The following is a 70921-nucleotide window of genomic DNA, read 5'->3' as shown; positions in this document are numbered from 1 at the left end:
TTCTTCAACCAGACAGTATTCTTGTTGCAGCTTCCTGTCAGAATGGAATGCAAGTGGAGAAAATCCCCGGGTTTTGAATTGATATCTATGAGATCATCTTTGATAAGAAATAGAGCTGCTAAATTCAATTTGGAAATGCAAATTTGAAGGAAAGCAGCAGTTATGAGATAATTATTTTCTCAGGGAAAGAGAAGAAATCTTTCCTGGCATGTTTAAATGATGAAATAAAGAGAGGTTATAGTCTGTGGGTTGTGGGGAGCGTGGGAGATGATGGTGTGGCAGAAAAGCACTCTGCTAGCTTTGAGATGTTATGAATTTCAATTCCTGTGTTTGTGGCTGATAGGCAGTTCATAGGTTTCTTTGAGATCAAGATTGAGAATCAGAGAGTGAGCAGTTGCCCTGTGAGAGCTGCTTTTGTGTGCCATCAGTGGATGCACACAGTGAGTGCCAGGACTCCTCAGGAGCGCTGGGACAGGAGCTCCTTACAGGAAGGTGGAAGGAGAGCTTTTGGCAAGTTGTACTTTATTGTTAACCCACAAGCTTCCTTCCTATGACAAGCTCAGCAGGGTTGGGAGGCATTTTAAAGACTCGGAGGGGTGGCTTTGGGAAGAACTTCCTCTTTGGTGTGATGGTACGACACTATCGCCATCTTGAAATCTTGAGATTTTGTTTCCTTTTTTTTCTCTGTGTATGTTTTAGGACATCATTTGAGAACAATGTGTACAATGAGTTGAAGGTCTCTTTTTGTATGAAAACTGTGTCTTACATGGTGGCTCTTTAAAACACGTGGTGCATTTCTCTCTTGTGCTGCCAGAATGCTGGGTGATGTCCTCAGAGTGCCTCTGGTTGGTGTTTGAGGGACGGTGTGCACTCTGCTGCTTGTGGATTAAAGTGTTGAGCTTTCCTTTCCAGAGCATAAATGTCACTTCTGCATTTGAGTGCAGCATTATCTGGATGGCATAATTATTTTAAAACGTCTATAAAAGTGACCAGTAAAGGAAGTGTGATCATATTTGTTCTCTACATCTAAAGGAATTGCTGATGGTAGAAGGGGAGTGTCATTCTTGGAGGATGACTGGGTGAGCCTTTACTCAGCATTGTAAATGTGGGCACTGAATACGACTAATTTGGTTTGCCTGCATTCTTAGCCTTGATGTGCCAATGTGAAAATGTCCTGTCTTATTGCTAGAGGTGGCGCAGGCCTTGTAGGAGGGTTTTTCCTTCTGTTTCACAATTTCTTGTCATTACAACTCTCGCCAGAGCAGGTTCCCCAGAGCGGTTGTGCAGCACAGTGCCCGTGTGGGTTCTGAACCCCCTCAGAGAAGGGCAGTACACCTCTCTGCACAGCCTGTCCTAGTGCTCCCATTCATCAAAGTATCAATCGTGAGAAGACACCCCGTGCTAACCAGCTGAACTTCAATAGCAGTTTACCACAGCAGCCAGTGTATAGTCAGTTGAAATTCATGTGCTCATTATTTTGCATGATCATCACTGTACTGACTTTGCCTATTGCAGACATCATGAGTGTTACCATGTCCATTAAAATCAGTGATGTGATCGTTCTAGGCATGATGCTGGTTGTCTGAGACTGAGGTCAGAGGGGTGTGTGCATCAACACATCTGTATCTTCTGTTCTGAAGAGAGAAATGCAGTCCACTTCATGCTGTGTTTTAAATACAGTTTCTCTTCTGCATACAGTTCCTTTAGCTAAGTAATACTGTGCTTTCAATTCATGACTGCTGATTTATCATGTTAATTCTACTACCTTCTCTCACACTGCCATAAGTAAGCTATGGAGAAAACTAATTTAGCTAATATAAGGATATGCAAAGCTGAGTAGGAAGCTGAATTCATGGAGCTGTCCTTGTCGCGTGTACAGAATTCCTTTGCAAGTTTTTGTAGGAGGGTGTCAGTGGGAGCTGCTACAAGCATGAGGCAGGCTTGGAATTCAGAAGAATCAAGGCAAACAAGAGAAGCGATGTGGCAAACAGGAAGCAACCAAAAAAGAGGAGTGTGGTTTTCATTTAGAGATAAATCAGCTGCACGCCATGCAATGAGGAGGCACTGAGGTGATTGCAATAGGAGGACGTATCTCTAATTTTTCCTGGAAGGTGCTTCTTCCAGGAAGCAATAAAAGCAGCAGCACTCAGCCCTCAGCGCATCCCAAACTTGTGGCAGCAGAGGCTCCAGTTTATTAGACTTCGGTGTGTGGGCACGTGGAGGCAGCTGAAGCCATTTTGAATTTGTTGTCTTTTAGTGGTACGTTGGTATGGGTTGCTTGTGAGCCAGGAGGTTGCTTGGAGCATTCTGCTCATGAATGCAGCCTCAGTATCTCAGTTGTTTCTATTACCAGAAAGCGCATCAAAGATAACTGTGCCGTGCTTTCTCCAAGCCCTGGGCATTTTTTCATGTAAAATATACTGTAGGAAAAGCTGAGCACACTTCAAAATAGCTGTCTCAGAACTCACAGCTGCTGCCATACGTTGTTCACTGTAGGCAGCAAAGCCTGTGCCTGAAAGAGGGCACCCGGACTGGGCTGGGCTGTGACTGCTCGCTTGGCTGCCTCAGTATCTTACCTAACCTGAATTGGGCATCGACGTGCTGCATGAAATCCTTTGTTAACTGGGCCGAAGCAAGTATTTTCTAGCCTTTATATGAAATTGTTAATAATATATTTGTATGAATCTCCAATAATAGCTGGAAAAAGTATCCTACCAAGTGTCAGAAACGAAACTGTCATGTTAAATATCCACTTTATGCATGTCTGCTCTTATACCTGACTACTCAAACATTTGTGTAACCTGGCTTAATTACAGGAAATCAGTTTTAATCCCCCAATTAACATTAAAAATAACATCATTAATAATCCCAGTCAAATCTTCCTCTCTCTTTTTTTTAATATAAGATCGTTGCTGTCCCTGCACGCTGTCAGCACCACACCTCTGAGTGTGCGGTGTGTGCCAGCCTGTTACAGCTATCGGCTCCTGTTTGCAGTGCCAGTACCTGCTTGTGTCACCGTCGGTGCAAGGGGCAGTGCCTCCAGGAGCTTCTGCAGGAGTTGTGGAGGAGAAGGGTCTGAGCTGCTTGGCAGGAAGGCTCCTGTTAGCCCCAGAGAAGAACTGAGAGGCTTCTCTCTGTTTTTCCACCACAAGGACAAGCGCTGTTTCAGTGAACAGCTTGCTGGACAGCAGGACAAATGCTCAAGCTGCCATCTGGACACGGCATATGCTCAGCAGGGTTTTCGGGACAGCTGGAGGCCATCAAAGCTGGTGGGTGTCAGTGCTCAGCAAGGACCTCAAGGAGGAAATTCTGGCTAGAATTTGATTTTGGAGGAGAATCTTACTGATTGCCAGTGAGCGTTACAGCCTCTGAGGGGAAAATCTGCCTGTTGGTGGGGAGGAGGTGCAGCGCTCTGAGCTGACATCTGATCTGTGGAGGCAGCATGCAGAGCGTGCGGACACAGCCTGGAGCCGTTGGCTGGAGCAGCCAGCATGGCCAGCTGGTCAGAAGCAGGAATTCTCCTGGTGTTGTGTGTAGCACTGGTATGGCCTCACCTTGAGTCTTGTGGGCTGCACAATGTGAAGGGGACATGAAGGTCCTTGGAGGCGTCCTGAGGAGGACACAGAGCGGGCAGCAGGGCTGGGAGACCAGTGCTGTGAGGAGAGCCTGAGGGCACCGGAGTTGCCTGGTAGCAGCAGCCTCACTGTGCCCTGCAGCCCCTGAGGAGGGGGAGCAGAGGGAGCTGCTGGGGTCTGATGCTGGGAAGTGGTGGTGGGATGGGAGCTGCACAGAGCTGAGCCAGGGGAGCTCAGTGTGGGCTTCAGGGAACATCCCCATACTGTGAGGGTGGTCAGAGACGGGAAGAGGTTTCCTGATGATGCCCTGAGCCTGTTGGTTTTCAAGAGGCATTTGGACAACACACTCCATCATACGCTTTCACTTTTGGTTCACCCTGAGCTGCTCAGGCCATTGGACTCCATGATCTTTGTAGCTCCCTTCCGACTGAACTGAACTGTTCCGTGGTCGAGTGGTGTCTGCTGCTGGAGGTTTGTTTTTTTCTGTCTTGGCAGTATGGATATCACAGGCCTTCCAGATTCCTCTGATAGTTGTGTCCTTTTTCCTAAAGACAGAAGCCTCTCATCCCTGCTTCCTCTGTGGAATTCAGTTGCACAAAGAGAGGCACTTCTCCACGCTCTCAGAGCCCCTGATCGCCCGTGGGTACCAGGCATGCTCACAAGGCTGGCAGGTGGGACTGGAGTTCTTCTAGGATATAATCAGGAAGACGTGCATCGCTTAGTGTGTGCTTCTCATTTGTTAAAGAGGAATTTTCACACAGAAAACAGTTCAAATCAGGTTACAGAAGCACTAAATACTAGAAAATATAGGGTTCCGTTTCACTTAGCCCCTATTTAGGCGTGTATCAGACCGTGATGAATCTTCAGCACTTCTTTGTACTTTTACTGTAAAGGTTCTGCTCTGTGTAATGGGTGTAGGTCAGGCAGGCTGCTATACTAGTTAGCCTTCTTTTTTTTTTTTTTTTTAAGTCTTCCCACAGCAGCTCAGAGCTGTAGGAAGGTATTCAGCTTACAAAATGATGGCAGCAAATTCCCTTCTTAGTAAAAGATTCCTTTTAATAAGAAGGGAATCTTTTAATGTTGTCATTATTCATGAGGGAGGACTGATGTGCGTGGAAAGGTAGATGGCAGTATTTTATGTAAGTGTTGCTGTAAGCATCACTGATGAGTACTATAAATGTACTGGATGTGTGTTAGGGTAAAGGTTTGCCTTGTGTTACGCAGGCTTTGTGAGTTGCTTTGCCTTTTATTTAAGCAGGTCATCATATGACATCACTTTGGAACCACTGCCTATTATACAACTTTTACCTGATGCCTTTGATTAAAATAGTGCGATTTGTTGAATTTTCTTCATTTGCACTTTTCTGGGATGTCTGTACAGCCTGCTTGTAGTCCACCTATCTGAGCTGTACAGATACAGTGCATGCTTGCTAAAAAACAAAATATAGCTGCTTTTAACCCCTTCACACATTTATCCTCAATTTATTCTGAAATGTATTCCTGTTTCCTCTATGTTCATTGCGCTACTTCTTTAATACTAATTTTCTAAGGAAATGCTGAGGACAAGGAAGAGAATCTACAGAGTATCAATATAACGAGCAACTCAACAGCAGGTGTAGTTGTAACACAGTATACCTATAATGTTGCTTTTTGGCTGTTAAATACATTTTTAATTTTCTTTCTCTGATTTCTCAGGTAAAGAACATCTCCACATCTAAAGAGTGTTGTTCTAATAAATGGCATTTTGAATCCATCATTATTTTTCAGGCTTCTGACACTGTTGTTGAAAACAAGCATCAGAGCTTTTCAGAGTGAAAACCAGAAGTGCTTTGAAGCTACTCGGTTATCTTCTGTTGCAGAAGACCTGTTCTCTGAAAGATTTTTGTATAGATGTTGGAAGTTCTGGGGCACAAGATTGTGTTAGGATTTCCACTTATTCTGTCAGACTTTTTTATAGTAATTCACTCCATTAAAAAACAAAAAACAAACAAACAAACAAAACCAAACAGTTCAGTATTCTCATACCTACTTAACATTGGTTTCATCCCATGACTGCTCAAAGACCAGTTCCCATAAGCCAGATTTCTCTGAAATCGAAATTTAATGTTGAACTGAATTTGAGCAAGTATATAGATGCATAGTTTCATAACAGCCATCTGTGGTATTAAAAAATAATAATAAAAAATCAAGCAGTTTAAATAAGCAACAGTTGGAGGTTATGTCCCTGTTGTGTCCAACAACAAAAACATAGAAGGCTTTAAGTAAAGGACCAGAAAATTAAACAAAAAACTAATTCCACCAGAGAAACTTGTTAGCTGTCGTAGCTGCTCATGGAACAGATGTTCCACTTCCTTTGTGAATTAAGAAATAAAGCGAAGAGAGAAAGCCCACCAGCACACATGGAGGACTTCTGTCTTCAGATTCTTCTTCACTACTGGACAGCATCTCTGTAAGTAGTGCTTTCTTTTGTGTTATGTGCAGTCACTGTACAGATAGAAGTGGCACTGCAGTATGCTGAGCTAGTGCAACAAATTGGCTAGAGCAAAGAATGTTAAAGCTTTGCAATATTGACAGTGCTAGTTATTGATTACAGCTGAATGCAATTTCTACTTTCAAAACAGTATACTTTTAATATGCTTTCTGCTCGCAGTGTTCTCTGAAAAGAAAATGTCTGTTGCTTTTGTCAGTGTTAGTTTGATTAGCAGTGTATGAATGGAGGTATTTAGGTATTTGGAACCTACTGATTTCTTTATAAAAAAAATTACATATTTCACTTCTTTCCACAGAAAATCGGATGTGCTGAGGTTCATAGGAAAGAGCCAGTAGGAATCAGCATGGTGTCATTCCCATAAAAAGGAGAAAAAAAATATACAAAGGCAGAACATGAGAATCAAGGTGAGACACAAAATCTTTTTGCCTTTTGACTTTGTGATCCAAGAACAGATAATGGGAAGCAAGCCAAAACACAGCAGTATTCCAAATAAACTTGCTCTATTCCACTGAATGGGGCAGTAAATGGAGTAATAGGCAGTCAGTAAGAGAATAAAGGAAAATAAGTGAATTATTTCGAAAGACTTTTCTAATTGCAGTCAGATGTGGTTTGCAGCATCAGCACTGAAACAATAGCCAGTACTCCAGACCTTGTCCTCCTGTTTTGGAAGAAGAGGGAGTACAAGATGCTGAAGATAGTTTCACCAGTGTGACCTTCTCTACCCAGATCTACCAAGAGTACCACTTGGAGTGGGGAAACTCTATTGCATCCCAGTTACTTCTTACTTCTCAGACCTGCTCAGTCCTTACAGCCCCATCAAGAACATTCTATGTCAGAAGGACAAAGATAATGAGATAGGGCTCCTATCTGTAGTAGGAAACACCTCTGTGGCAAAAAGCTCCTCTTGTAGCTCCCAGAACATTTCCCTGTTGCCAGCAGTTGGAGTCAAGAATCATTTCCAGCTGGTTGGCAATAAAAGCCCTAAGTAATACAAATCAGTTTGTCCACATTCCCTGTGCCAGGTCTGTTTTGAGCACACTGGGTCAGCCTTCGAATTGTTATGGAATGCTCCTGGTTGTTCCCCAGCTGGGTCAGCTCTCTGTACACCTTACTATTTGCAGTATGGTAGACTTTAGCATTTTTTGGACTTACACTTTGTGTCTTCATCAGCTATATCTGTGTGAACAATAATTTGGTTCTTTTGCTTTATGATTTTACAAACTTTTAGCTTTTAGTATTTGCTTTTCCCTTTAAAAAAAAAAAAAAGAGAAAAAGGAAAGCTCTAGGTTATTTATTACATTTTTTGTAGACTAATGGAATGAAAGTCATCTACGTTTTCTGTTTTTATAAGTATTTCCCTTTTCTTTACCATATGTTCTACCAGATAAGGCAATGCTATGCTAATAAAATTTCTATTAAAAACATTCTGCTTTAAAAAAAAAAAAAAGAAAGAAACCCTGAAAATGTTGTGTTCCATGCTGTTTAAGGTTTCAGAGCAAAAAAGGTAACATTTGCCACTGACTGACTGCTGATGAGTAACAGAGGTCATTTGTGGTCAGAGTTGGGTAAAATCCTTCTCGTGAGTTACGAAGGGAGCATATTAATACATCTTTATGATACAGAAGTTAAATAAGAGCTTCCAGTTTGGGGATGATTGCACTGGAACAGGTTGCCCAAGGAGGCTGTGGATGCCCCATCCCTGCAGGCATTCAAGGCCAGGCTGGATGTGGCTCTGGGCAGCCTGGGCTGCTGGTTGGCGACCTGCACACAGCAGGGGTTGGAGCTGGATGAGTGTTGTAGGCCTTTGCAACCCAGGCTGTTCTATGATTCTATGATTATTCAGTATTAGTTCACTGAGTAACAAGCTACACTTAAATTTGTACTTGTGGGAATGCGTAGAACAGATTTTGAGAAGAATGTTCTTATTTCTTTCCCTGCCTGCCTGCTGAGCCAGCTGAAAGTAGTCACTGCTTCTCCTCTTTCCGACTGCTCGCTCTTGCTCCCACATCCCTTAGTCAGTTAAGGTTTTACCACTCCAGAAAAAAATCACATTTTTTTTCTCAAATTTTTTTACAGGAGATTGGTTTCATAGTGCTCTCAGTTCTATCTCAGATGAAGCACAGCCTGTAGCATCAATGAGGTCTGTAACACAGCTAACAAACCTAGTTTGCACACTGCCTTATGGAGACAGTAAAGCAAACCTATCTTTCATGATTCCCGATTCTCTGTCCTGCAGTCACTTGATCTTACAAGGGTGTGAGTCTCTTATTGGCATGTCTGCAACAGAGTTGACACTTTAGTTGACAGAGACTCCTGCTTTGAGTTGTCCAGTGATATGAACTGTTTATGCAGATGGCAAAAGTTTAAACTAGGCTGTTGTGACCATGCTGACCGTAACTGTGCAGGCTGTTCAGCACTCCCCTGAACCAGGAGTCCTGAGGGCTAATATTAATGTATTTGTTCACAAAACATTATGAAAGGTGTGCTATGGCACATGAAGACTTCCATGAGGGATCTGTGACTCCCATCTGGTAATGGCTTTAAAAGTTATGAGTTGTTTGCCCTGCCCAGGAGCATTCACCTTGAATTGCTGGCTACAGGTCAGTTCCTGCAGGGTGAGCTCTACTGAGCACTTGCACCTGTGGCTCATCAGCCTTGATGAAACTGAGCAGCTGCAATTGAGTTTGAGAAAGTCTGTTCAGAAAAGTCAGGTGAGAACTTCAAAATAAATAATTTAAAAGGGGCTGGAAAACTAAGAAGAGCGTCTCACATCTTGTATCAGTTAACATTGCAGTTGTTCGATGTGTTTATGTTGCAGACAAGAAAAGTTGGTCAAATTGTCTTTATGGAGATACTCCCTGCAATCTGAGTATGCTAACAGTTCATTACGTGGCTGATTTCTGTTAAGACTGCATATCATTCTCTTCTTTCTCTAGTGAAGCTGTTTGAAGATTCTAAAATTAGATCTTTAAGATGTATCTTTATTCATTGGTAGGTTTACAACTCTAACAGCTTAGGAACCAAATGAAGACTCTTTTTCTTTTTAACATGTTTTGGGTTTTTTTTTCCTTTTTAGATGGAATGTGGGAAACAGCTTTTCATTGTCCAATGCAAATAAATGAAGGAGCAATATCATCACTTCTACAGGTCGTCATGTGCAAGAAGGTTGAAAGCATTTCTTGAGCAGAGCATATTGTGGAAGTGAATGGAGGAGCACAACACGAATGGCATATTCTGTTTGACAGATCAGACCTGCCAGGTCTGAAGATGCAAGTACCAAGGCATAGCTTAGAGTAGCCCTAAAGCTTCTTTAAGTTGTGCTTGGAAAACAGTTGTTGGACTTGAAGGGGTCATTTTAGTGTATTTTAAAAGCATGTTTATAGTTCACACCATTTTTTTTCTGTAATCACTCTAGGTATGGTATTGTCACAAGCAATGATCTGACTTCTTCAGTATCATTTTTACTTCCAATAAAATTTCAAAAACGTAACCTACATGTCTTTTCAATTGTCTGAGTAAGCTGCTGTAAGTAGCTCAGTGTTGTCATGATGATGCTGCTTAAAGCGTAATGTGGTAGAGATCACAGATTCACAGTTGCTCTGCTATTATTAACTAGAGGTACAGTTATTAAATTACACACCTGCTGTCTTACAGCTCTGCCCTGGTTTTACACTCTGTTGTGCCAGATGCTCTGCAGAGCTTTCATAATCAGTGATAAATACTGATAGCAATATCACAGTATATCCGCAGTAGTTCTGTGACCCATTTGTATAAGCTGATGGACGTGCTAGTGAGAGTTTTTTTGCTTATCTCCATAATTTGGACACCTTAATCTGCAAAGTGTTTCTTAGCCAAATATTTCTATATGAATTTTGATGGTCAAAATGAATAAAACTGTGAAAGAAGGTATGTGCTAGCAGTTCCACAGAAACCTTCTCCACGATGCCTGTTATCTGATTCAGCAGTCATTTCTCCAGCTGCAGATGGAACTAAAAGAAGCATGGAATACATGTCTAGAAGGAGAATAATTGATGAATCTGTTTATCTGTGACTGTAGTGTTCTTTATGTTGGTGCAGTAAAACCATGGGTTTCTGCAGGGGAGGTTAGTAAACAGTTTGAGAGTGCTTGACTGAAGACCTGGTTTTGATATGACTATATTGCAATATATCTTAACTCAGCCAGTTCAACTGGGAATACATCTGCTAAAAGGGGCTTTATTCTAATTTTTATTTTAATTAAGGAAATTCAACACAAAAGTATGTTTATAGTTGTGCATATTCTTTGTCTCGTGTACACGTGGAGAGTAACAGAACTGTTAAATTGAACATAAGATGAACAGTTTGTCTGGATGATGGTAATGAGAAACAAATGTTTTTATGTTGTTACAGGTGGGCTGCCAATTAAAACTTTCTCTGGTGATAACATTGTTTTGGTAAGGAGCATACACCATGAATGAACTGTTACTCTGTTGTAGCATAGCAAATCGACCTGTTTTACTCAGTAGACCAACTTGTGAAACTCTCCTTGGTTGTGTGGACTTATCTTCTGTCTGGTGATTTCTGGTAGACTTTGGGATGCCTCCTAAGAACCAGGAGGGAGGCGGTGCTGGCAGGTCTCTGACCAAGCATATTTAGTTTGTACAGATGGTGCAAGTGAGTAAGAAGTGTTGGACATCTCTGGAGAGCTTCCCCTGCAAACACAAACCAGAGGTAGCCCATTCTTTCTGTACTGTGCTCTCTGCTATGGGAGGCTGGTATATATTGGATACAGAGTTAACTGGTCCCTTGCTCTTGGCTGTGGGTGGCCAGGATTGAACAGGGAATGAAGGAGCTTTATCTGAGTGCCTGATGTTTCTGTAGACCAGGAGAGTATCGGGCTAGACCTGAATCCTCCTGAATTTTGCTCCTAAAGAGATGGACGTGAATAAGAGAGTAGTATTCAGACAAAACCTGTGCAGAACATGGCCAGAGACTGTAATGTGTTTGGGAACTGCCAGAAACAGTTCCAGAGGTTTTTTCACCTCCTTTGAAGGTGCCTGCAGATCAGCTAAGTTTCCAAGCAGTGTGAGTATGCAGAGGGCTGCTGGAAAAGTGCACCTATTAGGCAATGGATTTATATGTTGATATTTTCAGAGATCATAGCCAACAATCTGAAAAGGAAAATGAGCAATATGTTGCATTTCATGCTGTGAAACTCCCAGCCTTTTACAGTAAAGAGAACTTCTGCAGGTTTGCAGATGATGCTCAGTTTGAGAGTGGTTGATGCACCAAATGGCGGCGTTGTCATCAGAGGAACATCAACATGCTGGACAAGTGGGCTGACAGCAACCTCATTAAACTGAGGAAAGACAAATGCAAAGTTCTGCACAGAGGGGGAAATAACACTGTGCACATCTGAGAGGGCAACAGAATGGAAAGTAGCTTTGCAGGAAGGATCTGGGAGTCCTGGTGGGCATGTGAGCCAGGGGTGAGACAGGCCAACAGCATCAGGCTGCATTAGGAAAAGCCAACAAGTCAGGGAAGGCGATCCTTCCTCTCTTACTCAGCAGCAGTGAGGGCGTGTATAGAGTGTTGTGGCCAGTTTTGGGCTTTTTGGTACAAGAAACCTAAACTGGTACAGACATGGACAACCTGCTTTACTTAGCCCTGCTTGGACAGAGGGGTTGGACTAGGCAATCTCCAGTAATTACTTCCAGCCTCAACCTGGAATGAGCTTGTGTAGTTCTGCTTTCCAGCTGTGGAATGGGCTGTTACTTGTTTGGGGCAGAAAGAAGCGATGGAAGATTATTTAAACCTACTTTAAATGAAGATAGTGTCAGATATTATGCTCCTGGTAGAGCTTAGTACAGCCTATGGAGAGGCAAGTGATTCAGGTAGACCTGTATGCAAACTTGCAGAGTTACAAATTGTAGACATGCTGTCAGTACAAAAACTCTTCAAATACTTCAGCAAGGAAGGGAATGCCACCAAACTGGTGAGGGGAGAAAGTCTCCAACCACTTAGTGTGGGCACAGCCCTTTTCTCCTTAAAGTCAGTATGGAGTGGCTTTTAGTTGGACTCCTGTGTGTGAATTGTTGTGGCAGTGAAAATTTGTGCTTTCGTGAACATTAAAGTGCTACAGGAGACAAAGTCCAGTTGCTAACATGGCGTTGAGTCTTTGAATTGCTTTTGAAAATTGAGTGCATCTTCTATGCTTGGGTATATTTCAAAACCTATGGAAAGCGATTGGTCCAAGCTTCACCATGTAACCACTTAATGCATTTTACACTAAGAAATTGAATATTCTGCTGACTAGTTCAGTACAGATCATATTTTCCAGCAATAGAGGAAGAAAAGCAAGTCTCCATTTGGATTTCCAGATTACAGAAATTCTGGTGTTTAAAATACATGCATGGCTAGATTTTAACCCATCTATTTCTTCAGATAGTTCTATTTGAACAAATGTATTTGAATACTTACTTGAAATGTGTATTTTTATGTGTCATGCATATTCTCTCCAACTCAGATGTTTTGATGGTACAACCATGTTGGTGTGATAAATATGACCAGTTAAGTACCGTTTATTACTGGCTTTTGGCAAGAATGTCTTGAGATGCTGGCAAAGTACTCTGCTGTAAAGACTTGCAGGCTTCTGATTCTACATGACCATCTTTCTTAAACTTGAATCCCTGTTGAAACTCCTGTCCCAAGGACACCTCAGCCATGTACACAAAACTGAAGTTGCTCTAACTCGGGTGATTTGAAGATGCAGAAGTGCAGTTGGACATGCTGCTAAGTGGATGCTGCTGTGTTCTCCTGTGCCTGGTTGCCAGTTTTTTGCTCTTGTTTTGTGTCCTGTCAAAAGACCCCACCAAACTGATAAGACCCATTTAGGGAGGACTGAGTGCTCATTTTATTGGCTTGGGGCAATAATTAAATCTGGCCTTGTTGTCTGTGTCTTCACCCTTCGCAGAAGCATTGCCTGTGTCACCTCCCATGTCAAGATGCCCTCAAGATGTAGAGCATCCAAGGACCACTCTAGATCAAGGAGGTTGGGGCCCCAGATCCATGGGGCTGAAGAGGAGTGTATGTCTGTGATAGTGGCACATAGTGTCCCATAGGGCTGTGTTATATCAGCTCATCCCACTGACTTGGCAGTGCCAGGAGTTTAGCAAAGTAAAAGCATGTTGAGGAGCCTGTGCTGGGGGAGATGATGCTGTTCCTGATATCACAAGTGTGTTGTGGTGTGTTAGCCCTAGTTGTCTGTGTCCCAGCTCCTGCCTTTGTAGGCCTGGCTGCTGCTCACCCCTTGGATTTGGTGCTCCAGGTCAGACCAGAGGATGTCACTGGGGGACCTGGAATGAGGTAGAGTCTCCTTTCCCACCATACACCATTGTTGACTGGGAGATTGGCAATGCTCTCACCTTTGTTAGCAGCACTGGGGTGTGGAGCCTGTGGTATCCAAGGAGCCTGCTGGCCATTTTCTTTTCTGCAAAAGACACTACAGACTTTCACTCCAGGCATTCACCTATTCTAACTGGTCTAATGGATCTCCACCTGGCCATCAGCTAGGCACCTCCTGCCCGTTCTGTGACGACTGTAAAGGCTACCCAAGCTTTCAGGACTGAAGCCCTGTCCCTCAGCTGACACTGGCACGTGATGCGCTGTGCGTTAGGATCACGAAGCAGTTACTTCTTGCACTATTGATCAGTTATCGTGTCAGGTTCTGGCTGCATATTAACCCAGTTGTGCCTTCCTTCCACAGGGAATGATCTCTTTCTGGTTGCAGTCCATGAGCTGGGACATGCCCTGGGTCTGGAACACTCCAATGATCCCAGCGCAATTATGGCTCCTTTCTACCAGTACATGGAAACACACAACTTCAAACTGCCCCAGGATGACCTCCAAGGAATTCAGAAAATCTATGGTGAGCAACAATATTCACTCATCTGTTTACACTGTGCCCAAGTGCAGCGAGTATTTTACAACCACAGACAGGTAGCACCTAAAATAATTACAGTCAGGATGGATTTCCTGCGGTAACTGACTGGGAACTGTTAAAAAGCCCTCGATCCACAGCCAAATATCAGTTGTTGCAGTTGCAGTACGTTGTGCAGGTGAGGATAACCAGACCTGTGTGATCTCACTGCTGCTCCATCCCTCACTGTCCCCAATATCAAGGACTGCTGGACAGTGCAATTCAGCCAGTTGGAACAGCCAGTGCAAATGGAAGGGAAGAATGTGAGGAACCTGGCACATTAAGGAAAGTAATAAGTACTTATGCTCTCATGTTCTTTTTCTCCATATACGGGGGTGGGTAAAAGAAGCTTGGATCTGCTTAGGGAGCACTTTACTTTGTTTAATTTTTGGCTTAAATGAAAACATTGTTGTGCCACAAATATACAGGTCAGAGAAAGAGAGGAGATGGAGGGATTACAGGAGAAGATCAAGGGCTAGGAATGATATGGCACCGTCTGATGGAATAGTGGATATCAGGGCTTGAGGACAGGAATCTTTGGAGCGGTTGACTGAAGGAGACTGGGAGCAGTGGGAGAGACGGGTTTGGGAAGCCACAGTCGAAGTGGCAGACTGAGCTAGGAGATGCTAATGGAGGCTGGGAGGTCTGATCTGATACTGTGCATGGTAGTTTGTGGAAAATGTCTTGTCAAACATGCCCGATTTCCTTTTTTGGGAAAAAGAGCAAGTTTGACAGATAGGCTATATGATACTTGTAGCTAGCTACTAGCTAGCTATGTAGCTAGACCATATTCACAGCTGTATCCACCTGGAGTTAGCTCCCAGTACCATTAGAGCAAATATTATAGGAATTAAATGTTTATAAGATGCTTGTCAGTGGAAAATCATCACAGAACGGTGGTGTTTCTAAGGGATTGCTGCTGGAATCAGTGACAGATCCAATACTAGTCAGCTTTTGCAGCAATAATCTGCCAGTAAATTTTAAATTACTGCTGATGGAATTTGTGCCAAAACCCATAAAACTAAAGAAGCACGGGGAGACTTCAGAGGTCTGAGCTGTATGCCGATTGTTGTAGTCTGTTATTTTGGTGACTGGAATGAGATTCATAGGCGTACTGACATATCCAAAGAACAGGCATCTCCATCTGGGCTATTTTCACTAACTCTTGCCCAGGTAATGGGAAAAAATTCAAAAAGAGGCATTTATATGACTGTGGTTCACCCAAACTGGAAGGCAGATATCAAGGTGAGATCCAGCATTTAAATAAGATGGCCTGAAGTACACCCAGGAGGACTGGCTCTTTTCATTAGCACAACTGAAGATTTCTTTTCATTGTTCATTAATGGATAAAGTTGTTTGGCAACTGTCATGCAGTATTATTTAATTATGCTTTATTTCATCCAGTATGTATGTACTCAAGAAACCTGGATTGCAGAGACTCTGGATGGTTTTGAAATTAAGTGCTGGGGTAGGAAGCATTAAAGCTTCATTAAATACCCACGCTTTCATTTAAGAAAGCTCATAAAATGTCACTACGCTGTTTCTATTTTGAAATGCTGATTTATTTCCTGTGAATTAGAAAGAAAAAAGAATACATGCTGACAGTGAAAATACAGTTGAGAAAATATGACTGGCTTCTCTATTTCCAGATACCTTTTTGCAAAGGGAACAGATGAGGAACTGACAAATGTATTTCTTCCATGATTGTGGTTCAAGCCAATGTCAGCACTGCCCAGGCAGGGACCCAAATTCCAGGGCTGAGCTGAAATGTCTTCTGGGCCCATGGACAGGGTGGGCCTGGAGGTCCCAGAGAGGCTGGTAAGGGCCATTAAGGCTCATTCATGTCCTCATGGGCTGACAGTTCCTAAGAGAGCTGCATAGCAGCTTGTGCACAGCTGGAACAGAGCAGAGAGCTCAGCACTGTGCTGCTCACAGCTTTCCAGCAGCGCCACTAGACTTCAAGTTGTTTCTTACTCAACCTGCTGACATTAAACTTTAGCCACTAGCTACATTAAGATTCTCCTTATGCAATATAATATGCTTAAAATTTAAACTCAGCTTGAAGAAAGTGGTGTGAATGAACTACCACCTGTACAGGTTGGAATCAGGAATGAGTTTGTCGACTGTCACAGAATCGTGTGAGGCTGATCTCTGAGACCTGTGAACTGGAGTGGGCTAGGAATGGTGTTGGTAGTTGTAGAGAGACTTACTTGTGGAGGGAGAATAAGTAACAGCTTCTGCATAGGGAGCTTTGCTTCCCAAGGTGGAGATTTCATCTCTCAGCACAGGGTTCTGGAATCTCTCTGCTAAGGTCACAGAGAAAAGATGGAAAATGCAGGTTATATTTCTCCCTGGAACAGGAGATATGAGAACAAATCCTTCCATCAGAGTGCCTTAGGGCTGAGAAGGACCTGTTGAAATATCTTTCTTGTAGCTATAGCAGTAACATTTCATGAACGTGCCTTATTTCCACAACACCAGTCTGCCTTGTCTTGCTTTGAGGGTGCTGTCTACCAAAGCAGCTAGCAAAAAAAACAGAATGTCCTGATTTGCTGCCCTGACATTTTCTATGATGCTCAATATGAATGATGTTGGAACATACTATGTAAAATAAGTCATAAAGCACTGCCTTGCATGTAGCATCCTTTTTTTAAAATCAAATTCAAACCTACAGATTTTCATTCCACTGAACTTGCAGATCAAAGAACAGAGGCACTACTGAAATTTAAGTCTGATTTGTCTTCTTTGACAATGTTGCACTTTAAATGTGTTTTTATGTTGCATCTTCATTTATCCCTTGGGAAACAATATGTCTAAGTCTGTCATCTAATAATTTGTTGCATGACTAAGTTATTTTCTGCTGGATGTATTTCAAAACTCACCTACAGAGACAGCAGGTGGTGTGAAATCTTGCTTGTGCCTTGTTGTGTTAGCGTAAGGTCGATGTTTAAAATGTTGCTCTGACTTACAAGCTAATGATGAAAGGGGCAGCAGCTCACCAAGTGTGGCAAAGAGTGAACTATAAGAAAAGTCAGCAGGATTTTTGTCTTCCGAAAGGTGCTTCTTGCAGCACATTCCTTGACAAAAAAAGGGAAATATCATAACTGTTCTCTTGTGTCTTTCTCAGAATGATAGCTCCCATTGTACTTAGGGGCTCATGTTATGAGTGGGATGGCCAGGAAGGAGTTAAACTGGAAATGACACTATAATGTAGGTCCCTTGGATATTCTGCTAGGTTTTCTGCCTCTTTTATTTGTCCTAGTGTTGAAGTCAGGGCTGCATGCAGCTACTGTGCAGTTAGAGAGAAGCAGCATACTCAACCATGGCATTGTTGCACAACTTGAACTGATCCTCTTTCAGCATTGCTGCTTCTGTTCTTCATGTCTTGCTGTGGGCACCCTTTTGTAATGGACTATAAGGTAGCTCTCATAGTTAGAAGTGACTCTTCTGACACTGTGTCTGGAGAGCAGGGTGGTCAACGTGATGTGCAGAGAAAACTCACATCCACGTGGCTACCTAGAGCTGGTGAGCCAGGCCATTACTTTCAAGGGCTTTCTGAAGCTTAAGCTCACTAACGGAAGATTTTCTGTCTGCTCAAAGATAGACCAAATTGTTAATCCTGGAGAATACCTCAAGGATTTCAGTCCTCCACATCCTTTAGCCCAGGAGCTCCGAGTCAGTGCATGTGCAGCATCCCATCAGGGCTGAGGTCCAAGGTGGTAACGAAAATCCCATCAGCCCCTGTCCAAGGAACAAATTAATCACTGCTGGGCAGTACCACCTCTGACATCCAGGATCAGGGTGTCAGCAGATCCTGAGCAAATAGCATCTTCTTCTGGCCCCTTTACTCCTATGCTGCAAGCACAGGTTTCACAGCTTCACTCACATTTCCCAATGGCTTCCCATAGAGCAGTCCCAGATCTGTATGACGTACGTGTATGTGTGAGATAGCTTTTTATGAAATGGCAGAAAGACTTGATGCCAAAAGGCTGTAAGCTCCATGTGGTGACCCTGCTTTGTAAACCATCGGAAGTGTTTGTATTAGAAGTGTTTCATGATAATGCCCTCTGAAAGTGGGAGTGGTATAGAGTAATAACCAAGACCTTGATCTATAGAAAATGATTTTAGTGATTGTGAGACAGAGAAGTATGTTCTGCTTGATGGATTTGCAAGCCTCTAGCATACCTCCTGTGCCAAAAGAGGAGTAGTTTAATGACAGTCCTCTACAGCATTGTGATGGATGTTCGTCTCCTGAAGAACAAGTACCAGAAGAAAGAACTTGGAAGGGTAATCTTCACAAGCAAAATTGAAGCACCTATTCTGGGAGATCCCAGATCTTGAGGACAGAGTGATTCTCCCTGTGGCTACTCATCCCATCTAGAGCTTCTGCTTTAAAGGGGCAAAGAAGGTGAGTTTCTGTGCTAGGTGAGCAGGTGGATGGGCAGTAGCAGGGAAGGTGGCAAGGTCCAGGTGAGTTGGAAGCAGGCTGCATGCTAGCAGTGAGCCCAAGATCATGCCTTTTGAACACTTCCAGAAATCCAAAAGGACTGTGAGCCCTGGACTGCCAGCAGCACAGCATGAGAGGCATCAAAGGCCATGCAGATGCCACCAATGAGTTTGCAGTTTGAGATAGCCAGTTATCTCTAAAGTATTAGTGCTCAAGGCAGCAGAACAGGTTTCTAAAATGCTTATTTCAGTCTTCCTTTGGAAAGCTGTTATCATCTTTTCACCTCTTTGGCAAACTGACAGTACTATTGTCTTTCAAAGCAAAGATGATGAATGTTTTTTTTCACTGTGTCACAAAAGAACTCAGACTTACAGCTGATGAGCTGACAGCATTAACTCTCTCTGTGTTATCTGTGCTGGAAGACTGGCTCATAATGGTAGAAATAGTAGGCTGCTTTTGCTGGGGGGAATTAGGTTTTTGTTTTCTTTTGTCTTATTTGGATGGACTGATTAATCCTGTCTCCTTGTGCTCACTGAGTGCAGAGAACAGAGACAAGCAGGATCCTCGTTTCCAGCAGTCCTCCTCCAGTACTTATGTAGCAGCAGCAGCAAAGTAACTGAAATGAGCATCTCTGGGGGGACTTTTGGGCCTCCTACACCACCCATGGGCCCTTCTCCAGCCACACACACATTCTGCCAACATCCCTGGAACAGCACGGAGTGTTCAGGGAAGCTCTCAGATCTGGAACTTTTAGATCTATGCCACACAGTGCTGTGCTCATAGGAGGACAGGAGGAAGCACATGGCAGGGATAGGCCCTGGTACCACATCTGTGGCATGCTGCAGAGAGACCATGCTCCTTTGCTGTGTTGCATCCCTATATGTGCACATTTCTCCTTTCCAGTGACTCTGTTGACACCGGAAGGAAATACCAGATTCTTCCTCTGGTGCACCTACTGAGTCTTACCTGCTTCACACCAGGTCTCCATTCCTGTTCCAAAATGCTGGCAGGGAGTTACCTGCCTGTCCCCTGTGCAGTGCCTGAGGTCCACCTGGCACACAGAGGTCTCTGCCATGAGGCAAAGACTTGCTCGTGACCACATCAACTTTGGATCTGCCTTGGTTGTGAGAGGAGGGAGCTGGCCCATGGCCATCAGCTGCCTTCTGGAGGAACTGACAGTGCTCCTTAGCTGAAGCAAGAGCTCTGCTTTATGAATACGTCTGGGCTTTAAATGTTTCTCTCACCCTGAAGGTCTTTTCAAGTTTTTTTTTTTTTTTTTTTTTAAATAACGCTCAGCTTTGCAGTGGAGCAAATGTCAGGCTGCTTCAAGTTTTTTTTTCCAGAGCTGAACTGGGCACCATAGTTGGAGCATCCTGCAGAGCCCTAAATTCTCCTCCTCCTTCTGCCTAAGATCGGTTTGCCAATTTTTGACACTGTTTTCTTACCCCCAAAGCAGAGAACCCAATTGCAGGGTGAATCACCTTGTTACAGAGCACAGGAGAGCACTTCTTTTGCTTACAGCAATGACTTCAGCCCTGGACTTCTGTCTTCCAGATGAGTGCTCTGTTACCTGGGTGGCAGTTGGTCATTCAAAGGAACACCTCTGAAAGCCTTCCTGCCTTTGTGATGCTCACAGGGACCCCATTGCCCCGCTGCTGGCTACACTGTGGGTGCTGGAACAATGGAGTAAGTGCTGAGCTGAACTGGGGGACTGTCCTTGTCCCTGAGGTGTTTTGGTGGCAGCTAGCTGGTTTAGTAGGACCAGGGACCTCTCTCCACTGCTTTGGGGTCAGACCATCCCATCAAATTTCTCTTATTTCCTGGCTCCTGTGGATCACACGTTTTGTGCCTGAGCAGCTCCTCCCATGAACACAGACAGCTGCCACAGCCCTGCAGAAACACTCAGCTCAGTGTTTTATTCTGCAAGCACCCTATATTTTATTCCAAAGCCTGCCTGTAGTAATCTTATTCTTGGGGTGAATATCAGGAAAGCCCTTTGTTTGCAGGTGGAGCTGACCTGAAACAAAGGCCGTGCTTGGTGCTGGCAGGCTCACACATAGTGGGCCCTGGTGGCACCAATCCTCCAGGATCCCTCCAGGAGGTGCAGTGCAGTTGAGGGAACACTCTGTCAATAGCCAGGAGGACAGTACACTTATATTTTGTCCTCAACTATCGACACAGTGGCTCCTAAATGCCTCCTCTCTCTGTGTTATCTTCACAGGTCACCTTGGTATTCAGATGGTCTGCGACAGAGGAAGCATGAAGGGAGGAGGCTAAGTGCCAGTGGCGGAAGTCACACTCCGAAGGTGATCTGCTGTGACCCCAAAGCTTTCTGACATTTTTTTGCCTTGATTGTGCTAGAGAGGAAGAAAGTCTTCTTCTCCACACAGTGTAAAGCTCCAGCCAGGTGCCTCCCTCCAGATCACAGAGTGCAGCTGCAGGGGGCTCCTACCTGCTTCCTGCATGTTAGTGGCCCTGGGCTCAGTCCCCAGGGAGGGCCCTGCCCCTTGTGCAGTCACACACAACAGCTAGGTGATGGGATCAGACCCGTTGCAGACCTGTGCTAAAGCCTCTCACTTAATTTTCTCTCAATGAGGTTGCTCGGAGATCTGTTGATAGAGGCTGTGATGTATGTGTGATACTGCCTGGTTAGTGATGGCGAGGTGGGCATCATCAGGTTCTGTAATGAATAGCAAGGTGCCAGTGTCTCCTAAGTAACTCATTCACAGTCATCTCTGCTGCTGATAAAGCTGTTAAGTTCTGCCTTCAGCCATCTGTTTTGAATCAGTTAGGTTACTGTCATGACAATAACGTAATAGCAATGCTAGGCAAACTCTGTAGGGTCTATTCATCCTTGTTTTATACCAGATTGGGCTCTAAAGTGGCTCAGGTTTACAAGAGAGCATCTTTATTAAGCAGTGAGCAGGCTTTGCTGCTGTTTTTCTTCCCCCTAACTGCAGAGCAAATTGTTCCTGCTGGCACTTGGAGCCATGGGTTTCAATGTTGTATATGGACTTCTATGCTCTTTGTGTGTGCCCAACTGTAGAATTGTCTTGCACGAAGGATTATCTTCCACACTTTTATCCTTAAAACCACACTCAGTGACAAAGTGAAGGCAGCAATTAAAAATAAAAATGCAATGTGTGTAACTACAAACAGGAGGCAAGGCTGCAGTCAGTATTTATCAGGAGCCAAGAATGCGTAAGGTCAAGAAGAGAAGTGAAAAACAGCAAGGAAGAAGCCATTGTTGGCAAGGAAAGACAGTAAGAGCAGCATTGTAAGTGAAATGGTGGAGTCTGCATCCCAGCGATTTGCAGTACCACCTGCAAAATGTGTGGGAAGCCTGGCTGTCTCCTTCAGAGCAATGCCCACAGCTAGTTTGGCCATTGCAAGGAATCAAAGCATTTGGTGACCCAGCTCAGCTTGTTGGTCCAGTGACATCGTTGCTGACTTTCAACTTCCAGACCTCAGTCTGCAACAACTGTGTCTCCCTCACAAGCCTTCTGCATTCTGTTTCAGTGGCATCCTAGAATTAATTAAAGCCTTTAAGGCTTGTAGGTGCTATTTTAACTTTCCTCATCTCTACTAAGTCTGTGACTCTGGGTGCATAAGCCTTAGAGAAACTGCGACTGCTGTCCTGCACTGTGGGTAGGGCTGGCTGTAATGAGTGGTCCTCCCTTGTGAATTTGAGCCCGCAGTGTAACAGACAAAGCTCCCTGTGGAGATTCTCAACCCCACGTGATGGCCTTCAAGCCATGCTCTCCCTCAGCCATATTTTTGTGCTCCAGATTGCTGCCTTTGAAGCATCTGTGTGGGGCATCTCATTCATCCAATCTCTTGTTGGGGAGAAGAGCACCAAAGCCTGAAGGTGGCACCCCTGGGCTTGGTGCCTTGAAGTTGCTTGGAAGCCTTGAAGTGAGAACAGTCTGTGCTCACATCTCTGGATTTGGTTGTGGATCAAGGCCAGGCACCTGCTCAGAAAACCAAACTACAAGAATGGCCTTTAGATTTCACTGGGAAAGATTAACCATTTCCAGTTCCGTGAACCCAGAGTGTAAATGAAGGGCAGTACTTTTAATTCCTGCAGTGTCTTTTGACTGGAACAGTTTTAGTAAGGATTGCAATGAGTCTTTCACTTCTGGCTTTTCATCTTATTAATATTAAATATATCCAAAAACTAGCTTAGTTGCAACAGGAATGATATACTGATACATGCTACATAGCAGATGATACGAGATGGCTGCTTATTCCTTCCTGGTGCTATGACTGTGTGAAACAAGATGGTACTGGCCGCAATCACAAACACAGCAGGCGGGTGTCCAGCAGTGGGTATCCCCTGCTCACAAGGAGCACGCAGCTCCTTTCCCCTGAGCAGCCCCTTGTCCCCACACACTGTGCATGTTTCTGTCCCTGCTCTGGAAATAAAGCTGTTCTGTTCCCCCTGTCACTCACGCTGTCAGTTTTTTGATGGTAGAAGCATTTGGGTTGGAAGGGATCTCTGGAGTCTCTAGTGGAAACTGTCACCCACAGTAGCACTGTTGCCAGCATTGCTTGCCATCTGTCATGGCTTTTTTTGCTGAGCCTGGAAAGTCTCCAAGGCTGGAGTGTCCACAGCATCTTTGGGCAATTTACCCCAGTACTTCTCTACTGCCCTGTCTTGTTCCTCTCTGCCTCTCCCTTGGCCATCGCTGAACCAAGAGAACCCACTCCCAGATTGCTTCATTCTGCAGTTTCCCAGACTCTGGTTGTGTTAACCTGTTTTCTTACCCATCCTTCCATAATAGTTGAGCTGTTCTAACAAGGTGAACATACTCATCTGAAATGAGCCTGCTTTGTTTTTTGTTATTTTCTCCCTCTTAACCAGATTTACTCACCTTTAAGAAACCACGCCTTTAATTAATGAATCTTATTACCTCCAGTGATGCAATTTCAGTCCTTGTCTGTTTGCTGTGTATAAGAAGCAGAATGGCCTGGACTTGGTTGTCGCTCCCTTTCTATGTGAGTCCTTCCAGCAGGCACTTTGAGTTACACCACACACGCACATAACACAGTGACTTCTTGGTTCCCTCCCAGACAACTCCCTCTGACAGCAGGTGTTCCTCTCTGCATTGCAAATTGCTGCTCATCTCACCCTTTTTAAAGGCAGCAGTGCTCCGGGCAGCTCTCCCTGCTCCCATGTTGGGAATTTGCTTCTAGCTGCTTCGCACAGCACAAGGATCTATCCCAGGTGTAGACTTTGTGCTGAAACTGCTGGTGGGCTTCCACAGGCTGCCCAATAGCTGTCTCATGAAAACGTTCCACCGTGTCAAATTCACACCAAATAAGTTTTTTTCTGATCTATACGTGGCAACAAGAAATGCACCTTTGTTTAGGTCAGTGCATGGCACTGTTAGCCTCTTGCAAATTGGAGAACAAAGAACTGTGCCTCTGTTGTTCTGTTGCAGCAACATGCTGCAATCTCATTTAGAAAGGTGAGCTTTGCAGTGGTGTGCTGGCATAGGAATCTCATCATATAGAACATGCAGTAGAAATTTTATAACACTTCTGGCAGCTGCACAGGCTTCCAATTTGGCAGCCATACAGGCGTCCAATTTTCTGCCCCTTTTAATTTGCCAAAGCAGGAGCTGAAGACCACGCTCCCATCACACAGCTGAACAAACCAGAGCCCTGGCTTTCAGTGAATAAGATCAGCATGGGGCCTCATTCCACGTTCCAGTCCTTCCTCTGCAGCTTGTCCTGCTGTACCAACTCAATCCTGCCTCCACCAGGTCTCAGCCTGAATCAGAAGTGCCAGCTGGAGGGTGGCTTGTTGGAGGAGATGCTGTTGCACGTGCTATGTATGGCAGTGTGTTGCCTATGGCTGTTTACATCTGGGGCAGAGAGCAAGATTAGTAGTAGCATGTCTGTAGATGCAGGGGTATTTGGGGATGGCATTAGGTAAATAGAGTTCTGAGAACTTGTCTCTTACTCTGTATGTATTTGGTAGAAGGCAGCACTATGGATTAGTTTTAGCCTTTCCCTGTGGTGCCTATTTGCAGCTGCTGTGTACTAGATGTGCTCCAGAAATGCATTTTCAAGTTTAGTTTCACAGAAAAGGAAGGTATTTCTTGCGTTTTGATGAGAACCTCAGCACAGAAATTGCAATTGGTTGAGAGATTCTCTTCAAAGGCACACTCCTACCTCAACCAAAGCACGAGTGTAGATGCTCCCATACTGATCAGCTAACCAGGGGCTCTAACCCTGCTGGCTTCTATGATGGGCAGCTCCTGGAAATCCTCGCTGTGTAATATTTGGGGAAATTCACAACAGCAGTGGGGAAATTAGCAATAGCAGTGTCACAGTGTGGGAAATTGAATAAAAAAACTTTATGGCCTGCTAAGGTACTGGGCACCTACCAGCTAAGGGCAGAGGTAGATGAGAAATACGTGGTAACTGTCATTTTTCCTTCAATTAATGTAGACAAATTAGCTGGCACCTTTCCAAGGGTAACTGTCAACAGAGAATCCTCACCTCAAATATTTATATGGGAACTGTTGAGTTCCAGGCTGAACCACTGATTGATCACCTGGGGAAAGGACCTGGTCAGCCCTGGGAGCACAGGTGAAGGCAATTCAGCTTTGGAACCAGAAGGGTTTGAGCCTGGCTGCACCTCTCAGATCTCATTTGAGGGCTGACTGCCATGGGGGAAGGATCTCTTCTGGGAGATCCCTCCTTTGTGGGGGTTTTACCTGTTTTAGCCTAGAAGTTCTGAGACAGGTGAGCAGTTCTTTTTCCTTCCCTTATAGCACCTTTCTGTTGTGTTAGTCCCTTTGTTATTGCACCTCTTTATCACTGTTCCGTTGTGTTGATTTTTCTGATTGTTACAGACTCATTCATCAAAGTTGTGGGATGAAAATCAAGATAGTTGCTAATAAAAATAGATGTCATAAGATAAGGACATGTCACTTTGTGGAAGTATAGAGATCCTTATGAAACTCTTTATAAAGCAGCTGTAAGTCTCAAGATGTCAAAACCAAAAGACATTGCAGCAACAGAAGTAATTAGTCTGTTTAGTTTGTTAAGGGGAATTTGAGGTTCTTCCGTATCAAGATCTATTAATATTTAAATGATGAGCCACTAGAAATAGGAAATGGAAAAAATGCTGAATCTGAACCTGCACAAACTCAGACACTGGGTAAGGCACAGCCTTCAGAGCACCAGGGCTTAATTACTGGAGCAGATTGCTGTGCGTTACAGAGGAGTTCCTGCTGAAGGCTTCAGGCCCAAACTGGATGTCTCTTTCTGGAAAATGCGCTGCATCTGTAACAGAAACTCTAGATTTGTCAGAGGGTTTGCATCTGAAGGTTTCTGGCCTGGTTATGCAGAAGTTAGTCTGAGCTATCAGAGTGGTGCACTCTGAACTTATCGACCATGAACCTTGTAGACACAGTTCTCGGTAGAACCTCATAAAAATTAAATGTGATGACTTTTTTGATGATGTTTTTGTCACTGTCTGCGATGACTTTCAGTGGCTCAGTCACCCTTCTGAGGCATGTTAAGTATTTGTTCTTTATAGGAACCTTTTGAAAAGGGAACATTTAGGGGCTAAGTTGACACGGGGGGTTGGGCACTCAGCCATCATTTTAAGTGCTGTAGTTCAGAATGTTTGTTTGCAGATCTTCTCTTCTGATCCCATGGGTGTGCAGCCCCTGTGGCTATCATAATCCTTACTAGTAGATTCCTTCTCTGAACGAGACAGTCACGAACAACAGGGTAATTCCTTTTGTGAGGATCAGCGTTGTCCAGTGTGCTAATACTGCAGTTTCCCTTACATTGCAGCAGTTTTTTTGCACTCTGACCATGTTGTTGTTTTGGTTGTTGTTTTTCCAGTAGGCTAATAAACGTTTGTATTCAGTGGCAATTGTCTTTCATTTCAGCTGGGAGTGTGATTAGTGTGCATCCTTCTTGTTTTATCTGCAGCCTCCTTGGAAGGACCTATGAAAACATACTGGCTCTTCTGCAGTTCTTATCCCTCGCCTGTTTTGGGACATCCTTCATGTGTGGATGCATCTTGTTGTGCTTCTTGTTTTTAGGGAGCGAGCTCTTAGTTGTAGGTAGTTCATAAAGAACATAGAAATTCCTCGCAACGCTATTCATCCAATCTGTTTAAAACCTGAGGGAAGCATTGGAAATCCAAAATTGTGACTTTGCTGAACACTTTTCTTTTCATTTCTAGGTCCTCCTATTGAGCCTCTGGAGCCAACCAGGCCTTTACCGACTCTTCCTGTTCGCAGAATTCATTCCACTTCGGAAAGAAAACATGAGAGACAGCCTAGACCTCCCAGTCCTCCTCTAGGTGACAGGCCGTCTCCTCCTGGCACAAAACCAAACATCTGCGATGGCAATTTTAACACCGTGGCTCTCTTTAGAGGAGAAATGTTTGTTTTCAAGGTACTAAAAATTATGCTTATTCATGAAGTTTTCTTTAGCTTTGTTCCTGGAAAAGACAAGTAGATGTATAAGGCAGTTAGGGTCACGTTTGTCATGTTCCTGAATGAAGCTCTGAGGCTGAGAAATGAGTAACATTAGAGGGAAGTGTAAGCAGATTGGTTTTGTAGTATTTAGAAACTGTGTCTGTTGGGATTTTCAAGCTAAACAGAATTCCAAGGCAGCCTGTTCATCAAAAAGTTAACTGGAAGCATTGGCAGAGAATTTAGACATCACCAAGCTGAGAAGGGAGCCACCTGTAAAGCAAGATGTTAGTAATAGAGCAGGCACTGAGCCTCATGGCCTCCGAGATGGCACACACCAAACCCTGGGTTTCATTGTACTTGAAGCTCTTGGGGAGTTTGTATCAACCTTAGTCACAAGTTGCAGCCAGGGAAGGATAGGTTTTGGTCAGTAACCTATGTTAGAACACTTCTAATCTCAAAAACATGGTCCCACTCACAGCTTTCACTCTGCCCCCTGGCTGTGAATGTGGAGAGGGATAGATGTGCAAGGTCATCAAGTGGACAAACACATCAGCCACAGAAAACACTTGAACCAGGTTATCCTCTTGCTCTTTCTTGAGCGTTCGCTACAGCTTTAACTGATGATCTCATATCAAAAGGGGTATGTAATAACTCGTGATTGTGGGAAGCTCACAGCATCACTCATGCAAGTGCTGAATGGCTGTCCCCAGGTCAAGGAGTTGAACACCAGCTGTACAAGTGTGACGTCTCAGCAAGAGACACACAGAGGTCACTCACAAATGAGCTTGTAATACTTAGAGCTGTAGACTTCCCTCTCCCTGCTCCTCGTTCCTCTCATTCTTTCCACCCTTTGTCAGAGTCCCAGTAATCAACTTGGAATCATAGATTGATAGAATCGCTGAAGCTGGAAAAGACATCCAAGATCATCCTAAAACCAACGTTTCTCCACTAACCCATGTCCCTCAGTACAACTTCTAAACAGTTCTTCAACTCCTCCAGGGGCAGTGACTCAGCCATCTCCCTGGGCAGCCCATTCCAGCACCTGGCCACTATTTTGGAGAAGGCTCTCTGTAGGGCCTTCCTACCTCCAGGCAGGTCAACACGTCCTGCCAACTTGGTGTCATCTGCAGTCTTACTGAGGTTGCACTCAGTGATCTCATGCAGATCATTCATTAAAGTTATTGAACAGGGCAGACCCCAGTACTGACCCCTGAGGATCTCCACTTGTGAACTTCTTGCCCCTTTGGCTGCTGTCTGCCCCACTAAATGCTTCCTGCACTGGAAAAGGTGTTGGGCAGCACAACCAACAAACCAGGACTTCTTTCTTCAATGATTACAGGTTTAGGCAAGAATTAGTAATGTTAGCTGCTGGATGTGCAGCCTGATGTGACTGCAGGCTAAAAACAGTCAGTCTGAAGAGCTTTCTGGTTTTCTCAGGATCGCTGGTTCTGGCGTCTGCGCAACAACCGGGTGCAGGAGGGATATCCCATGCAAATTGAGCAGTTCTGGAAAGGGCTCCCTGCAAAGATTGATGCAGCCTATGAGAGATCTGATGGAAAATTTGTTTTCTTCAAAGGTACAGTATATTGCAGTACGAGCCTACCACACCTGCCTTGCCTCACACTTGCACAGCATTAAAGTGGTGAGGACAGGTTCACTGGATCCTTCCAAGGTGGGCATTTCAAGCAACCAGTGTTTCCCAAGCCATTAACCAAGTCACCAGCTTTGAATTCCTCATCAAAAGACAGAAAAGATGTGTTGCTACACAGGAGAAGCAGCCTCTCTCCTTGCTTGTATGTCAGGTGTGGAGTGCTGTGGAGCAGCGCAGGGCACTGGTGCTGCACAGCCTCTTGAGGTTTTACTGCTAGCTCTTGTGCTGTTGTGTTCAGATGCTCTCCTGCTATAAAAGGAATTACGTGAGTCAGCTGCAGCTTGGGTTGCAAAGGTCAGCCATGAGACCTCTTGCAGCCTTAAAAAAAATTTGTGTATGCTTGCAGAAGTGCCTGGGTGACAATTTGCCATGCCAGCTAAGTCATGCAGGGCTCCTTTTCTCCTCCTTGCAACACTAGCAAAGATGGTTGCTGTGGCAACATCCCTCATAATCTTATAGTCTGGTAAGAAGGTAGGTGGTATAAGAATACACTGAAAAGAGAGGCTGTTAGCACAGACCTGGCCTTTTCTTACACATTCTTTATTTTTGCTAATGGGTTTTGGTTGTACTAACAGCTGAGCCATATATAAATGTCCTCCTTTGCTTTCTGCCTCCCGGTGTGATAGCCAGTCCTTAAAATATTCCTTAGTGTGGGTTGGCCTTGCCAGGAAACTCTGCAGAACTAATGTGGTTCAGTGGATGTTGGCTTCCATCTGATGACAAGAGAGATGCTCCCTGAAGAGCAGGAGCTGAGGCTCCTGGCTGTCTCCTTGGATATGTTATGGCACAGTGTTAGAGCCTTTCCAGATCCAGGGCAACCAGAAACCACATTTTGTGACAGGGATGAAGGTTTGGTGCCCTGGTCAGAGAAGCTTGGGGAGATTTGGGGAAGAATGTAGCCAACATCCTTGCTGGATACCTTGAATTCCAGCCAGTGCCCACTGACCGTCTGTAACAGAATGTTGCAGGTGAGGCATCAATATGGGTGTTGACTTACAGAGCGTGTGGTGGCGTTTAGGTGAGCAGTTATGGTCCCTGTCCTTGCTTTGGTCTAAGGGAGACACACTGCTGTTTGCTGCCGCCAGTGCAACGTGAGCTTCTGCTGTTTCATGTGCTCACATCTTTTCTGAAGTGCTGGGAAAATGTGTTAGGGGTGTTTTCCCTAAAAAAACAAAATGCCTATCCTTATGTGGAGCCCACAGCAGCTCCTTTCACTGTGATAGTTTCTGAAGGTGATCTGTCAGCAGGTTGTAAGTCAGAAAAGCATTGCCATGCTCCTGTACAAAAACATGTTCTGAATTATTGCACGCAGCTTCAGTCCTTCAGCTCAATAAGACATTTTAAAACTAGAGAAGGCTCTGAGAAAGGCAATGGAAATGGACTGGCCTTCCTACAGAGAACAATTAAATATCCTGCAGCTCCTCAGCCTGAAGGAGGGCTGACAAAGGCAGGATGTGAGAGAAATCTTTTAAATGAAGACTGGCCTAGAGAAGATGAATGGGAAAGAGTTGTCTAACTTTCCAAACCAAGTTTGGAGCTAAGGAGCACCAAATGAAATTGAGAGGTTTCAGGTCTAAAATTGCAAGGAGAAACTTTCACGTTAATACAGCACAGTTAATCTCCACCATGCTGTGCTTCGTGGTGGCTGTTTTACCTTTGTATTGCTTTAACTACAAATTCTGCACGTTCATTCGTTGCCCATATCCCTGTTCAACTCTAGGAGATAAATACTGGGTTTTCAAGGAAGTGACAGCAGAGCCAGGATACCCACACAGTCTCGTGGAGCTGGGGAACTGCCTGCCCCGGGAAGGCATCGACACGGCTCTGCGCTGGGAGCCTGTAGGCAAGACCTACTTCTTCAAAGGAGACAGGTACTGGAGGTACAACGAGGACAAGAGAGCGACGGACCCAGGATACCCAAAGCCCATCACTGTGTGGAGAGGAATCCCTCAGGCTCCACAAGGAGCTTTTATCAGCAAAGAGGGCTGTATGTATCTGCAGTCATTTTACAAATTACATGGATAACGGCTTGTCTAGCTTGGGAGTTGGGTTGCTGGATTTGGGGTGTTTTGGGTGTTTTTGGTGAGGTAGGATTCAAGTGTCAGGCAGCCTGAGGTCACACATACACCTGTGAGTACAGACAGTCAGATTGTTCCCTTATCCCAACCCAGGCAGCCTCTTAGCTGCTAAACCACAGGCAGTTCTTTGGGATGGGAAAGGGACTTTTTTTCCTGATTTTACTTCCTCAGCAGTCCCCACCTAAGTTTTTTTGGGCCGTGATTATGAGCTACATTTTTCTCTGGTCTGTTATCTGTAGCTAGCTCACTTGCTGTCTCCAGCCTGCATGATGTACTTTGAAGTTAGCCAGGCCCTGAGCATGGGTTTGGACTTCCATAGGTTTCCTGCAGTACATTTCTCTCTGTGGTGTGAAGTTTTCTTTTTCACTAATCCCAGAAGAGTGATTAGGGGAGGAATCTTGGAGTTCCTTGGGGAGATGAGGGGTACTTGAGACAACAAGTAGTGTAAACCATCTGCTTGTTACTAGCAGCAGGATGAGACTGTTTCTCAGCAACACCCAGCTCTTCCAGATTCTGCTGTTTAGAGGACTGGTTTTATTTGGCATTTGGTCTTTCAGAATGAGAACACAGACCCAAGTATCCATCCAAGCCCTATCACAGCCAGACACCCTCATTCTGAAGACTGTTAATAGCTTGGTAATGACCAGTGCATATTTACAGATGTTTTAGTTTAAAACAAACAAAACAACAAAAAACAACACCAAGCAAACAAACAAAGAAACAAACAAAAAGGAAAACAAATCAGTGCAGAACACTTTAAGATGGGGAAAGTGAGCAGCTTGTCTTGGCCCATGGGAGTGGTGCTCTGTGGACAGCATGGCACCTGCAAGCCACGGTTGGGGTTTCAGCTTTTAATCAAGCTCCAACTATGCCTGCACATTTTCCTTGTTTTGGGATGTGTGTGCTGTTGGCATGAGAGCTGCCACCTTGCAGCCTTTCATGCTCTCTGCACGCCCTCATGCATGCAGAGTTTGATCAGTTGGAAATGGTTTGGTGAGAACTATTCTGTTTTGTTTCCTAGTTTATACCTACTTCTACAAGGGGAAGGAGTACTGGAAGTTTGATAACCAGAGGCTGAACGTGGAGCCAGGCTACCCCAGGTCAATCCTCAAAGACTGGATGGGCTGCAACCAGAAGGATGTCGAGCGAAGCAAAGACAGACGCCTCCCCCACGACGATGTGGATATTATGGTGACAATAAATGATGTGCCTAGCACTGTAAATGCAATTGCAGTTGTGATTCCTTGCATTTTGTCTCTGTGTATCCTTGTCTTGGTGTACACGATCTTCCAGTTTAAAAACAAAGAGGTGCAGCAGAATGTTGTGTACTACAAAAGACCTGTCCAGGAGTGGGTATGACACAGCCAGCTGCACATCGACCCGATGAGGATATGGACAAAAAAAAAAAAAATGAAAAAAAAATGCATTCAGAGCCTACCAAACAAAACTACTTCAGTGACTTACAAAGTTTTGGACATCCTGGGACTGAAAGCAGCAGGAAAACTGGAAAAAAATACAGGCGGTGTGGAGCCTCGTTCCTTCAAAATGCCTCAGTCGTGTAAGTCTTGGTGTGCCATTCTCCACAGGCCCACTCTGCAAACATCAGAGACTTCAAGACAGGTTTTCTTCAACCTTCTCAGCTGTTCTGGGAAACTTCTGTCAGTTCCCTGCACCAGTGCTCCCTGTTAAACCCAGCATTCTCCAGTGTAGCTAAACCACCTCTGAACAGAACCATTTTTTTAATAGCTCTCATAAATGAATTAAGATCATGAAACCTATGAACAGGAACAATTCAGTATCGTAAGCAGAAGACATTCTGATGCTGAGCCATTCTAAGAGATCTTCTTAGTTTATTACAAAAACCAGGGAATAACCTGGAAACAATTTTCCAATACCTGCTGGTCAGATGTTTTGTACATTCATAACTAATCAACGCTGCCACTCAGCACCGTGCACGAGGAACCATTCAGCCCTCCAGGAGGTCAACGAGTGCTGAGCAGAAGCTCACCAAGCACCAAACCAGACACCATAACGTTACTTGGCAACATCGAGTCCTACTTGGGACAGTCTGAAGACAAGCTAATTGCATATAACAGCACCAATTATGGGAATACACGTTTTTGTTTTGGGAGCCATTGGTGAAAGAATGATGTCATGGGATCTTAAGCTCCCACGAGCCAGAAAGCAGTGGTTACCAATGTAATGGAAAATGTATAAATGTAGACTGCACTCTGCCCCCGTTAAGATGCTGGGAAAAGATGAATTGTTGTTATGTGGCATGTGTAACTAGATTGTGGAATTTGTACGTTGGGTTTCAGGAGAATGGAAATGTGTTTGGAGTGAGATCGTCAGTATGTTTTGCTGCAATAGTCGAGGTACAGTAAGAATTAGGCCTGTTTATAAGACAAAATCCAATCCCTGTAGATGTTACAAACATTGTATGCCTTTGAAATTTTGTTTTTGCTCACTTCTTCACGTGCAAATATTTGGCAAGGACCAAAGGAAGCATGTCACACAGTAGAACGAGTTCATCGCTAGTCGCAGTTGACAGAGCCACAAACCTCAGGCAGAGGCTACACAAATTCCTGGGCCTCCAGTCAGTAACTTTTCACAGCCCTCTTCTTACAGCGGTAGCTTCTGCTTATCCCTGTGATGACTGTGAATGGTTTGGGGTGTTGGGTCCTAACCCTAACGTGTGTACAGCTCATTTTGTTGTTGATTCTGACAGTCCCACCATGTCAAATAAGAGAAGTCTCTTGCAGTGCAATCTGATGGTTAAATCCAGCCCTCTATGAAAGTGCCATTCACATAAGCATATGAACTGCTTTGCACGCCCACTGTAGGGAACAGGTGATTAGTGCAAGCCCTCTGCCTATATAACTGAATGTTATTCAGTGCAATGGAAGTGCAATGCACAGAATGTCCAGCTAGTTTAGAAAAGTACAACCCCATAATATCAGCTATGAAAAAAAAAAATATCCAAGGATTTTTATTTTCTTGACAAACGTGCTGTAAGTATTTGTAATTACAACGATGAGGAATGAAAAAGCAGAAAGATTGTTTGCATTCTGAATTTCTAACTAGTGCTCAAACATTGCTATGGCGAAGCCAGATAGACCAATAGGTATTTCATAGTGAAGCCCACTAGGACTGCACAACACGTGGTCTCCAACTGTATTTTGTCTTTCATGATTAATTTCCATAGCCACATTTTTTTATTGTTTAAGCATAAAATGTATTACAAAGATATTATGAAATAAGTGAGAAGCTAGTAGATGCAAAACTGAATCTTAGTGAAAAAATGTGGTAATGTCTTATGATGGGTGAAGGAGTGCAAAGGACCAAATGAAATCAGAGCTACTAATTAGACACCCCCCCATACACGCTACTCCGTAAGTTGCTATGTGTACTATTTATGTGGTAGAATGCACACTATGAATGCCACAGCCACATGGCACATGGAACTCATCTGTACGCTGCCATCTCTGGGGCTGTGACAGCCCGAACCTTTGAGCAACTTCCAACAGCCATCATTAAAAAAAATAATAATTTACAACCGGGAGAAATGTCTGTTTTTGTTCATTTGGGTTTTTTTTCTCCTCGTAGCCAAAGGTTGGCTTTGCTTTCCTTCAGGACTTCACGCTGAGTGCCAAGCTGTGCAGTGAGCACGATATGAGGGGCTGTAGGAAGCTCAGCTGTTTGCTCACCCAGCTCTCTGCCTTGCAGCAGTGAGGTAAGCCTTGTGCCCCACAGTGCCAGAACTCAAGACCTGCAGCTTTAAGGAACTTGGTACCTTTTGTAACTATCTCTTAATTTGACTCCTAGTGCGCGCTCACTTTGCAGGTGCAGGCTGCATCCTGGTCTGTGATTTCTGAGGGCCTGGATCCAGGAGCAGATATCCATGTAGGACACAGCTCCTTAGGCTCCCACATCCAAGCTCTTCGCTGGGATCTTGTGTGACACTACACAAGCACAGCATCTGAGTTCAACCCAGCCCGTCTCCCACCAGCACAGGTAAAGCATCTCCACAGACAGGTGGCCACACTGCAGCTCTTGTCCAGCAGCACAGCACCAGGACATATTGCCACCACAGGGGAGGAGGAACATCAGCGCTTACCCAACTCTACCCCACAAGCACGGGGCTCTTCCAAGCGTGTTCTTGGCACAGCACACCCTGCTCTGCAGCACGAGCCATCTGGGCAGCAAGAGGGGAGTCCTGGCACACCCACCCTAAGCACAGCAGTTGCAGCTCCAACAAAGAGCAGCCCATTACGTGCTCTATTTTGCACTCAGCGTTCTGTACTGATTCATTCATTCTTGACAAGCGTGAATAATCTGATCACCAGTACAGCAGGTCCATTTTTCCAGGTAAGTTTAAGTATGCTGGGATGTACCAACCACTAGTCAGAACAGAAGTGGTCCTTCATAATCAGGCATTAAACCTCAGAGGGATCTCCTGTCTCACCCTGCCATCAACACATCAGTCAGTTCTCAGCCTTACAAGTGAGAGTGAGGCAGTCTGAGCAAACTGCACTGCACTGATCCACTGCCCTGCCCCAACAGGGCACAGCTGAGCTCCCTCTGACATCCCAGTGAAAGATCCAATCATTTACTCTGACATTTTCCCCCATCTGGCACAAACATTATTATATTTGTGATTATCCCACAGGATATCCAGAGTCCTTAAAAGCCTTTGGCACAAAGCCCTGCCAAAAGCCTCTTCAGAAATTCAGAGAGATTACAACCAAACCTTAAATTACTCCACAGGCCTTATGAGACACGACTTGCGATTAAAGCATCCAGTTTATTGCTGCCTCGTGATGTTTCTACTGATTTCCTTCTGTATTACAGTTCCTGTTAATTCTCTCCCCACAAAGGCCCACGTTCCCAGTTCAGAATTCCCACAAACCTTTTGTTTAGAACTGATACTGTATTTGCCACCTCCCAGTTCCCAAATTTCAGTGCAAGTTTCATCAGAACTCACACGCCATAGCTAGCAATGCCCTCCCCTCTCTGTCTCTAATTGGCATTTTACCACCCTCACCACCATCCCAGAATCTTTCTCACTAACAGATTTGCATTTCATAGAAACTGGATTATTTTTCTTGCTTAGGCAATTCTAACGCTGATCGAGATCACTGATACAATCTAGGATTTCTGCCTAATGACTGGAATCAGGAAGAAAAAAACCCCACAAAGCTGCTAAAATAAACAAGAAAAGCTCAGCATTACTTATTTACAGTTGGTGACTCCATGCCAACAGGCACAGCAGCAGTCAGGCTCTTTACCTATTCCTAATAACAGAGCCCTGCAAGATGACAGAAGGAAATCAGCTTGTGATGCTCAACACTGACACAAGGAGGAGACATGGAATCAGCCAAGAAAGGTTGTCCACTACATTAAGGGAGCTGTAAGTGCTCCCTTAAAATATATATATATATATATACACATATAAATGGAAACTGTGAACTCCACAGCTCCTCTGCATCGCCATTACTGCCAGGCAAGGGCAGAACTCTTCAACAGCACACCCTCAAACGTGGAAAGTACAGCTGAATGCAACAACCCTGTAGAACTGCTAATTAACCTTTGCCTCCAGGGTAACTCAGGATCACATGGTTCAACTCTTTCTGCTTTGCTGACTTCTGCAAGTTTCTCAGGGAAGTGCCAACTGCACAGAGCACAGCTGAGCCTACCAGCAATTGCATGTTTCTCAGGGATCTTTTGCAGATGTCTCGGAAGGACCACACAGGTCTGACACCTGCAAATAACAGATCGAACTCCTGCAGGCAGTCCCAACTGGCTGCTAAGTGCCTGGTTTGACTTCTTTGAGAAACTCCATTTCCAGTCAGAGCTGATCGTTTCAGAATCAGCAGCCCCGTGAAAATAGCTGCAAGTCAGGGCAGGACAGCAGGTGGTGCCTTCTGAAACTCCTTGTGGCAAGTTAACTACTGTGTTTTTGGTACAGGAAATACAGGGGCTCTTATGCCTACCTACAGCAGAAACACCAAGAGCACAAAAAGAAAGAGTGGGCAGTGCAATATATGTGCTGAAACTGCCTGCTGCAGAGCAGAATATTAATCCTCTATTTAAGGCAATATTTTCTAGTTATCAGTAACCAAAATCCAAACAGGTAAATATTGTGGGCTAATTTAAAGGCCGCGGTCTGCATCACAGAGAAAGCACAGCTGAAGAAGAAATGAAGAGCATCAGCAAAGGGATGGAGAACATTCCATATTTGGAACTCGTGTCAGTTATTTGCCATTTTTTTGCAATAATATTTAGCTTACAAAACATTACAAAAAAGGTGGTGTTTTGGTAGCCTCTTCCTGGTGCCAGTCCTGCAGAAACAAAGGTCTAGAGGTCTGCAATCCAAACTGCAGCTTGACTCTTCACTCCTTAGGAGCTTCTTGAATGGCATGAACCAACACTGCTCACGCCAAACTGAAGAGACAAAACAGAAATGAGATTTAGCAGAAAAGTGCCAGAGTGCAGAACGCATTTCAAAACCCCATTATAACCAGTTCTCAGCCTCCAGTTATAAAGGACCATCAGTAATTTCCCCTCCTAAAACATAAATCTGGGAGAAGACTGAAGGAGGCCTGGTGACTGCTGGCAGCCAGCTCTAAGAACATGCTTGTCAGGCTGGCAAAGGCAACACGTACAGTCTTGTCCCAGTAGTTGCTAAAAGCACGTGTTTAACTGTGCACCGAGCCATTAAATAGGAACAGTGAAGGGACAGCTAAGAACTCTTGAAGGGCTCTTCATTCAAGGAATTCCTTATTCTTTCCCTGTACATAAAGCACTCCCATACATTTCTATAAGAGCTGAGAACTATAAGTTGCAGTGCCTTGAGTAGCTCCAGAATACACCTCTAGGATTACGGCAATCACCAAGTGAATTACTATCAGTTGAAGCCCAAATAAACCAATTTTCACCCATACAGGCTCCTAAAGCCTGTAGAACTTTTTGCATTCATCAATGAACGGGAAAAGTCCAATAGCACCACCAGTCCTGACTATAAACAGGAACTGTCACACCTCCCATGGGCGACTTCAGTGGCTTATCAGCTACAATAAAAGAAATCTTTCTGCAACAAGATAATTCTCATCCATAACCCAATAAAAGCAAAGAGGACTCTGTCTGGGTTTTATCAGCATTCCACAGCAGGACATCCTGCAGCAGGCTGGTGGCTGTAGGCACTGTGCACAGCGACACTGCACTTCTGGTCCTGTGCTCTCAGCAGCCTCACTTGAGTTCTAACTCCAAGAGGAGGACACACTGAGATGCGTCTCCATCCCCAACCACCATCCCCAACCATTCCCACGTGATCTCCAGTTCTGGATAACGGGGTGAAGGTTTCTTTCAGCTTCCAGCAGCGCAGTGAGCAGCACAGTCAGAACCTTCCCTTCTCTCTCATTTTGCTTTATTTGTTAATTGTAACTCTTTCTTATTATTATTATCTTACAGTCTTCTACCATCTGTAGTAAATCTTTTATCTCTCCTTATCTGAGTGGGGTTGCTTTTCTTTTCCAAAAGAGGGACAGAAGGGTGAAAGGGGCCCCCCTTCCCCCACTCTTTTCCCTATCATGCTTGAAGCAGGGACAGACATGAAGAAGAGAGCAATCAACTTTGAGAGGCAGCTAGTTTTATAGCTTCCTTGTACTGAAATCCTCTCTGTTTTGATTACAATTATGCACAGAGCTGGATCCTCCTTACCTGTCTATCAAGGAATCTCTCATGTTGGTAGCAATAGTACTTGGCTGAGCTTCATTCAGCTTGAAGATGCTCTCAATGACCGAGAGCTCAGTGCTGGTTGTGTCCAGCCCACAAAAGGCACACCAGTCATTTACAACCATTCCTGCTCCAATGACCTCACTGCCACGGTTTACCGTTCCAGCCTGGAAAATAAACAAAGTGGCAAAAGTCAGCATGGCATTCTGATATCAATACATTTTATTACGCTTCCTTACTCAGCCTTTATCCTCTGGAAAGAAAAGTCCATGAGATCCAGAGAACAAAAACCAAAACAATCCTAACACCCCATCACGAACAGGAAGCAAAAAGGCAGAGCAATCCCAGGATTTAAAAATCCCACAGTGCAGACACGGGATTTTATTGCTCAACTCTTTTTCAACACTGCCTTCGGCCAAACCACCGACCATTTCACACTGTGAACGAGTCATCTCAAATTGCAAAACCCTGGCAGAACGTTTCAGAAGCAACCTGAAGGTTCTGTGCATCTTATTCAAACACAGAAAAGAAAGGGAACGCACCTCAGAACTGACCTCCTTCGGGTCTTCTCCTCACCTCCCATTTGGGGCAGCCTCACAGGGAAACCAGTCTAGGAGCCCGTGAGAATGCAGAAACACTAAAACCACAAACTGGGATGGAAGGGAGCCGTGAGAAAAAACACACCTCACAAGCCTTACCACAAGTGGGACCTGCAGCAATGAAGACAGTTCGTCCTGATCCTCAATGGAAGTTTTGGGGTGCACAATTCCTCCTTGGTTACTAAATATACAGTAACTTCCTACCAGCACCTGATCTGCTACTGTTTGTCTGAAAACTTCAACCTTCAGTACATCTGCCAAGATCTCTTCCGTTTCCTGCAAAGAGAAGAAAGTCCTCAGCAAAATGGCATTGTACAAATTGCAGTCACAGTATTCTTTCAAAGAGTGACCAGCTGGGATCCTCCACTGAAAGCCTGCCCTCACTTTCACAACCCACTGCAATTCAAACATTACAGAATGCTCGTCCTCTTCTGGATTAACCTGGACCCAGTTACCTGCACTGTCAGCTGCAAGCCAGCACAACTCTAACAAACACCCCCCACTGAGCACTGCTTTCCCCTCCTCCTTCTGCCCTGCCTTTAACTTTTTATACAAGAGCTTCTATTTTTCCCTATGGACACACACACCACTACAGGGCTGGCAGAGACCACGGATATTACAAAACTTTCAAGTAGGTCAGTGACATCTTGTTACTATTACTACTTTCCAAGCTTTCTATGTTCTTTGCATACACACACACTGTTGCTTCAATTTTACACGTGCAAAGCTAAATGCACCTCACAGTACTCTCCCATATCCCACTCCTTTCTTTCTACAAGCACAGCTAACTACAGTACGCTCAATGCAGTATGCACACTACACACTTAGGACAGGCTCCACTCCTGCAAGTAAAGATAACAATAGGAAAAGAAACGGATCGGCTGAAACCGAGTTGTAAGTTCAAAATCCAATATTGAGATTCTTCTCCTGAGAGGAAAGGAAACAGGGAACACAGCTTCCTACGTGCTGTTAGCTCAGCTGGTGGCGCATTCCTCTGGCATTCACACTACTTACAGTAATCCCCAAATAGCTACAAGCTGAAACTGCAACTTAGGAGTAATTTCAGGTGTATCCACACTGAATTCAGAAGCCGTATACCCTGTCCAGGTCCGGATGAACAAGAGCTACGTAGTCATTGCAGGTGGTGACGTTGCCCAGCGCCGAGAGCCGCTCCTCCACTCGCTGAATTCGCACGGAATCTGGGAGGCTGTTGCGGATGTGCTGCAGCTCCTGGTCTGTTGTACTGCTTGGCACCAAGAGTCCGTGCCTGTTCCCTAAGGTGACCCAAAAACAAGAGAAGGAAAAAGAAGACAGAGTTCCACTTTAACTTTAAAAAAAGCAGGTATTTCCACTGTGCTTACTACTTTCCTGATGCTGACACAATGGCTTGGGGCTCTTGCTCTCCCTACTCTTTTCAAGCCCAAAATTCAGTCCCACAGAAATAATGCGACCATTTATTAATACAAAAGCACAAGTGAGGTGGAAAACGAAGATAAAACAGATTTAAGAATATAAACAGGTAAACTGCACTACTTTTATCCAGCCTTTTCAATAGGACACACAAGGTTCCAAACACAACGCTTTCGAATGATTTCCCCCAAAAGGTGCTGACTGCCTCCATAGAGCTCGTTTTTGTTGCTTTCCTTTAGCAAGGCTGTAAGACTGCGTGAGCAGAGACCTTCCAGGAACAAAAAGCAAGCACAAAGCGTGCTCCACTAAACAGCATGTCAGCAGCCAGTCAGGGAAAGCCCTCTCTTTGACCTCCACATCTGGAATGCTCCCTCCAGCAATGGTTCTGAATCATTAACCTCCACATGAAATGGAACAGCTTCTCCCTGTTTATACAAAACTGATTTATGCACATCAATGACCTCTCTTCAGGTCCTGACCAGCAGGCACTCCCTGCAACCCTATTTTGGGTGGCTGCTTGTTTTATTGTTGGGTTTCATTTGTTTGTACTGGCCAAGCTTTTTTTTATTTCACTGCATCTACGGTCAAGGGAAGAGGCACTGATGGCATCAATCTCAACTTCACTCTGACACAGCAGCCCACAACATCCTCCTCTCCAAATTGGAAAGATACAGATTTGATGGGTAGACTCTTCAACAGACAAAGAACTGATTGCAGGATCAAGACCAAAGAGCAGTGGTCAATGGTCTGGATGGAGATCAGTGATGAGTGGTGCCCCCAGGGGTCAGTGCTGGGGCAGATGCTCTTTAATATCAGTGACGCTGACAGGGGAATCAAGGGCACCCTCAGCAAGTTGGCTGATAACACCAAGCTGTAGGGTGGGGTCAACATGCTGAAGACTGGGCACCATTCAGAAGGACCTACACAGGCTGAGCATTGGGCCCAGGTGAACCTCATGAGGTCCAACAAATCCAAGTGAAGGTCTGCACCTGGACCGAGGCAACCCCCGTTACCAATACAAGCTAGGGGATGAAAGGACTGAGCGCAGCCCTGCCAGAAAAGACCTGGGGGTACTGGTGGGTGGGAACCAGTACAGCACAGCAGTGTGCCCTTAGTCCAGAAAGCCAATTGTATCTTTGGGCTGCCTCAAAAGATGCGTGGCCACGAAAGCAAGGGAGGGGATCTGCCCCTCTGCTCTGCACAGTACTCACCTGGAGTACTATGTCCAGACATGCAGTCCTCAGAACAGGAGAGACATAAAAAAGACTTTGACAGTGAGGGTGTTGAGGCACTGGAACAGGTTACTGAGGGATGAGGTTTATGCTCCATCCCTGGAGACTTCCAAGCTAAGGCTGGATAAGGCCGAAGGCAATCTGACAGTGCTGTCCCTGTTCACTGCAGGGGAGTAGGACTAGATGGCCTTCAGAAGTCCCTTCCAACTCTAACGATTCTAAGATTTACTCCAGCTTTACAACTTCTCTGCACGATGCAAATAAAAGCCTCGAGGACGAGGAGCGCTGCCCTCCGCCCGGCCTCCGCACTGCAGCCGGGGCCCCTCGGTGCGGGCACGGGCAGAGCACGGCCCCGCTATCCCTCCGCTCCCACCCGGCTGCGAGCTCCGGCCACCTACCCACACACATCCTGCCGATGATGCGGCAGCCGGCGATGGAGGCGTGCACCACCGGGATGGTCTCGAAGAGCTCTCCCTCGAAGACGCTGCAAGAAGAAGGCGCCGTTAGGAGCGGGCGCGGGGCTCGGGGTGGCCGGGCAGGGCCGTCGCGGCTCTCTCACCTGTAGAAGTTCTCGGAGCCGCCGATAGCCACCAGGCAGTAGGCGTTGGTGAGCTTGGCGAAGCAGCCTAGCTCGTTGTTGTTCTCGAAGCTGGCGCGGACGGCCATGGCCGCGATCTCGATCGGCGCACGGACCGATGGACGTCCGGGAGCGGCGGCCGCAGCCAACCCCACGCGGCACGGCCGCTTCCGCTTCTGACGGCGGAGGGCGGAAGACGCGGGGCAGAGCGGCCCGGAAGCGCCAGAAGGAACAGCGCCCCCTGCCGGCCAGGAGGTGCTGCCTCCGCGCCTCCACGAGGGATGCGGGCGTTCGGCTCTGCGCCGGCACGGCACGGCACAACACGGCACAACACAACACAACACGGCACGGCACAACACAACACAACACGGCACAACACAACACGGCACGGCACAACACGGCACGGCACAACACAACACGGCACAACACAACACGGCACAACACAACACGGCACGGCACAACACAACACGGCACGGCACAACACAATACAGCACGGCACGGCACAACACAACACGGCACGGCACAACACGGCACGGCACAGCACAGCACGGCACGGCACGGCATGGCTGAGCTTGGGCTGCTCCCCATGCAGCAGGGACCCAACACAGCTCTTTCCAGCAGAAACAGCACTTTTATTTCTAACATCACCCTGTTTGCTCATTTCATTTTCAGAGAGTGGACAGTGGGATTGCTCGGTGCAAAGAGAACAGGGGTTCGTCCTGGAAACCTCAGTTCCAGTTTGCAGCTCTTGTGGGGGTTTTACTTTAGGTTTAGGGGGAAATGGGTAAGAAGTGTGTAGAAGTGTGCATCGTTTTTATGTCACATTGCCCCTCTTGCTATCATCTTGTAGTTGAAAATTTGAATTAATCTTGCTAATCTCATCTGAATCAGTCATCTGAATATATCAGAAATTGCAGCGTAACACAGACACCTTTTAATAGCAACAAGACCAATTTCCCACCCATATTTTGATTTCAAGCCCCAGATACAATGATTGGTGGTAACTGCTTGAAACTAAGACCAGAAGACACAGCAGGGCACGGGAGAACCAGGTCAGAGTTCGAACCGACTGTGTATGTGTTTGGATTTCAACTTGTTGTATTTGGTGATCAGATCCAGTTTACTGTGCCCAAGAGTCATTCTTTTCTCAGCCCCGTACGCGCTGCTCTTTTCCGACAGCATGTCCTCAGTGAGTTTATCGTAGGAAGGAACTACAGGCTTTTTCTCACGTTTTGGCTGGTTGTACGGAGACAGCAAGTCCAATTTCCCTTGTCCAAAACCCTGTCTTTTCTCCATCCCATAAAAATTGCTGTCATTTTCTGCTGCTGGTTCCCCAGAGGGAGCAGCAGGCCCTTTCTGCTTTGTGCTCGGCCCGGTGCTGCTGGTGCCTTCAGAAGGGCACTGCTGTGTCGGCTCCTGCGTCAGCGTGGAGCAGTGGCCACTGTTGGCCCTGTCATCGCCTTGGTAATAAGGTTTGTAGGAACCAAAGACAGGGGATAGCTCTGGCTGCAAGAATGTCCTCCCTGTCATGAGATTTGGTTTGTGATACAGCGTGGATTTATTCGGAGGACTGTTAGCCGAATCTGGTGGTTCCCCTTGCTGCGTAGGGCAAGCGGGCTTCAGAGATGCGTCATCCTTCCCCTTCTTATCACCAGAATCAGGGCTCAAATCTTGCCTGTCCTGGTGAACGTTGTAGCTGGAGTTTTTCATGAAGGGAGACATTTTTACGCTTTTGATGCTTACATTGGAGAGGCTGCTGGAGGCGCTCACGGTTTCTGCGTCATTCATGCGGATGGGTTTCAAAAGGAAATCGTCACCTTCCGGGGGGATCTGAAGTGAGGAATCTGGCACACAGAAGCTGGTCACTGCTTTGGACTCTGCATACAGGTACCGAAATTCCTTGTCAAACTCTGCGACTATTTGACCACGGAAATGGGTTGCCAGGCTGGTGTGGACTTGGCTGCAAAGCCACGTGAAACTGCAAAAAAGGAAAAAAAGTCACATGTAACTTCTGTTCATACAGACACCTGGCATTGATTTTGACATCTAAGTGATGTATCGCTACCCCATTCATGTTTCTGAATTAAAACTTCTTCTGAAGTATGCAAATTGAGGTTACGTGTAGCAATGGCTATACACGTTATGTAATTACTTAAGGTCATTTAATTTCAGCTTGATGATATGATGAGGTGTATGAAAATATAAGCAACAGACAAGAGGTATCCTGTACAGCGAGTGCAGCAACCACTAATACACTAACAGTAGGTTTTCTTAGCTTTGTTAAGGGCACAGAGCAGCAAATGGGCCCTGAGCTAAAAAGCGTGTTTCAGGCTGTTTCTTCTTCTTTCTGCTAGCACTCTGCCCACAGACAAGCATCTTTTCCCACTCCCAGTCCCATTCAGGTGGTGGAGAACACCAGTGAAACATTCATGGGCAGGCTGGTCAGCCTGTGTGGGAGGTGTGGGTTGCTGCCACTGGGCAGCAGCAAGGAGACCTGCAGCTGTCTGACAATGGAGAGGCTATGGATCGTTGAAACACAAATCCACGTGGCATTCATAGGGTCATAGAATATTCTGAGTTGGAAGAAACCCACAAGGATCATCAGGTCCACCTCCTGGCTTCACAGAGGAGCGCCCAAAATTCAAACTGTGTTTCTGAGAGTGTTGTTCAAACTCTTCTTGAATTCTGTATGGAAAGGCTCTTTCTGCCCAGTTTGCATTGCAGACCTCCTAGCTCAGCATTTGTCCTGTACAAGACAGTGCTTCATCCCCTTTCACAGAGTGCAAGGAGAGTTTTTTGGAGGGGTATCAAGGCATGCCTGGACTCCCCTTCTCTTCCCTTGCCTCTGGACCTGAGCAAGGCCTTTGACATGGTCCCCCACCACATCCTCATCTCCAAATTGGAGGGAAGTGGATTTGATGGGTGGACGACCCGATGGATAAGCAATTGGTTGAAAGGCCGCAGACAGAGGGTGGTGGTCAATGGCTCTATGTCCAGGTGGAGGCCGGTAACAAGTGGTGTCCCCCAAGGGTCTGTCTTGGGACCGGTGCTCTTTAACATCTTTATTAATGACATCGATGAGGGAATTGAGTGCACCCTCAGCAAGTTTGCTGATGACACCAAGCTGAGTGGTGCGGTTGATACGGTGGAAGGAAGGGATGCCATTCAGAGGGACCTCGACAGGCTGGAGGGCTGGGCTCGGGTGAACCTGATGAGGTTCAACACGGCAAAGTGCAAGGTTTTGCATTTGGGCCGGAAGAACCCCAGGCACCTTTACAGGCTGGGAGGAGCGGTCCTTGAGAGCAGCTCGGCAGAGAAGGACCTGGGGGTCCTGATGGACGAGAGACTGAATATGAGCCAGCAGTGCGCTCTGGCAGCTCGAAAGGCAAATGGGATCCTGGGCTCCATCAGGAGAGGGGTGGCCAGCAGGGACAGGGAGGTGATTGTCCCTCTCTACTCGGCTCTTGTGAGGCCCCATCTGGAATACTGTGTCCAGGTGTGGAGCCCTCAGTACAAGAAAGACATTGAGATTTTAGAAAGGGTCCAGAGGAGGGCGACTAAGATGATCAGGGGGCTGGAGCACCTCCCCTATGAGGACAGGCTGAGGGAGTTGGGCTTGTTCAGCCTGGAGAAGAGAAGGCTGCGGGGTGACCTCATTGCAGCCTATCAATACCTGAAGGGAACCTACACCCAGGAGGGGAGTAAACTCTTCAAAAGGGCTGATAACAGCAGGACTAGGGGAAATGGTTTTAAGTTGAAGGAGGGAAGATTTAGGTTGGATGTTAGGGGGAAGTTCTTTACTAGGAGAGTGGTTAGGCCCTGGAACGGGCTGCCCAGGGAGGTTGTGGATGCCCCGTCCTTGGACGTGTTTAAGGCCAGGTTGGACGGGGTCCTGGGCAACCTGATCTGAATGTGTATGTTTGGTGGCCCTGCTAGGCAGGGGGGTTGGAACTACATGATCCTTGGGGTCCCTTCCAACCCGGGTGATTCTGTGATTCTGTGTGCCTCGACATGTCCTCTGTCCTCATGTCCCTAAGATCTGCAACACGGTGGGCTCGAGGGGGCTGCTCAGTGAGGCGGGAATGGAGATCTCAAGCACTGTCCTGAGGAGCAGAGAAGGTCTCCAGAGCCCCAAAGAGATAGCACAGGACAGGAAAACCAATGTTGTTTTCCATAAGTATTGCCATAAGATTCCCCAACTCATTTTATCTTTTCGTCACCATCCAGTTGAGAAAGATGTGGTGCTAGAACTGAGATCCTTTGGGAGAGCTTGTTATACTCTTAAAAAAAAATAGTTTTGTTCCAGCTGATGAAGCACTTTCTCTTACTACCAGTCTGCATATTTGCCTTACCTGTTTAGCCCCACCTGTTGTTTGTGCCAACTGTAACTTAAAGAGCTCTCTGCTCCCCACTGCATGTCTACAGATAGTAACCACATTTCTCCTCCCAGTCTTCATTTTCCCTGATTAAACAGGGAAGCTTCATCTATATGGTAAGCTCCACAGGCTCCTGGATATCCCAATCCTCAGCTTCTCCCTTTATTCTCACTGTAGTAAACAGACTAATTGTGTTAAATGAAACAGGACCATTGTGGGCAGAAGTGCCACCTTAAGGCTGTGCTATCAGTTGCTAAAACAAGATAGCCTATCACAAGAGTAGGGTGAAATCACAGAAGCCATGGGAAAGCAATTGCAGTGGGAGGTTGCATTTGTTCCCAAGTAAATGTCATCTCAGGACAAGGTGCTGACACTGTGTTTTGGGACCTCATCGATGTTTATGTTACAGTGCAGCTATCTGGGAACTCAGTAGGAAAAGCAGCTCTTGGCTTCTTCCTGAGCAGTACAAAGTCATTATGGCTCGTAATGATGTAAGTCACAAGTTACAAAAGGTATAAGAAGCAATACTCAGTAATAGTCTGGGGTTAATGCGTGGTCCAATGGCAAGTTAAGAGAATTCTGCATTGGTGTTTACCATGCAGGAGCTTGGGACGGTCCCTGCCCTGAATCCACCTTTATACACAATGAGAGAATGAGTCTCACACTGAAACCTATGTAGAAGAAGTTAGAAAACATATCAGCAAAACATTTGCAGGACCACTTAACATTAACTTGAGAGCACCAAAGGACAAAGCAGCTCAACAACTATGTAGGATGTATAATCTCTCACTTGAAAGTGCTTTAATTATCAGAAGGTTGCTAATGTGATACAATTTTTTTTCATGTTCCAGACCATTAAGGCTCATAACCACACAGCACAAATTAGCAGAGACTCTTTCTCAAGAATGGAATTAATGGCCACGTAGGTAAATACAATATAATAGGAAAGGTGGCTTTTGTAAAGGAAAGTCATCTCTCACAAAGCTACATGAGTTCTTTGAAGAAATCTGAGAGCCCAGACAGGCAATTTCATGTAGTCCATATCTACTACCTCAAAGGCATCTATCTCAGGAGCACTGCCTGGCTCCCAGGGATGCTGCTCTTCCCATCTGTGTTACTGACAGCTATTGCCCTTCTGCACAGGTGTGCTGTGTCCACACTTTGCAGTCCTTACAACTCCAGATGCCCCAGTGCAGGGCTGACCCGCAGCGTTTTGTCACCCATGGCATGGCACAGGCACTATTTGGAGCCATCTACTGAGAAGTCTATCAGCTGCTCATAGGCCATGAGGCTGTTGAGGACAGCTATGGGATGCCTGCACAAACACCTGAGCTCACTTGAACTCCTCAGAACCACAAATGGGCTGATAGGGCTGAGCACCCATGCTCTGGAGGGGCAGGCTTGTGTCCCTCAGATCGTGAGCACCATCCTGTGAACGATGGGAATAAACAAGTGGAAGAAAATGCTGCCATCCCTGTCCACCCACATCTACCACTTTTGCCAGGAGAGCTGGAAGCAGAGCTGAGCAAGAGGCCCTCCTCATGCTGGCTAGGAGGTTTCATGTCTCATAGACTTGCACAGCCTAGCAGGAGCATCACTACAGCTACCCATCAAGGCTTCTGGCCTCACCTTAGCAGCGGGCAAACAACAGAGTTTGTCTAAGTTTTCTTTCCCTCTCTGGACACCATGACTTCCACTTTCTGCCTCAGTTTCTCCCACCCTCTGGTCCAAGGTCCATCTCCCTAGAGCAAGGCACGAGGCAGCTCTCCCTGCCCTACCACAGGAACCTGCCTTTCCCCCAGAAGGGGGAACCCCCTGGCCTTATGACTGTCCCACCACCCATTCCTCTCGTGGTTCTTCCTTTCCTCAGTCCAACTGGAGCACTGCAGTTTCCTGTGCTAATGCAACAGGTCCTGCCCTCTTCACATCCCAACAGGACCTGAAGCACCCTGACGTGATGAAGGAGCTCTGGATTTGTGCTGAGGCACAGCTCTTCCTCGCCATCATTTCCATGACAGGATGATGTGGCCTTGCCAGCCATGGCTATACCCACCACTACAGCTTCCACCCAGCCCTGTGCCAACAAACTCATGTTCTTCAGCCTATGGTGGGACATGGGACAATGCAGGCCAAGATCCGGTGTCTCTGTATGTAATAGGAACGCCAGGAGTATGACAGCTGTTGGCAGTGCATGGCTAGGCACAGCATGCTGCCATGCTACCCAAAGCCATCTCCTGGAGACAACTGCATGCTGAGGACAGCAGGCACTCGCTTGGTGGACAGGGCAGGGCAAAGCAGAAGTCTCTCACACAAACTGACAAATGTCTTTTCTCCATGAATGCCATGGAGGAAAGAGCCACAGAATCATAGGCTCATAGAATCACAGACTCATAGATTGGGTGGGTTGGAAGGGACCTCAGAGATCATTCAGTTCCAACCACGTGCTGTGCGTAGGGCTGCCAGTCACTAAATGAGGCACCAGATCAGGCTGCTCAGGACCCCATCCAACCTTGGCCTTGAACACCTCCGGGGATGAGGCACTCACACTTCTGTGGGCAGCAGTGCCACAGCCTGACCGTCCTCAGTGAAAAATTTCCCCAGCATCTAATCTAAATTTCCCATCTTACAGTTTAAAACGACTCCCTCTTGTACTATCACTATCTGTCCATGTAAAATGTTGACTTCCTGCCTATTTGAGTGTGGAACGCTGCGATGAGGTCTCCCTGCAGCCTTCTCTTCTCCAGGCTGAACAAGCCCAACTCCTTCAGCCCATCTAAGGCAAAGAGAAGCAAAAATGGTCATTCCTGATCTATTTTGGTATAAAAGCGAAGCACTGAATGAAGCTAATGGGTTACAAACTCAGTGCAGATAAAAAGAGGTGCTTCCCCACCACAGCACAACACACAGCAAGCTGAGGGTGTCCTCCCTGCAGGGCGCTTTGGATGCTGAAAGTTCACGAGGGTTCAAAAGGCGGAATGGAAAGCACAGTGCATCAGCCAAGGAACCCCAGGCTGAAATGTAAAGCACTGCAGTGCCAGCAGATAGGCGATGTAAAGCTCTGCAGAGCACACCAAATCAAAGAGGAGGAAGTCCTCAGGTGTACAAATAAAAACTGAATCCAGAAGGAAGAGCCGAGGCATTGTGAGGTGAGGGTGAATAAGCAATAAGGGATGACCAGGATGGGGTGCCCAAATTAACTGAATACACTGCCATTATTTGCTTCCGCGAGGGACTGCTGCACGGGGAGCAGCCAGCTGCAGATCGCCCCGGGGCAGGCGCCCGGGAGGCCGGAGGACAGCAGCCCTCCCCCGGCCCTGCAGTCAGGCAGAGCGGCAGCAGAGCACAGTAAGCACGGGGCCGTGCAGCTCAGCCCTCGGCCGGGAGATGGGGTTACAGCACCACCGAGGGCTGGGGCAGCGCCACCCGGCGCTCCGCGTGTCTCAGGCGAGCTGTGTGAGCTCGGCAGCGTTTGGGACAGCGGGCTCAGCCCTTCCGCGTGCCCCTGGGGCACCGCGTGGCGGCTGGGGAGCCGCTGCCTTCTCACAGCCGTGCTGTCGTTGTTTGCGCTCAGCCGCTCTGCTTCGGTGCGTCGGGCTGAGAAGATAACAACGTGCAGCAGCGGTTTTGTTCCCTCTGGAAATCCTATTACTCGTCTTCATCGTTTTCTTGCTTGACGCTGCCAAGCGTTCTGTCCCCATTCTGTGTGCCCAAACAGCCTCTGTGCATCACTGCTCAACAGAGGCACTATGTGGTACATTAAGCATACTTACTATACGTACTATTTCCAGACATTTAATTTCATGTGACATTTCCTCTCTAATATCTGAGATGATAATAACCTGTTTTTATCATGATAAGCTCTTTAAACTTGTTTCCAATGCATTTGCAATCATTTTCACCCCTCTTTTTACATCTTTTATATATAAGTATATAAAAATGTATATAAATATATTTAAATATATTTTAAAAATATAAATATATTACAGTGCAATGTATTCAGTTAATTTGGGCATGCCATCCTGGTTATCCCTTATTGCTTATTCACCCTCACCTCACAATGCCTCGTCTCTTCCTTCTGGATTCAGTTTTTATTTGTACACCTGAGGACTTCCTCCTCTTTGATTTGGTGTGCTCTGCAGAGCTTTACATCGCCTATCTGCTGGCACTTCAGTGCTTTACATTTCAGCCTGGGGTTCCTTGGCTGATGCGCTGTGCTTTCCATTCCCCCTGCACTCACTTTCTGCTTACTGGCAATTCATTTCTGAAGATGACTGCTCCCTGGGTTAGATCTGGAGCTCTCTCTCAAAAGCTCCTTCCTCCTGTGTGGGGCACAGCTACCTGAGGGCATGAGCACTTCTCTCCTGAAGAAAAGCAGAGCCTCCTCCAGCTTCAAACCCTTGTAGCTTTACCTTCCCTCTGCCAAACACCTGTGCACTTGTTTTTGCCTTCCTTCGTGCTGAAGCCAGGGGTGGAGTTTTGTAACCCCCTCTTAGCTTTCTTCCCTTGTTTTTCAGTTTCATGGGTCGTGTCAGCTTCGAGCCCAAGTACTGTGTTTCTTTCAAGAATATACAGCAAACAACGAGCTCTTTCCTCCCTGTGCCACTGGCAGGATGTACTTTGACCATCTTCCATTTTCAACTGAGAAACCTCCCCTAGGGCAGCACAAACAGCCCTGTAACTGCCCTCAAGCTGACAGTACCACCTCTTTTCTCTACCGCTAGCCTGGCAAATGTTTACTCAAGTTTTCCTGTTCAAAATCTGCTTAGCTCTAGCCCCATTTGCCCTTGGGCTTCTGCTGCACTAATAAATGTATTTGTGCCCTTCACTCTGTCAGGTTAAAAAGTGCTCAGGGAAATGCTATTTCTTCTGGTGCCCAGAATGATACTAACTAGATACAATTATATTTAGAATTTTAGATTATTGCTTTTTCTGGATATCTGCTTAGCTCAGTGAGCCTTGTTTTCCTTTTTAATGACAGGAATGTCCCTGTTAATGACAGGAAGCATAATGGTGAGGAAGGGAAGCAATGGAAATATTTAGTCAGAGGAGGGAATCTTACGGCTACAGACATGGGGAGAGGTCAGAAGTTCAGGCACGACATGAGAACCTATGTGAGGAGAAAGTATTCTCTTCTTACAGCTGAAGAATTAAGAGACACCAAATGCCTGAGTGGTCAAGAACAGAGAAAGAGAACACCTCCCTGAAGGAAAGAGTGTGGGCAGACCAAGCACCCGGATGGATTCACTGTCAGCACTGGAGTATGTACTGAAACTCGAGGGGATCTCAGCTGCTATTCCATATCTCCACAAGCAGCTTCATGAATGAGTATGCACCCATTACATCAGCAAATCAGATCCAATGGGGAGGAGCTGCGTGGGCCTGAACTTGAAAAGGATCCTGAAATAAACAGATGCAGTTCAACAGGGAAGTACTGAAAGTAAATAGATGTGGGAAGGCTCAGACAGGATGTCAGCAAAGAACGAAGATGAGATCAAGGACAGTAGGATGAAGGATGGCAGATCGAAGTTATGGAGCGCTACAGAGAAGCCAATGGTCAATGCCTGTATAGGTTCTTGGATGTAAAGTAAAAGAGCATCTAAGTAGGAGGCAGAAAGCAAACAGGATTTTCTGGTAGCCTCATAAAATGCTCCCTCTACAACATTTAGAATGGAACAGAGAAGTAAAAGAACATTTCAGGAGGCTTGAAATGAGAATCTGAAGCAAAGTTGGATGTGGCTCTGGGCAGCCTGGTCTGGTGCTTGGCGACCCTGCACGTAGCAGGGGGGTTGAAATGAGATGATCATTGTGGTCCTTTTCAACCCAGGCCATTCGATGATTCTATGATTCTGTGATATGCAGAATAGTTTGAAGCTGCCCACTCTAACTTAGGAATAAAAGCAGAAACGTATTCTGATGTAAGGACAGGGGGAAATCAATGAAATGCCAGTAAGGATTTAGAGTCAATAAGTAACAGCTGAAAAAATAAAGCTGTGTTTAGAGAAGTGGTCAGTGTGGGGCAGCCTGGTCAGATACACACACAGATACACACATGCACAGATTTTCTAAACTAAAGTGACAGATATTGTGAGATGCCTGAGCTGGAACGATGACTTTGACGCAGCAATCATCTCAGAAAGAGACTGGGGAAAAGAAATTGGGGAACAGTGTAACTGAAGTGTAGAAATTTTACAGAAAGAATGAATAGGGGATATGTTGCTGGGGGAATGGCACAAAACATTAAAGAAAAATGAGTCAAATAATGTAAATAATGCATCATTAAATGAAATATATCCCTGCTAGATTACAATTCCACTCCCAAATATGGAAAACGTAGGAGTGGGTCTGTATTGTGAACTGACAGTGCACATGGTGTGCTCAAGGCAGAGGAATATAGAGATCTCAGTTATATCTGCACTGAATAGAGGCCATGACTAGGAGAGCTGCAGAAACTGCATTTTGCCCTTTATAAATGACTGCTTTGGGGAGAAACTAACCAGAAAACCTACAAAAGGAGAAATAGCTCCTTGGAAATGCCACTCTGCAAAAATAACGACGACATACACCTATCAAGTATACTTTCAGGAGGCAAATGATCCACAACAGTAATGTTTAACTGAAAAGAGAAAGTGAGGAATGCTATTAATAATTTAAATGAGTAACCAAAGAGGTTACTGCTCAAAGAGGCTGCGTGAAAATTGTTTAAAGATGCTATATTGGAGGCTCAGAGCAAATATAGCTATAAAATAAAGACAACGCATCCAAATGCCACCAGAGTCAAAAGGCACAGTAAAAGAAAACACTAAAATAAATAGCCTTCAAAAAATGGAAGTCAGCAATTTTCCAATTATTAACCAGAGAATAACCTATCATTTCAAATTGAAGATGGTAACAGAGGAATGGAAGTCGTCAATGCGAACCTTTCAAAGAGCTACTGGAAAACTACGAAGCAGCCAGACTTATTTCCATACTGAACAGACTGGTAGAAGCAAACAGAAAGTAACATGATGAGATGCACACAGAGCTATAATCATAACGCTGAAGACTCAGCATGTTTCTGTGGAAGGAAGCCATGCCTCAAAGCCTGCTGCCATTCTCTGGAGGAGGCAGGGAGCACACAGACGTGCACCGTCTGCTCGGTGTGCGATGGGTGAATTTACAGAGATGTGGACACAGCCGTTCATCGAGGACTCTTAGAAAGCTTAAGTGATCGTGGAGTATAGAAGAATGTCTTCCCAAGGAGCTGGCTGAAGATGGGAAGCAAACGCTAACGATAATTTTAATGTACCCACTGGAATCCCACAAGTTTTGGAAAGTTGTATGAAAGCAGTTTGTACCCAACAGAATTGTCCTGGGAAAACTGGACAATGTAAGAAGTGGTGAGAGGATTTTATGGTATAGTGGCGTGATGGTGGACAAAATTCTACATCAGTAGATGCAAACTGCTGCAAAAATCGGATGTTCTGTATATACTGATGAGCTCTCAGATATTACAGGAAATAATATTTCCTTAGGAAAGTGGCCAGAGTTCCCATGGACAGTTCTAAACAAGAATCGTTGCTGTGCTTCGCACTGGCCAGAAAGGCAAACAGCAGGCTGGGAACTGCCACAGTGGAGACAAGGAGGGACGTCCCCCTTACACCTATGCTGAAGTATAGTGAGTGGGGATATCTGACCTCCTTATGCAGTTCTGGTCAATTTGTCTCTCAAAAGACAGCAATAATGATTAAAGGTCTGGAAGTTCTGCATGAGAAATGACTGAAGAGCTAAGGATACTTCAGCTGTGGGATGATTCACACGGAGACTGTAATGGAGGAAGATGAAATCATGGATGCAGTCAAGGAAATAAATAGGGAACAGTGATTTACTGTTCCCGAGTTATGGAAATTTGGGGGCACCACATATAATTGTACAGCAGAAGACAATGTAAACACAATAGATCACTTCACACAAAGCATAAATTAAATTGCATAACTCACTGCTGGAGGCTGTTGTGGAGGCCAAAGACGGAACAATCAAGGTGGGAAAAGTCTGCTGTGGGAAAGTGAGCATGAAGAAGCACGCACAACATCCAGCCCCAGAGCTCCTGAAGCCTCTGATCCTGGCACACAAGTCTCCTGAGCAAAGTATCCGGCTTCATTCAGGAATTGCTCTCGTCCTTTGAATCTCGTGTTCCCAACTGCAGGGAGAGTTATTTATCTGGCTGCTGTACCTGGTACAGTGCCAAGCTGCAGCGTACCTGCTTTTCTCCTGTGGAAATTTTTCTGTCCAAATTCCATAGACAGAGACAATTTCTTACAGTGCAGAACATGGGGTGGTTGGTGGGACAGCAGGGAATCAGACACAAGGCCATATCCAGCTGAGCAGATATCCTGTACAACCTGAGAAGATGCAGCTACAGCAATCTAGGGAGAGCAAGCAGGCGTTGGATCCACAGCCCTGCTCCAGGTCAGCAGGAGAGGAACTGACCCAGGGAACTGATCTGTGTTTCAAGCAATCTCCTGACTCAGGGCAACAAGGAAATTAACAAAATGTTCTCACGGCTGTGGAGTGCAGCCCAGCAGACCCATGCCCCACTTTAGCCATTTAAAATGAGTGCTTTCAGTTATCCAAACCCCCGGTGCAGCCAAAAGAGATGGAGTGATGTTTCCAGGCACCCCATCTTACATCCCTGCGTTAGCACGGCCAAAATGCCAGCAAAGGCACTGCTCTCCATATTGTTTAAATAGAAAACTGACATAGCCAGTTGGGATGCAGTACTTGTATCTTCTAGTGGCAGAGGTTGGTAGAAGGAGAGCTCTACACTCAGTGGTGATCCGGCAGAAAGGAAGTGCAGCTAGGAGCTCCAGCACCAGTGGCTGACTGGATGGTTATTGGCTCTGGGTAGGGGATGGAAAAGAGTAAGAAAGAAGGAGAGAGAGCAGTGCTCAAGGAGACCTGGTGGAGGGAGGATGAAGTATTGCTGGGCATCAATAGAAATGGCCAAACAATCCGCCCTGGGGAGTTGCACTGTTTGTGGTGGACAGTACAGAGTGCAACAGCATGAAGCAGTGTGAAGTGAGATTAGAGCTGCAAAATTAGGGCAGGTGTAAGAGGTGTAAGGAGGTTTCACATCCAGAGTAAGGCCAATGCTTCAAGGGGATGAGCTGCGGAGAAAAACTTCTTGGAAGAAATAAGCAATTACTTCCCAGAATTAACTAGCCTAAATGGTTTGACCCACAAGAAAAGATGCTGTTCAGGATGTGGGCAGGAATGATGCATGAGACTCAGTTCAAGAGGCAGAAGTGGAAAAGCCACTTTGTAATGCTGCTCACAGTACAATTTCAACCCTGTGGTGGGAGAGAGCAATCTAAATAAACGCAGCACGTGCAAATTGAATTTCAGGAAAGGTAACTGGGTAAAAACGCTGACTGTACAACGGCAGCTGAAAAAATTCAATGAAAGCTGGTCACTGTCAGGAATAATAGATCCAAAACAGACCCAGAAGGGAACAAGCGGGGAAGCGCTCTCCAGCAGGCCTGATGCAAACACTGTGTGCACTGTGGGAGGAAAGGTGGGGCAACATCTGACCTGGTAGGGCGTTTTTTACATCGTTAAGAAATTAGGTAATACTCATAGACATTGTTTCCAGGAGCTGTCAGTGTTGGCAGACAGGCAGTTAATGCGATCTGATAACAAAACAGCAAAGTAAGGCGAGCTGATGGAGTGAGGGATGAAGCACCAGAGTGAAAACTGACACTTATGAAGGTAAGATGAAGAAGAACAGCTGCACATCTTTATCACAGGGAAAAGAAAATAGGAATTATGGAGTATTATGCAGCCTCAGCAGTTGCTGTTTTTTCTCACCTGTATGTACCAGCAACAACTTGATCACAGTCAATCAGGATAAACTTCTCCAGAACCTGGCCTACAAATTTCTTGCCTGCTTTGCTGTAGTACGTGTCTCCGCTCAGACATCGTATGCGCATGTTCTGAAATCAAAGAAAGCAGAGATGGTAAAGGAACACACACTGAGCCAAGCCGGGATGTTCCACAGTTTGTCAGCAATGAAATCTCACGCAGGATTGCTGTGCCCAGAGGTAGAATGCAGCGTGGCAGCAAGTGTTTGCTGGGTCCCACATCCCACGTATTCTATCACAATGCATGCTTAAATAAAAAAAGAATGCCAGCAAATACGAACAAGTTGTACTTAGGTACAAAAAAAAAAAAAAAGAGAATTCAGTGATCCTACAGCTCATTTCTGAAGTATGCAAGAGTACAGTTTATTCCAGAATATTGCTAATACTCAGCTAACCTCACTAGTTTGTGGCTCTGCATTAAAGCTGATTTCAGACCCAAAACAACTGCTTTTCCATCAAATTGAGTACACTGCTCTGATTTTTCTATACTGACAGGCTTCGTAAAAAAATACTGCTCAATATAAGAGATTTACAGAAAAGTATGTCCGTGTTTTAAGAGTTCCCTTTATCAGTATATTTTAAAATGATATTAACATTTGATGTGGCTACATTCAGGTGAATGCAGAGCTGATTCTCACCTGTCTTAAGAGCTTCCCTGATCCACCTTCAGCCATGAAACCTACTGTCCAGCACAAAAAAAAAGGAAATGAGGCTCCTGGTATCCAACAGGAGCCTTTGTCTTAAGGAGAGGTTTTTGCCAATAATAGGAGTTATTTGCACCTGAGGTGGGGCAAACGGGAGAGGAGAACAGCTGCTGGAAGCAGTTACTGGACAGGTCTATAGGAAATGGTGCCGAACAAAACAACTCGAGCATCTGTGAGGCAGCACCTCCAGGCACCTGCCAGCCCATCCCCTTCTGCCCCTCCAGGCCAGTTCATGGCCACCTGCAGTGGGCTTGGCACGCCGGGAAGTGCCACAACCTGTCCCCACTGCATTTGGGCAGGCACATCTCTCTGTGGCAGGTCATCCTTGCCCAGTGCCAGCATCCACACATGGGAACGCTGTGGCTGCAGTGGTCACTATGGGTGGCACAAGCTGCCAGGGCTGTTCTGCTCCTCTGCAGAGGTGGGTACTGGCCCACACCACGCAGCATCTTTCAGTCCAGCTAGAAAGCAGTTTTTAACACCCAACTGGCAAGCTGAAGACAAAGGACGAAGGTGTAGATGTGACACTGAGGGATGTGGTTTAGTGGGCATGGTGGTGGTGGGTTGACTAGATGATCTTAGTGGTCTTTTCCAACGTAATGACTCTATGATTCTATGACAAATAGTTGTGATTTGCCTGCAGACGTCCTCCACAGTGCACAGACCCATATCCCATCTATCTTCTTGCTCTCCAGCAGCTGCTCCTGGGAATGGCTGTGGCCTCTCCTCCTCCAGGGCAGGATGAGCAGCGTGGGCTTGCAGGGCTGCCTGTACGCAGCCAGGACCGGCTGGCCCAGTCTGTGGCCTCATGTGCAGCTCCTGGCCCAGAAGTTGTGCCTCGGGGAGGAGCTGGGGGCAACCACCTGCAGGAGGCCCAGCTCAGTTCTGCTTCCTCTGACCTTCCTCATCTGCCAGAGCCCTGTGGGCAGCAGGTGGGCTTCCTGGAAACGTCTGCTGGGAGCTCAGCACAGCAGGGAGGGAAAGGCTCAACACACACATCATGCTGAGGAAGTCTCTCCGCCCATGCAAACAGCACCATTGCCTTCAGGGCTTCATGAATCTCCTCTAGACAAAGGTCCAACTAATCCTATAGTCTATCTCCTGCCATAGGCCAAGACAGGGAGATAGGAGAAGAGCAGGAACAAGGCAACCGTTTATGATGCTGCCCCTCATGTTACTTGTAGTTGTCCAAGTACTTCTCCAGTCTTCTCTTGTGCTCATTGAAACTTTTAGCAGGGACAGAGCTGAAGCTTCTTGAGCTTTGCACTGTGGATCTCACTTATTCTTGCAACCCATAACATTCCTGAGTTGTCACCTATGAGAAGGGATGAACTCTTTCCCCATGAGAACAGCCTGGCTTTGGAATGTGTTACAGTGGCTGTGCCATCTTCGTGCTTGAAGATTTTCAGGCTGACCTCTCAGGTGATCCTGCTTTGAGCAGGATGCTGGACTTAATGACTTCCTGAGGTCCCTTCCAACCTGAAATGTTCTATTCTACTATGAAGTGTCACCACAAGTTGCTGAAATAGAGCAAGATATGCTTGGGGAGGTGATCACCTAATCCTGTTGCCATTCAATTCAGGAATTTTCTTTCTTCTAGTGCTGAGGTTTCAGTAATAGTGGTTCTCACAGAGAGCAGCTTCCTTTTCCCCCACGTAAGTTGAAACAAGTACAAGTAAGAGATATCCCATAGATGTATTTCCATAGTGCACCTTCACTCCCTCTCTCCTTTCCAAGACTGGATGAGTTTCTGACATCTGGCTCAATTTTTCCATCCTATTCTTCCCCTTGGCAATACTGACCTTCAGCTGTCCAAGCAGGATGAGAATCCTGCAGTCTTGCAGGAAACCCAGACCACCATGTGTCACTGCCACTCAGCATACTTTTAGCTTCAATAGATGTCCCTTTGAAAAAAATACAAAAACCTTCTGCTGGGACCGCTGCCAATGCTTGATGCACTCCTGTCAGATCTGCTGATGCTCAGCAGCAAGATTCAACAGCATTAGGCTCACACAAAGTTCTTAGAAGTAAGAAAATTCCCCATTACACTTGGAGTTGTCATTAATTATTCCAGATGGAGATTTACCATCATATCCGGTCTTAACCCAGAACCAGGAATAAAATATGTACATTCATTCCAGTTAGATGTGAATATCAGAGCACGTGTGTTAATGTACTGCTTGAGATGCAGCAGCCTAAGGGGCACTTCACATTGAAACCTGCAGATGAGTCACTGAATGGGGGAGGAAAGCGTTAATTAACCATTAAAGCACAAGAGGTGACATCAGGTCTAACAAAAAGACACAGGCATCTCCATGGATGTAAACCAATGCTGATTTGAATTTAAAACAATGGCCAGATTCTTGGATAAGAAGTGAATAAAACAGATTTTGAAGAAGTGGAATTTATCTGGATCAGCCAGGTGACATTAGGGACTCATTTGTTTATGAAACCAAACATGCTCTGGCAAGTAGTTTTCTCTAATAGCTGCCATGGCAAGAGGCAAGACAGAATGGATCTGGCTTGTGAGAAGTGAGAAAGGACAGAGCATCACCAACACGGGGAAAGAAAGCTGCAGCTCTAAATTACACTTTGTGTAGACAGGTTAAAAACGAGGAAGAAATTAGATGTTTGCAATTGCATCTATCTGTATTTAAAATGCTGTAAAACATTGTTTTTGAGCTTTCCCAAGGTGAGGAAAAGATGAAATGGATGGCTGGAAGAGTACCAGCCCCTTCCTCCAGGGAAGGCATGAAGGAAGGAGCACAGCCAGTAGTGTCGGCCTTGTAGGATTGAAAAATGACATCAAAATCATCCTCCACTGGGAGGTGACAGCCAGAAAGTTATATGGGGACAGCACGATGCTGGGAGACATTTCTGAGCCTGGGAGTTTCTGAGCCAAAAGTGCTTGTTTCACTGCCATATGAACTCCTAGTGCATATGTGGGCACCACAGATGGTTGCTGATGACACCCCAATGAGTGGGGAATCAAGCTCTTCACAAATCCTTCACGAACACGGGGGCCAAAAAGAATCACAAGCCCCAAAATAAATCCTGACGTGACTTTTTTAACTTCTGGTTTTACACCGAGAGGAGGCCAGGAGGAAATGGTGGCTTCTGCATCAGGACCTCCAGAGGGGCCCACAGCTTTCCTTCCCCACACTCTGCCACAGAGCTGCACTGTAGCTCTGGGCAGAACCTAAAGCTGATCCGAGGGGTCTTAGGGATCTGAACTAAGAGCCAGTTAGATCTTGCAATTCAGTTTCCTAGGGCAAGGACTGAGAGAGGTCAACAGATAGGTCCCAAAGGCCAGGCAGAATGAACAGAACAATCGATTTTTATCGGTTCCAAGACTTGGTTGTCACATCTGGAGTGTGACTGAACACTTACTGGGAAACTGTCCTCAGTGAGAGACATTTTATTGCACATTTCCACAAAATGCTTCAAGTACTCTTCATCCAGGATCAGGTAAACAGGAACGTGCCGTCTGCTTGAGGCCTCCAGCAGGTCACACAGTATTTCCATGTCTGTAAACAGATCCATCACAATTGCTATTACCTAGATGGGAGAAAAAGAAAGAAGAAGAAGAAAAAAAAGGAGACAGTTGAAATCTCACGTGCAAATGTACTTTAAACTAAGAATGAGGTATTCAAATCTCCAAAGCTACAGAGTAGCAATGGCCACGTGAGCAAAAAACTGCCTCTGGAACTTTGCATTTAATAGCACTTGCCCCATCACGGGAGATAAAATCACTCTTAATAACTGTGAAGACATTCCCCGTCCTGCTGCCGCCTGCCTCATCCATCCGTCCTTCACAGAAAGAAATAGCTGAAAGGGTCATGCATGTGCACAAACTCGGTGTCACTGGTGCAACAAATATGCATTGCCTTAAGCAAATGTGCCAGAAACATGGCATGCAAACAGGAAGAACAGACTGACCAAACTCATGATTCATTTGGTGTAAGAGTGACTCCGTACATAACTAGTGTATGAACCTAGAGAAGCATGCTTTCTTCACGAGGAGCACACTGACAGGTAAAGAAGGTATGTAGCTCATATGTCCTTGTTCCAAAATCACCTCCTATGGACACCAAACAGAATCATGGAACATACGTGGGAAGGGTCCCTTCCCCTTCCCTGCTGGTGGCACTCCTGCTAACACAGCTGGGCATGCAGCTGGCCTTCATGGGCACACCGGTGATCTCTGCTTAACTTCTTGTCCATCAGTACCCCTTTCCTTCTAGGACATTCTTCTAGAAAGCCGCTTCCTAGGCTGCTGCTCCCACTGTGTCCTGCTCTGTGTAGTTGTTCCTTCCTACAGGCAGGACTGTGTATTTGTCTTTCCTAAAATTCATGAGGTTTCCATCAGCCAATTTCTCTAGCCTGTTGACATCCTTCTGAACAGAAATCCTACCTTCGAGTTTATTGACTGCTCTTAATGTCATATAGCCTGCAAGCATGCTCAGGCTGTACTCTATCCCATCCTCCAGATCATTAGCAAAGACACGAAGCAGTACTGGCTCCAGCACTGATCTCCAGGGAACACCATTAGTTAGGCTTTGAACCACCTCAGTGCAGCTGTCAAACCCATTTCCTTTCACCCATCTCAAGGTCCACGAGTCCCAACCACATCTTAGCAGTTTGCTGCAAGTGAACTACAGGACACCACGTCAAATCTTTGCTAAATTCAGGGAACACAGCGCCTGCTGCTCCTCCCTCATCCGCATCGTCTGCCATCCCCTCACGGAAGGGAATTGTGTCAGACTGGCGCAAGGTGTGCTGGCATTCACATTCATATCTTGTTCTTCCTGTACCTGGATTTATGTTCCAGGATGCACTTTCTTCCTCAGGAGAGAGGTGAGGCTGACGTGCCTGTAATTCCCTGGGCTCTCCTTGCAGTTCCTGAACATGGGTGTGGTGTTTGCCCTTTTCCAGACATGAATAACTTCCCCCAATTGCAATGCCATTTTGAAGATGATAGAAAGTGGCCTCACAATGACATCAGCAGGCCGAAAGAATCTGCCTCGTAAGTAACGCGGAAAGGAACGTACGCATCGACTGCCTACAGATCACTGGGCCAGAAAGATCACGTAGATGGGGCACTTCACAGGACTGGCAGCTGCTCAGAGCTCAGGCTTTGGCGGAAAGGCAGAATCACTGACTACCCAGTTATTTTTTGGCAAAGACACAGCAGGACAGATACTAACTATGAATACACTCATGATGGTTTTCATACAAAAGGTGAGAAGTGACCAATGGAAGAGCTGTTCTGAATGCGACTCTGCCTGTAAGCAGACTGACAGCTCAAAGCGTATTTCTAAGCACAACCATGAAGGAGCAGTTAAGAATCCCAAGAGTGGAAAGAAGGAATAACATAAAAATTAAGCAACAACAACAAAAAACAGATGTCAAGAAAGTCCATCTCAATACACCGAAGATAAGGTCTTACGAAGAAGAAGGATTGAATTGAAGACCATGGCAACTCATCTCACCGAGGAGGAAAGATGGAGCTGGGAGAGACAGCAGACAACCTAAATGTATTCTTCAAAGATTAGAAGGAAAACACAGAAAATAGAAGGTAGGTCATGACAAGTACCTAATACAGTGAGTTGTACCAGAACTAGGAAGTTCACAGCACAGCATGGCCTGCAGCGAGGACAACAGACCAAGGGAAATAAGCTGTAAATACACTAGGGTGTAAGGGGAAAAGCTGTTCCACCTTTCCTCACAGAAATACTGCAGGCAACAGCAATGAGGCCATTATTTGGATCAGGAAGAGACTGCTGAGATCCATCTGCAGGTCATCACCATTAGTGATGGGGACAGGGGGACAGCTTGGAGATTGAAGAACCTGGAAGCACAGTGCTTGCTGAGCTGGAAAATTAGCCAGGCCTGATGAACTTCATTTGAAGGTGCTTATGGAGCAATCCTAGCAATTTAGTGAGCTAGACCTTAATCTAGCATCAGTTAACACTGAGAACTCAGGGAAGTGGTCATCACTCTGGGGGACTGAAAAATAAAAGTAACAAAGGATTTTAAGACAGGCTGTTTTCATTTTAAAAGCTGAAGAAATACTGGAATTACCAACCAAGGATCTGAGTTCTAACCATATCTTAGAAGTGAGTAAGATAAATGGTTCTTAGGTCTGATTTTGAGTTTCTGCACCCAAAATGGGATGTCCAAACAAGGATGACCCAAAAGCTCCGAGTTTTGCAGTGAAACTCCAATGGCCTACTTCACCCTGCCACTCAGTGCTTGTGCCCTGCACTACACCTTGTGCACAATCTGAGACAGAGCTTGCTCCTGCTGCCCAGCATACACCCAGCAGGGTGGGAAGCCTGTCTGGACGTCTTCTGCTCATGCTAGAGCACAGCAATGCACAGCACTCCATAGCTGAAGCCAACGTACGGAGGGTGGCATGTAGGGTGAGCTTTCCTCTGCTGACTTTCATGGATGGACAAGGTTTCTGGCTCGATCTGAATTGAGAGCCAAAGACCATCTTGTTCACATACCTCGCACTGACAGTGGTCCTCCTGCAGGAGACTCCAGGCCCATAGAGGGATGTGAAGGAACACTTACCTGGAGGCATATATGTGGGACACTAGGCAGCTGTAGGAAAGTGATGTACTCTTCCCACAAGCACTAAAAGCCATTCCTACCATCCAGGCCAAAATCATGTCTCCTTTACCCTCACTCTGGAAGATATGAGCTTCAGAGCCTGAGCACAAAAGGTATTTTTCATAGTTCTTGTTGCTCTTATGAGGCTCTGGCAAACCAGTATCTCATGCTGCAATCCCACCACTCATCACAGACAGCCCTGTGTGCACTGTGAAGGTAGTGGGAACATCTTCAGCTTCCCAAACTGACTCTGTTGCTGTGCTGGCAGCACTGGGTACTGCTGAGATCCACAAAAAAGAGTAGGACTACTTGGCCCTGTCTTTCCACATTTCAGCCAAAGAGCAAGGGTCGCAAGACCAGGCAATTCAACTGACTTTGGTAGGCTACTCATCCTCTAATGAAAAAGCATCAAGAAAAAATCTATAGCTCAAACTTTGTGTGGGGCCCCAGGCAGGTCCCTCTCAGACACGCTTGCCTCATGATAGCCCAGTTCGTCTCCAGCTTAGCTCCTGGGGCAGGCTTGGCCTGGAAGACAGTCTAAACATGCCTTGGAAAGTCAATAAGATGCAGTGAACAGAGGCTGTTGATTCTCTGGCCTTGGCTCCTCCACGCTGAAAAGCCCCATGGGTGCCAGGTGGGTGCAGCAGGTCACATCAGCTTGCTTTTCTCCAGCATTTTTCACAGAATTCAGGATTTTCACACAGCAGCACAGACACCCTGCAGTGCTCACCGCGAGAGGGATGCAGCTGAGCAGGCACTGCTTTGGCTGCGTGTGGCAGAGCTCTGGGCTGGGGCACAGCTGGCTGCCAGGCAGGATCTGCATCTCCTGGCAGTGCTGTGGCAGGGCTCTGGCGTCGCTGTGGGAGCGGGAGCCTCAGGCAGCAGGGCAGCAGCTTGTGCAAGCTGGGTGGAGCCCCACGCCGCAGCCAGACTCATGTTTTCCAAAATGGGCCTTCACCTGGCATCAGGAGCTGGAAGAAATGCTGGCTCCGTTCGTGCCCTCCTTGCATGGTAGGTTTGCACCTGGTGGTGCTGGTGAGCACCCAAAGCCAACGTCTGGGGAGAAGGCCAGCAGCCCCACTGGCACTGCACACTGCAGTGGAGACAGAGGGGAGGACGTGTCCCAGCACAGCCCCACGTGGTGGAGGAGCAGGAGCCCTTGGGGTCCCTTGTACAGAGTCTGGGTGCCGCAGGGCACCTGCAGCTCCATTAACATATCCTCTTGGTAAACAAGGCAGGCAGCTCTAGTAATAACATTGGCTCAAAGCGAAAGTATAGCAGCCTTTCAGCATCTAAAGGGGGGCTATAATGAGGAAGGGGACAGGCTCTTCAGCAGGGTCTGTTGTGACAGGACAAGGGGAAGTGGTTCCAAACAAAAAGAGGGAAGATTTGGACTGGATGTAAGGAAGAAGTTTTTTACAGTGAGTGTGCTGAGGCACTGGATCAGGTTGTCCAGAGAGGTGAGAGATGCCCCATCTCTGGAGGCATCCAAGTCACATTGGACAGGGCTCTGGACAGCTGATGGAGCTGTGGGTGTCCCCATTCATTGCAGGACCACGTGGACTTTAAAGGTCCCTTTCAAATCAAAAGATTCTGTGATCCTCTACCTCTCGAGAGATGAAGTCCCTGGAAATCTTCCCCTTTAAATTTTCCTAAAAGTGAGATTTAAAGCCTCAAAGCTATAGCACTGAAAGTGCTGAATCCTCTCTCATTCAGGCTCCTGCCATCTTCTATCTCAAGCTTACAAGCAATTAAGTCACCCTGTGCTTACAAACCTAAGTGATGCATGTCCATGGGTGCAGAGGTGGGAGCTGCAAGGCTGGGGCTGGCTCAGGGCCTCCCTGCTCCTCACCGAGACGCAGCAGTGTCAGCTGCCCACGGGCTCTGGAAATTCACACCTTGCCATTGTAGGGTGAAATCATGATGTTTCTGCATCAACTTCTGGAAACTCAAATTCAGCAATTACTGCAGTCATCACTTTGGGAATTACAGCACTTAGCAGCATCCCGCTGGGGCTGCCATCTGTCTGGTTTCTAACCAGCACAGCTGGTTTTACTGGTATTTGCCAATAGCATGGTTTGGGTCATTACTGTAGTGCTGCCATTCCAAGCAATACACTGCCTCTCTGGGGGACCATCAAGGACCCTTCTGCTGTCACTCACAAATGCAGACACACAGCCAGGGTCCAAGGTGCACAGGAGGAGCGAACAGAGTGCGGGCAGCACAAACAGCATTTACGAGAGCGTTTTCAAATACAGGCTAAGGCGTGGCTGTGCTTCATCTTCTTATGTCTGCAAAAGGAAAAGCTCAAATCTGAAAATACACCTCCAAAGAAGCTGATAAATGCAGCCAAGGAGGAAAACAAACCGCACCAACAAAAAGGACCAATGAAACAAATGCCCATTTTGATCACTTGTCAGGATGAATACGCTGTTGCAAAATATGCAGAAAGTATTTCCAGAACATTGCAAAGCAGCAAGCAGCTCCCTGCACAGCTGCTACTGGCACTTCAGGCAAAAGGTGCTTCCACCTCTGGTCGCTCTTTTAGCACTGACAGACATACACCTAGCATCCTTTTGGGTGGTTTGAAGAGCAAAATGACTCAGTAACTGCTTAAAGATGAGTAACTGGGGTTGTGAGTGAGCTGGAACTGCCATCAATCAGAGTTAATCATGGGAAGTGCTGGCGGGCTGCTAACAGGAGCCAGCAGAACATGGCAAAGAGCCAATAAATGGCTGAAAGCTCGTTAGCCCATTTTACACAACAGCCAAAAACGCCATACGAAAATCTCCAGCTTGGACACAATGGGCTGAAGAATGTCAGTGATCTTCTGAGCCAAGTGAGAACAAAAAGCTCAAAATGCCCTTAGATATAAAAAATGCCCCGATGTGCAGCCTCCCTGCAGCTCCAGGGAAGCTCCTGTGAGCTGAAGAGCAGCAGGATATTTTTCAGGTGTTTAAAGGATCAAAATGTTGTCCGAGATCTGGGACACGTGCTAGGAAGCAAGGGGCCATTCCTTGGAGTCATTCACTTTGTGCATTCTACCATGGCTGTGTCTTAATCCCCACTGCTGAAAAGCGTCACGGGACCTTTCAGGTGATGGAAGGTGCATAACCCAGCTGCCGTAAGGGCAAACAGAGCGCTTTGTTGGTTACTTCCTGGATGAAACTTCCTATATTTACCTACAGGGTGCTATCAAAATTCAGCATGAAACACTGCGGCCAAGCTGTCCTCCTTTGGGCAAAACAATTGGGAGATTTCCCCTGTATTTCAGCTACACGCGGCTGTCAGGTGCTGTTAAAATACTGCCCAGCAATTGGGGCTGCTCCACAGCCACAGCTTCACCTGCTCACTCTGTTCTGCAGGTGGTGGTAAAGATAACACCTTCCTTCTTTCTGCTGTTGGCGTTCCTGACACAGCTAATGTCCAGGCTTAGCAGTTCTGCAGTTCCTACTTTCTCTACCAGGCACTTAAGGAATGCCTGTAGAGTGAAACAAGAAATTACTGGGGTGATAAGAGTAATTGCTGAGGAGCTGACTGATTAGAAGTGAACTTTGCACTGGAAGTTAACTCAGTATCCCTGAAGTTGTGAAATAAAATAGCACAAAAGAAAAATGAACGCGGAACAGAGTGAAAGAACCATAAAGGATATAAGGTTCATAAAAGCCGGAAATGCGTCTGAGAGGCTGCTTTAGCACACTGTATGACAGCAGAGTGAAAAGAAGAAGAAAATCCCCAGCAGGACTGTGCTCGATAGGCAAATGCTGCAGCTGCGCGGTGCTGATGGCATCTGAGGGCTGGAGATCCCACCCAGCAGGAACGGCACCACAGGACAAAACGGGCTGAGCTCCCTCATCCCGGAGCAGCACACACATGGAGTCTGAAGACATGAGGATGTGTTCTAGCCTACCCCAAACCACAGGCAGGGCTTCTCATCCCACTGGTTCGCTCTGTTCTCCTGCAGCAACCCCAGTGCTATCCTCCTGTCCCACCTCATGAGGGGTCCAGAGGCCAAGACAGCCCTGACCTGAGGCCACACAGAGGGGAACGGATGGGGCCCAGCTGCAAGGCTGAGCACAGCTGAGTACCATCGCTGCGCGCCCTGCTGCTTGCTGCAGGCTTCGGCACAGCGCTCTGCACACCCACAAGCACAGACAGGATGCCTTAAAGCACACTGCCTGGATGACATGAAATCCCAATGGGAAAGAAATTACAGGGAAGGAAAGGAGCGGGAAGAGTCACAGATCTGATAGAGGAAGAGCAGCTGCACCATACCAGGCATCCAGACTGCAGCAGCAGCTCGGAGCAGGCGGCGTGCAGCTGTAGGACCAGATACTGGGATTTGTGCCGGGACAGGAGACCCCCCTGAGCCCACACTGCGCTGTACATACCGTCCGTGCCCGGCTGATCAGAGACCGGAGCAAATCCTTAATGCTGTTAGCTTTGTTTCTTTGGAAAATGATGGTGGCTTGAGTCTGGCCTGTCACGGTGACGATCGGCATCCCTGGCCAGCCCAGCTCCAGCTCCGGAGGGTGCACATCAGACATGAGAGGAAAGTAGGTGCCAGAGGTCAGCTCGGAGTAGAGGGAGGACCCATCTCCATCAGCAGGCTCACCCTCTTTGTCTCTCCTTGCATTGGGCTCTGGAAAGCTCTGGCTTCTCTGCTGGCTCATATATTCCATGTCCAGGCTGGAAAGAAAAGGCAGTTCCCGTTCCTCAGCGATGGCACTCACGTAGCCACGCTCCCCCTGCTCCAGGAAGGCGTCGACGGCCAGCCTGGCTGACTCGCTGTGCTGCAGCACCAGCGGGGTGGGCTCCCTCCACCACGGCTTCTTCAGCTGCTCCAGGCGGTTCTTCAGCGGCCCCGACACCCCTTGCTGGCTCCCATAGCTGCGGTGGAACTGGGGCCTCACCTCCACTGCCAGGTAGTTGAACATGACCGGAGCTAAGCAGTGCCTCTCCAGCTGCATTAGTCCTCCGAAGGACTCCAGGTAATTTCCGGCCCTCTCGTGCCTCCCCGAGTTCCTCCCAACAGGTTCCTTCAGCAATCAGCACGAGCTCCACTCCTTCGCACGTTAATCACCGGGTTCAGCCTCCCACCCCGGGGGAGGAGCTGCTCCCCGGCTCCGCTCGGCCCCGCCAGCGCGCACCTGGCAGCGGTGCTGGGAGATCCCTTCTCCAGGGGGAGGAAGGTCGGCTCTCCTAGCCGCTCCTTCCTTCTCCCGGCCTCTGATTCATGCACTGCCCTCCCCTCTGCTCCTGACAGGTCCCCACCCTTAGCCAAGCAGGCTCCGACCTGTTTTGTCCCTCCTTGTGCTTACAGTGGAAATGCAGATGGCGAAACTTGTTCCTGCTTGAAATTTGTTCCAAATCAAACGCGCTTCTCGATGGCAGCTGCAATGAAGCACAAATACCCCTGGTGGGTGATGAGACTCAGTCATCCCCAAACCTCTGCTGCTCTCCTGCTCAGCATTTCCTGAGAGCCAGTCTCTGGCACATGGTGCCTGGCACAGAAGCCAAAACATCACCTTCATAGAATCACTGGATCACTGAGTTTGAAGGGACCCTTAAAGGTCCCGTAATCCAGTCCCCTGCCATGAACGGGGACAGCTGCAGCTCCATCGGGTGCTCAGAGCCACCTTTGGTGTCATAAGGCCCTGGTATTTATCTGGAATGTGGCAGGATCCTCAGCACAGGCATTAGATACTGCAGGCTATGAGAGCAGTGGCTCGTTTGCTCTTTCTGCATCTGGTTTCCTGGAGGAAGGGGCCATTCAAACCGAGTCTGATCCCTGTGCACTGGGACTTACAGTATTGTCCGTGTTCTGTGTATTTTGGGCTAGTGAACTCCAGTGTATCATGAGGTTATTTTTGGAAAAACAGTACAGAGCAGCATTAATACAGGATTTAAAACACTGCGTTAGGAGTGCACGCAGAACATAATGCACTGCAGGAAAAGCTGTGCACAGGAGGTGCACCAAAGTCCCCAGGCTGCAGCCAGGACCTCCCCCATCCCATCACCTCCCTTCCCCTGGAGCCACCAACTCCATACAGCCAACCAGTGCAGAACTGGCTGCGTGGGGAGCCGGTCAGCCAGCCTTTCATCTACAAATCACAAAATCTCTGGGGGTTACATTCATCCAGGCTAAGTTAACACACCTAAGTGCTAGATGCCTGCTCCCTCATCATCAGAGGGCTGAAGTCAGTGGGGATGCACAGCCATGTCTAAGTGTGAACACTTGGACACTACGTTCTACATCACCTCCATTGGCTACAGCAGCAGGAGGGCCAATAGGGATGGGCTGTTGGTCCCTGGGCTGCTGCAGTCAGGAGGAACTCTTGCAGTGCAAAGTGCTGGAGCAGAAGCACAGGCATGTATGGTCAGGGGCTCGGAGCTGCGTGCTGCAGGTGCAGAGTTCGCTGCTGTGGACAAAAGATCTGGGACAAAAGAAGTTTAGTAAGTGTAAATAAGTGCAAGAGCCACTTGGAGAATAGCATAAGGTGGCGAGGTGAACAGACAAACAATATAAGGAAGTTATGGGGAAAAAACAGCAAAGTAAGCAAAAGAGTATGGCATTCAATGGGCGTTTTTCTTTAGGTGCTTTGCTGGAGTGATACCATCTCCCCATCAAGAACACAGGAAATGCACCGCCACCACCCTTCTTTCTGCCTTCCTAAAGAGCTAAAGGAGCGTCTTTTATTTTTTTTTTTAAGCCATCAGATGTGTGTTTTCTGCTAGACAAAAACCTCTGCTTACAGTTCTGTGCAGGACTCTCCACCGTCTCCAGCTGGTTTGTAGGGAGCTGCTCTGCCTCCAAGTGCTTCTCATGCACACCAGCACACAAAAGCACCTGTGGTGTAAATTTCTCCATCCACAGCTGTCAGCCTGGGCTGCTTTGGGTTGCAGGGGAAGGGCAGAGATCTTTTAAGCCACTTCACCCTGCAGACGTGAGGAGCAGGTTGGAGGAAACGTGCCATGAAGCTGTTTATCTCTCTGCACTGAGCAGAAGGAAAGCTCAGGCCGTCGGAGTCAGGGACAGAGGTTTACCATGCAGACATCTAAAATTAGATGAGAGATATCCCTTCCCTGTCTGGGAAAGAGATAAACGTCTGTAATTGGCACG

The 70921-nt window shown here is 46.4% G+C and overlaps 3 protein-coding genes across 3 annotated transcripts in view; 1 reads left to right on the top strand and 2 right to left on the bottom strand.

Annotated features, from left to right (window-relative positions):
* MMP24 (matrix metallopeptidase 24) overlaps positions 1-34204 on the top strand; it is a 43231-nt gene extending 9027 nt beyond the window's left edge. The window contains exons 5-9 of the mRNA XM_042886684.1: positions 13811-13972; positions 26686-26900; positions 28361-28499; positions 30295-30561; positions 31674-34204. Coding sequence (XP_042742618.1) covers positions 13811-13972; positions 26686-26900; positions 28361-28499; positions 30295-30561; positions 31674-32011 — 1121 coding nt within the window. The 3' untranslated portion in view covers positions 32012-34204. The remainder of the gene's footprint in view (positions 1-13810; positions 13973-26685; positions 26901-28360; positions 28500-30294; positions 30562-31673) is intronic.
* A 1232-nt stretch (positions 34205-35436) lies between these two features.
* EIF6 (eukaryotic translation initiation factor 6) lies at positions 35437-42366 on the bottom strand. The gene is made up of 6 exons (XM_042886685.1): positions 42187-42366; positions 42026-42111; positions 40084-40259; positions 39085-39261; positions 38372-38553; positions 35437-37096 (listed from the first exon to the last, which is right to left on the bottom strand). Exons 1-6 carry the CDS (start codon positions 42291-42293, stop codon positions 37087-37089), a joined length of 738 nt encoding a protein of 245 aa, XP_042742619.1. The 5' UTR covers positions 42294-42366; the 3' UTR covers positions 35437-37086.
* Positions 42367-42856: 490 nt separating this feature from the next.
* On the bottom strand, positions 42857-68846 carry FAM83C (family with sequence similarity 83 member C; the record flags this gene model as incomplete). Its single annotated transcript, XM_042886636.1, has 4 exons — positions 42857-44182; positions 56424-56548; positions 60571-60738; positions 68190-68846. Coding segments are annotated over 4 exons (1875 nt in total), but the record flags the coding sequence as incomplete, so codon positions are not given.
* Positions 68847-70921: the final 2075 nt, after the last annotated feature.

This window comes from Lagopus leucura, unplaced genomic scaffold (genome assembly GCF_019238085.1).
Source record: "Lagopus leucura isolate 7727_CA_CO unplaced genomic scaffold, USGS_WTPT01 Super-Scaffold_100060, whole genome shotgun sequence".
NCBI lineage: Eukaryota > Metazoa > Chordata > Aves > Galliformes > Phasianidae > Lagopus > Lagopus leucura.
This window is presented reverse-complemented; position numbering and strand designations above follow the sequence as displayed.

Excerpts from the sequence above, each read along its gene's own strand:
- EIF6 (XM_042886685.1), bottom strand. The coding sequence starts at position 42,293 with ATGGCCGTCCGCGCCAGCTTCGAGAACAACAACGAGCTAGGCTGCTTC. Across the intron at positions 42,112-42,186 it reads GGCTCCGAGAACTTCTACAG|CGTCTTCGAGGGAGAGCTCT; the intron begins GTGAGAGAGCCG and ends TTCTTCTTGCAG. Across the intron at positions 39,262-40,083 it reads TTCATCCGGACCTGGACAGG|GAAACGGAAGAGATCTTGGC; the intron begins GTATACGGCTTC and ends TTCTCTTTGCAG.